This window comes from Dermacentor andersoni, chromosome 1 (assembly GCF_023375885.2).
Source record: "Dermacentor andersoni chromosome 1, qqDerAnde1_hic_scaffold, whole genome shotgun sequence".
NCBI classification, from domain to species: domain Eukaryota; kingdom Metazoa; phylum Arthropoda; class Arachnida; order Ixodida; family Ixodidae; genus Dermacentor; species Dermacentor andersoni.
Genome location: NC_092814.1, coordinates 347,117,789 through 347,189,720, shown reverse-complemented (window position 1 = coordinate 347,189,720; position 71,932 = coordinate 347,117,789). Strand labels below are relative to the sequence as shown.

At 47.2% G+C, this 71,932-nt stretch overlaps 2 protein-coding genes, 1 long non-coding RNA gene and 1 pseudogene across 3 annotated transcripts; all 4 read left to right on the top strand.

Moving 5' to 3' along the window:
* Nucleotides 1-9,449: 9,449 nt before the first annotated feature.
* LOC126516558 (uncharacterized) lies at nucleotides 9,450-15,322 on the top strand. Its single transcript, XR_011892330.1, has 2 exons — nucleotides 9,450-10,012; nucleotides 13,958-15,322. It is a non-coding gene; the product is annotated as an uncharacterized lncRNA (long non-coding RNA).
* A 25,560-nt stretch (nucleotides 15,323-40,882) lies between these two features.
* Nucleotides 40,883-43,553, top strand: LOC126516557 (piggyBac transposable element-derived protein 3-like; annotated as a pseudogene).
* Nucleotides 43,554-46,864: 3,311 nt separating this feature from the next.
* On the top strand, nucleotides 46,865-49,631 carry LOC129381159 (uncharacterized). Its single transcript, XM_055063793.2, has 2 exons — nucleotides 46,865-47,196; nucleotides 48,276-49,631. The coding sequence occupies exons 1-2, from the start codon at nucleotides 46,903-46,905 to the stop codon at nucleotides 49,398-49,400; spliced, it is 1,419 nt and encodes a 472-aa protein (XP_054919768.1). The 5' UTR covers nucleotides 46,865-46,902; the 3' UTR covers nucleotides 49,401-49,631.
* Nucleotides 49,632-68,052: 18,421 nt separating this feature from the next.
* Nucleotides 68,053-70,853, top strand: LOC126516517 (uncharacterized). The gene is made up of 2 exons (XM_050166650.3): nucleotides 68,053-68,522; nucleotides 69,596-70,853. The coding sequence occupies exons 1-2, from the start codon at nucleotides 68,229-68,231 to the stop codon at nucleotides 70,730-70,732; spliced, it is 1,431 nt and encodes a 476-aa protein (XP_050022607.1). The 5' UTR covers nucleotides 68,053-68,228; the 3' UTR covers nucleotides 70,733-70,853.
* Nucleotides 70,854-71,932: the final 1,079 nt, after the last annotated feature.

Here is a 71,932-nt window from a genome sequence, read left to right as displayed (position 1 = left end):
GTCATTGCAATTATGTGAGGTTGAAGATTTGCCAAAACACAGCACACATGGAAAACCTCCTTCATAGACGAAATAAGTGAAATTGGGATGTCATGTTTCAGGACGCCGTACTCTTAATTCTTTGAATCACCCTTTCAACGCGAACGCGCACAGATGCAATGTTGTAGGTTCGCTCCATTTCTTCAGGAGAAAATGGGACGCCACTTTCAGCTGAAAAAGGCGGCATGATCATGACTACTGCTTTCTGAGTAAGGAACTTTGTGAGGAAGGTGTACGGATACCAGGGAAACCTTTGTCAGCCAAGATCATGTCTCCTGGTGCAACGATGTGAAGAAAACCAGAATCAAGAGTGATATGTGTATCGGAGCACCGTCCACCGAAAGGCTCAGATGCAAAAACAATAATTCCATTTGGGATAATTCCAACTAAAAATTCTAGTACGTAGCAGCTCTTGCATGAAGAAAACAGCATGTGCTGCTGCCTGCCTTCGGATGGCGTTTCGGTTTTAACTTCAGTGCAGTCAGTCATCAAAGTGCACTATGGATAATTTTTCTTGAAACCTTCAGGCTGTGAAAGTATGATATCTTCAATAGGGGGCTTATAAATCCAATCTTTTGTTACTTCTGCCAATAGAGAGTTTTAGAATAGGGGCCCCAAACGTTTTGGGGCCCCAAAGAAATAGCGTCGGAGCCACTGCGCATGCGCACGACGCAAACTGCGTTTGGGTTTTGCGTTGGGAACGCTATTTCACCGATTTAGCGGGGGCCCAAATAGCGTCCCCAAAAGCTTTGCGTCGGCAAACATGGCGGCACCCATCGAAGCGACGGCTCTAACCTAGCACAAAACTGGGTTCGATTCGCGGTAACGCGTGAAGTTCGCAAGCTAGGAGAAGTGACTGCGGTTATCGCTTTCTCCCAACTAGCGTGTGTTATGAAGATTGACTCATTAGACGCCGCTGATTTTGAATTCGATGGTGGATTTTATGGCTCGTAAGCCTAACACGGCTAAGCTTGGCTGGTGAAGGCTAGTAAAGTTGGTTTGCTCAAAACTAAGCCCAACTAATTATTTGCTGCTTACAGAATAACCTCTAAATTGTAATTAAACGCAAATACACGCAAGTCAAAATTATTATTCCTATCATAAAATAGTATATTTTATTTAATTATTTCTAATAGCTTTTCTTTGACGCCGTATAGTGGCGCTGTCAGCGCAAGACGCTATCCGCAAACGTAAAACCCTATTCTAAAACTCTTCACTCCTACGTGCCCCAACGCTAACACCCGCAAAGCTGTTTGGGGCCCCAAACTATTGGGGCCCCTATTCTAAAACTCTCTAATGTGTTCAGAACTGTATAAAAGATACGGCAGGCAGTTACTTTCATGCACCCCAAACATGACACCAATGGCCGCAAAAGATACTCCTAGTTTCACTTTCATGAGAAACATGAGAAGTTTGTTTTCAATCGTTACATCAGTTGTTGTTTCCCTGACAGCTGGCAAAAGACTAAGCAATAAATAAAACGTATTCCTGTCCACTCCACACAAACTTCGTCATGCATCAGGGGCACTTGCAATGCTTTCATATCCAGCAAACTAGCAAGCCCTTGTGTGTGGTCCAACCGCGCGTGTAACCATCTGCTGGTCATCAGTTTGGGCTGATGTTTCAAGTCGCAAGGTACCTGCAGAAGTCAAATCCTCTTTTAGAGGTCTGGGACAGCCTTCATCATCGCAAGTTGATGCTGGGGGAAAATCCTCCATGTATGTCTGCTCTTGTCTGGTCAGCAAGAGCTCCAGTGTAGTCGGAACACTCTGCAGGCTTCTGGTGTTCAGTGTGGGTTGATGGCTGCATGGTAAGTTAAAGGTGCGAAAATGTAAAGACATCAATAGCTACAGGTTTGTAATGTGAAGGAAGTGATAATGTTCAAAAAACGCAATAATTGCACACCACCAAGGCGAGCAGTTCTGCGGAGGAAAACTTTCAGCTTACATTTTCGCTTCTCGCGTCGAAGGTTTCCTCAAATGCAGTTTGCATGTCTGGAACGTTGCTCCCAGGAGCGCAGAAACTCGGCTTCAGGCCCCTTTTTTGCCACCTAAAAGTTCGGAAAGACCAGAGAAAAAAATTCAATTGAAGTTCTAAATGTGACGCCTAACCGCAGCAGACGAATAACAGGAGTCGCAGAGAAGCGTCACACCGAAAGTTGTACAGAGCACAACGGCAGCAGCAGCCGACGATCCCATCCACACGGTAATAACAAAAATGGCCCTCTTAACCTTTGAAACCGTTCCATGTGACTTGAAGAGTCAGGCAGAAGAGGCCTGTTGTAGGCCGCGGGGAAGACTGTAGGCACATACGCTTGGTGACTGGCCGAATTGCTTTTCTCGTTGCCCACAAAGTGGCGACTGCATATAATGGTGTTTGGCGCTGGTTCCCACGGTTTGCCGTCGGGACTGTAGGTGCAAAAGACCGAATTTTAGCAGCGAAGATAATCAAACAAGCTTCAAGACAGGCGAAGCAGTCAGCACGGCGCGTAGTTTCGCTTACCCAGCGCGACTAACTGCAGTTATCCAGCGCGCCCGACGCTCCGCTGCGTGAGGCCTTGAAGGAAAACGGTAGAATCTGACGTTGGGATTCAGGCCTTGTTCATGGCAGCCCGCGACGCAGCAGTAACGACGGTGACGCTTTTTCGAGGCTGAGCTAGGTCTCTCCGGATCGGCGTCACCGATTCCTTCTGCTTCCAGCATTACGTCCCACGGCACACGGAGAGTCAGTTTTTGTTAACCTATAGGCTGCGGCCAGCTCGCAGCGTGGTCTGCGAGAAGTGACGAGCCTTTTCGCACTCGCAACAGGGCGGAAAAAAGTGCAAATCGACGCAAAACTCGGCTTAGAAACGTGCTTCGCCACAGTCAGAGCTTAATACTACCCAAGCTGGTACTACCCAGCTAACGTTTCTCGCCGCCACCAGGCGCCGCCACTATACCTCAAACTCCAGCGCAAGACACGCATACTGTGGTGAGCAGCGGTGCGCATGTGCGTCCCAACATGTCCGACGGCGTGTCGCTTGCTTTTCCTGAAGAAGTTGCGGTGCTCGTCGGCTAAACGTCAACAAGGTGCCGCTTTCTTTGCTCCGCCACATCTGCGCCGTTGTTTCGGTGAGCGGCTGCGGCAGAGCTGGCTCGCATTCGATTCCTTCGAATGTCCCGGCTGACAGCCTCCACTGGCACCTTTTGCATGATGACTCGTGCAGAATACACTACTTTGCTTTCTACGGCGGCGTTATACAATCGGAAACGGTTCCGACATTCGCTGCCGCGTAATCAAGAAAGGTTTTGCAGTCGACATTGTTTGTCGCCCAAATAGAGTGCGACGGAGTATGAAAGGTGCCCGTGTGTACCATTCAAAGGTTTCGAAACGAAGGAACCGTACAGACATTACTTCTAAAAAACTGTTCAACGAAGAAGAGAGCAAGTAATGCCCTTGCTGGCCTCCCCAGACCACTGTCGGAACACTGACACGTACCAAAATGTAAGAAAAGGGCAGTAATATGACGCACGCTGCTATTTTCCCCCTCAGGAGGGGATTACGTTCCGTAATTGACGAAGAAGCCAACAGGCAGGTTTGTCTCTTGAGGATTCCTAGGGCAAGGTGACGTGCTACTGTTACTTTCAGATACTATAATGTTGACACTAGGTCGCACTCCCTCTGCGCGACAAAGTATACCGATTGAAAACCATATGCTTCAATGCGCGGCAGCAAAATTACTATTGGAAACATTTTCAACAATATAACGCCCCAATAAGAAGCAATGCATTGTGCGTGATTCATCAAAAGGCGCGAGAGAAGGTAGTAGGCCGCGCGAGCCAGTTCATGCCGCAACCACTCCACGAAACAGCCGCGATGATGTGACAGAGCAGAACAAGTGGCACCCCGGTCACGAGTAACGTAACCTCGCCGGGGAAAGCAACATGACACGCTGGCAGATATGGTGGAATGCGCATGCGCAGTGCCACTTTGGCTACATTCTCGACATCAGGCGCCACGCCGCTAGAAGGCGCGTCTATGCAGTCTGGCATAAATAGAGGAAAAGGGAGGTTTAACCTGGCACGAGCTCCCGTGGTCCGTTGCTTTATCCCATCCCACGGGTGTACTCCGGATGGCAGATATCAACCACACACACAATGGGCTTACACTGAGCATTCTCGCCCTGTACTGACAAAGGGGCTTCGCAACCTCACCCAGAATTTTTCGACCTACTAGCCGTATAATGTTCAAAAATATTTTTCATGGCCCCAAACGACAGGGAAAAAGCGGCGATACACACGCCTCTTGGCCGGCACTTCATATGGCCACTCATTAGCATAATTCGCGCGGCTCGTCGCACCAAAAATTGTGGAGGAAAATCTGTTCAGTGGTGACTCGGCGCAACGTCATGCAACGTCGAATTGTAGGGGTGCGTGAATACTCGAATGTCACCGAATCGAATATCTACCGTTAGATTTTTCGAATATTCGATATGTTCGGTGTAGAGACCCGCGCAGTGCCGCCCAAGCGGGCGTTTGACTTCGTTTCCGGCACACAGGGCGTTACCCTCGGCGCCGGCCACGCGGGTAGCGCTGATCGATTGAAGTGGTGCGCAGTTCTTTCGTCAGTCGCGCAGATTTGCCTTACGGTGGCCTACCTGCCGCCATGTAGGGATAGTCCTGTAACTTGGAGTAAAACTGGAAACCAAAACTTTCTAGGCAATAATAAATGATTGCCGCAAAACACAGGTGCACTATTACTCTGAGTACTTCATTGGTTACAATACTACAGAACGTCAGTAAGTGATTAGTTTCAGAGGGCGAAAAAAAAAAGCAGTTGATTCTATTGAACAGAAATATTATGAATAAAAAAATGTCGCAGTTTCGCCTGAAATGCGAAGGAACGATTGCGACGGCAAATTATTAGACAGCTATGCGAAGCAAGGATAGCAGTTTTACCGGCCCTATAAACTTGTAATGATTGACCTTACTAGCCCTTACTAACCCTTGGTAACTAAAATTAACAAACGTGGTGCCACGTGCGCTCAGGCAAACAAACGCATCTCACTCGATGACCACGGACAATCGCTGCCAAAAAGCTATCTTGAGGAAGAGCGGTAGCGAGCGAATTGACCTTAGCGCTACCTCTCGCTTCAACGCGAAGTAAGCGGTGAGAACACAGTTCACACGAAGATATCAGCCCTCGGTGCACCTAGACTCCGTACCCATCGCAGATTGCTTTCAAGATGGGGGCCGCGCGAACGTAGCCGCATCCTGGGTAGAACACCTACCGCCCGCACTGCAGTGTATACGGCGCGCGGCCACGTTGCTATCGCACTTGAACTTTGTACGTAACATCACAACGACGCCGACGACGGCCGTGGAAATGCGCCTGCACTGTCTCTATAATTGGTATCGCAAGACAAAAAATTTTCCGGACCTTTATACACTGGAACTGAGCTGTAACAGCGCTGGCATACTAATTTGGTATTCTCTTTCATCTTTTATCTTTCCATTTATATGTACCCTAGTTACTGATTGCTCGCTGAATTCTTGTTACGCACTGCTAGGAGTCTTTCTTGTATGTGCAGCGCCGTATTTTCTTGCCTAATATTTGGAAGTTTTAAATTTTGTGAAACATTTTCTGATACTAGATTCGATATTCCGCTTTCTTTATTCGACTTGATATTCGATTTGAAATCTACTATTTAGTGTTCACACGCCCCGATTGAGTTGACGTTTACGAAAAGGCCCTTCCTATGACGCTCCTCACGTCATATTCCTTCGGCCAATGAACAAGCTGACATGGCGGTTATCTTGGGCTGCCACTAAAATTAGGGTGGCTAGTTCTAGCCACGCTATGTTTGCGAAATTGCAGATACATTGCGCGGGCTTTTGTGCGCTACCGCTCTCTTAATTTTTAAGGTGTAACGTCGCAATGGAGCTGCCAAGAGCCAGAAATTACTATTATTCGAAGGCGTCTCCAGCGCCACGTCACGCTTTGTCATCTTGATGAAAATGCAAAATTGAATTTTCAACACTTCCGCTTCCTGGCACATGTTTCAACACACGTGATCTCTCGACATATCTTGCGACGACGAGCGCACAAGCGTGATATTTCACTTAATGGTTGTGTTATTTAAATTCATATTCGTTATGTTTCAAGCTGTTACTTTGCTCAACACTCATGCGAGCTGTTGGTGAGGAAGTGGAACTTTATCGTTTGTGATATTGTACCTCTGATAATTCCCGCCAAAAGGAGTATCCTAAAAATGTGTCATGGTCCTTCAATATCAATCAGCTTGCTGGACAGCCGAGAACATGAAAATAGCTGACAAGAATTTATTGCAACAAGATTGTAAGATAATTGGCAGATACATGAAAACGGAAAGAAACTGCGAAATGCAGGTAATACGGGTGTCACATGGTGCACTTTATGTGGTGATCAAGCCCGATCTGGATTGAATCTTCTCGGTGGCGATTGGTTCTTTTGCGCAAGCTACGCGAGGGAACGGTCCTTTCAAAGCTAAGCGGTCCTTTCAAACATTATATACACCAGACGTTGTCAGCATGTACCCAAAATGACATAAAAGTCGCATTTCACGTGCTGAAGCACACAAGCCACGGTCACGCAGCACGAAAACAGTCAGAACCTGAGCCGACACCACGAGCAAGTGAGCAGCTAGCTTCGAGGTATACCTAAGCCTTTTTCCGCACTTGAAAACGTTGCTCTTGCATTCATCGTTGCTAGCAGGTGATCAGAACTAACGTACTTGAAGCTGACATACAGTGAGCTTCAGGCACGCCTATAACATTTTCTTGAAGGAAATAGGGGAAACAAATTGACGAAACGCTGTCACGGAACGACACTTCACAGATGTAAACAAACCGTGAGCCATGAGCACTGCCGGCTCCGCCGAACGCGCCCGGTCACTGGCGAGGCGCACAGCCTCATGGGAAACGCCATGTGACCAACCTGTTTCGGCGGAAGGGAGTTTTTCAAAACTCCCTCTTGGAGTTTTCACAGATTTTAAATTTCCGATTTTTTTCCGATTTTAAAGCGCAGTAAAATCGCGTCATGTCGCCTTAATACTCCCACAGCTAGCTAACGGAGTGAAACGAGGGAATGGCGCTGTTTTGCTCCCATACATCGGAGGAAATATTCGACGAGGGGGGGTTTTAGGGCACATAACCTGTTAAAAACTCCAAGGTGGGTTCATTTTCATTTACAGTGATAGAGGACAAGCAATATACTCCTACCTGGGAGTTATTTGCATTTAGAGTGTGGTGTTAATGTATGTCATCAAAAAGTATGGCTGTCAAGGAAGCGCTGCAATAAATACTGAGAAACAAACTTTCTGCGGCAAGGAATCCATATACAATTAAGACGTGAAAACACGGATCTTCAGCAAAGTGCAAAACAGCTAACAACGCACGAGTGCACATTGCCTGGCACAGAGGGTGACAGAGCGCGTAATTGCCATACTGCAAATAGTGCACGTGTGCAGCTTTAAATGTAGCCATATTTTATTTGCAGAACTGACGCACCATGCTTCTTCGAAAGCCGCATCGCACAAACTTCTCGAATAAATCAACACAAAGCCCTCTGCTCCGAACCGCATGAGTTCATAGGTAACATTTCTTAACGAACTATTTTACTTGAACTAACGTATATTTGGGCACATTGGTGTTCCATTTCTGCATCTAGCGCACAAGTCGGTTTTCACTCTGTCCTTGTCTGTCTTGTGTTGTGTGCTAGATGCAGAAATGAACCATTTTATTTTCGAACTTCGTCATTGTTTCGAACGTGCCTCACAGACGCGGCCGCGTCGCTGTTATCGCGGGCATCACCACTCATTGTTGCGCATAATAAAAAAAAAAAAAGAATGTGAAATGAAATTCAACGTTACAAATGGGCAGCAGCTGCTTATGGCTTTATGGCCGCCATGCCCCGCTGCGTCTCTCGTTCATGGGAATAACAATCACAAAAGAACTATCGAAGAGAATCGGTCTTTAACAATGCCAAAGAACTTCCTGTAGCCTTACCGTGAAATGGCGACGCAGAGTGGTTTCAGGCAATGGCAGAAGAACCCGAATACAAAACTGGGGCACATATTACAGAACGGCGACAGGGCCTGAGTGGGCTTCCCATGTGATGGGTCGAGCCGCCTGTGAAGCTGCAGGCCACGGCCGCAGCCTCAGCCACATATTTCTTGATGTGCTCTGCCACTTAGCGGAATCGGCGAATCTTAAAGCTGTTGTGCTCGAGTAACCCGGCATTCGCTCGCGTCTGAGTGTCGTTATGAGCGCCACTTGTGTCTGAAGTGCGGCCGCAAATGCCAAATGACATTTCTGCTAAAGGACATTCATCAACCCGTTCATGAAATGGTGCAAATAGTCCGGATATTGCGTACGGGGTACGCGCGCTAAGCGTCAAGCGTTGCATTGCGTAAAGCCTTCCTTGCACGTTCACTTGCTCCGTAACACGCCAGCATCATCTTGGTTATTGAGTATGCGGAAAGACGGCTCGGGTATCGATGTAGTGATATGTCCAGCCGGGACGATGGTTGAGGTCCACCCAGGAAAGGAAGTCAACCTAATTAATTTCCGTGCATTGCTTCAACACAAGCAATGCCGTCCCATGCATCTGGCATCAGCATATGACACCTACATAGCGTAACGCAACAGCTGTTAACATTATGTGACATCAGTATGTTAAGCAGTAACACAAGCTTGCATTTACATTAATTTCCCGCCCACTGATTGCCACAGTTCTTATTATCAGCATCAATTTTATATGTAAATGCAGAATGTTATACATATTTCGCCAGGCTTTTTCACACCGGTATGACATTACAGATTATGTATTATAGATATTAGAAATGATGGAAGCTGGCTTAGAATAATAACACGGCGCTGAATAACGTTGATGGTTTATCGTCGGTCTCACTTCGTACAGAATCGGGTTTCGACACGCGCAACGCCATCTAGCGCTGCTCTTCATCGCACGTGCGTTATGAGACGCCTGGCAGCTGTCAGGGCGCTGTTCCCTCCACACAGCCGGAGCATCCTTCCGTAATGTATTGCGCCAATACGTCGTAACCACGTACAGTAAGAACAGCGTTTTATGAGTTGAAGCGTTTCGCTGAACGTTGATATTGCAATGAATGATTTGCCCGTCGGGTTAAACTTCTAAATTTCGTTTCGTTCCACGATAAAGACATCTGCATTGTTTAAACATGCTATTCGTACGTTTGCTTTTGCCTTTCTTTGATACCAGTTTACATGTGGAAGCTTTCTTTACAACGTGAAATATGTTCGCTGACGATAAGAGATCCGTACTTTTCTAGTCATGTCTGAGTTTCTTCGCCATATCGATTAGCGGGATGGCGGTAAATGATGATGGGAAAACAAGCACAATCTATATGCACCCATTGCTGCGCAATCCGCGGTAGATACCTGGAACCGCTGTCGGCGACGATGACGCAGCACTTGTTCCTCGCCACGTGGCAAAGATTAAGATGCAAAAAAAAAAAAAAAAATGCTCGGGATTGTGCGTGATATTGGGTACAGTGCTCATTTTATCTGTCCCTGTTGCTGATTTGGCCAAAGTGTATGAGACCACTCGGAAGCGATAATTTTGGTAGAAAAAGCCACCGCGCTCTTGTGCGAGTGTAGTATTCGTGCCTGAAGACACCACCATGACGGATCACGGACAGGGACGGGTACACCGCTTCCGGGACCACGTCGTCGCCGGCGTCAACTGGCGACCGACGCGGTTCGTCGACGAGGTGCCGAATTCACGTGTATGCAGCCTCTGCCGCATGATCCCGAAATGGATGCTGCTGCTGCCATGCTCGCACGCTCTATGCCAATCCTGCCACACAGCCAGTCTCGAAGGGGGTGTTGGCCAGTGTCCATTGGATCAAGCGCAATTCGAAGAAGCGGAGTGCTTCGGTTATAAATTGCCTACAAGGATCGCTAATACCTTGAAGGTGAGCAGGAAGAAAACAATTTTGACCTTCATTTTTTGGGGGGGGCGGGGGGAGGAGCGGACTTCCACATTAGCATTTGTTGCGCTACTTCTTACCTGCATACGTAACGACAAGAGTGCCCGATTTACTACTGGCGAATTTTAATATTTTAATTTATCCTGGCTAAATTTTATTTTCTATGTGTATCAAAACTCACGCACTATTTATTTATTTATTTCATGTACCCTCAGGGCCATTGCCATTGGAGAGGGGAGTGGTTAGAGGCATACAAAACAAGAAAAAAAAATAGGAAATGTGATACAAGGAATAGGAGTATTGCAATAAAAAGTTAACAGGTGTGTCTACTCGTACAATATTAGCGAAGGCGTTCTTGAAAAGCTGGTAATCTGTGATGGTGGCTGTCAGTGCGGGAAGGTGATTCTACTCTGCTGCTGTACGAGGTATAAATGACTGAAAGAAAGCGTTCGTTCTACAAAACGGCACACCGACCTTGTAGGCATGATCTAATCGCGATGATAGGTGACGTGGGGGAGGGATTAATTCGCTACGCAAGTGTGGATGATGAAACATCTTTCGGAACAGACAGATACGAAACGCTTTGCGACGTGAGGCTAGGGATGGTAGATTAAGGCTTGATTTCATTGAAGATATGCTAGCGGTCCTGTTATAGTTGGAAAGAATGAAGCGAACAGAGTTATTTTGGACCATTTCTAGTGAATGTATTAGGTTTTCATGATGAGGGTCTCAGATGAATGCGGCGTACTCTAGTTTCGGACGTATTAACGTTTTGTACAACAGCTGTTTGAGGGATGAGGGCGCTTTAGAAAAGTTGCGGCGGATGTAACCAAGCATACGATTAGCATTGTTAATTATGTATGTGGTATGTGCAGACCAAGTACAGTATGTGCAGACCAAGTATGTACACCAAGGTACTTGTATGAGCCTACCGATTCTAAGAGGACATGATCTAAGGAATAAGTGGGGATACTGTTGCAAGTTCTGGATACGCGAAGAGATTTACATTTTGTGATATTAAGTTCCATTAGACATGTTTTACACCACAATGAAATAGCGTTCAGGTCAGACCGAAGAGCGGTTACATCTTCACGGCTTGTTATTTCTCTGAATGTTACGCACTCATCCGCAAATAAATGGATATGAGAGGAAACAGAAGGCAAATCGTTGATGTAGATTAGAAAAAGAAGAGGCCCGAGGACGGAGCCTTGTGGGACGCCGGAATGGACAGGGTTTGAGTGAGAGTTAAGGTTATTAGCTGACACGCATTGCGAACGGTTTTTAAGGAAACACTCAATCCAAGCAAGAAGTTTGGGGTCACTGTTCATGAGCTGTAGTTTGTGAAATAGCAGTTTGTGACACACTTTATCGAAAGCTTTGGAATAGTCTGGGAAAATGCAATATGCCATTGAACGAGTATCAAGAATTAGGTGTAGCCTATGTATGAAGGAAGCCAGCTGCGTTTCACAAGAATGTTTTTCGAAAGCCATGCTGTGAACTTGAAAAAAATGAGTTTGACTCAAGAAAGTTAGCAAGCTGTGCATATAGGATATGTTCTAATATTTTGCATGGTATACTGGTTAGTGAAATAGGCCGATAATTGCGAGGAGAATGCTTGTCACCTGATTTATAAAGTGGAATCGCCTTACTGACTTTCCAATCAAGGGGCAGGTATCCTGTGTCAAGCGACTGTTGAAAAAGTTTTGCTAGTAAAATAGATGAATAAACAACAGTGCTGCGCAACAATTTCACGGAAATTAGGTCATGGCCAGGAGCAGAGGAGAGACGCAATGATTTATTCACGGTTTCTATGCCACAGGGTTCAATTGTAATTGGAAACATAGCCTGGTAATCATAACAAGGTGCAGTGGGTGGGGAAACATTGCAGGTTACAGAAAAGTTTTGGATAAATGTTTCATTGAGGACGGACGCGATATAATCACAGGGTATGGCATTCTCAGAGTTATCTACAAGAGTTATGGTGTCATCTTTTTGGTTAATAACGCGCCAGAATTTCTTGGTATCATTTGTTAACATGGACGGCAGCGTGTGACATAAAAAATTGTTTCTGGCGTTTCTTAGCGCTGATACATATTCGCCTGAAGCCAATCGGTAGGCACTCCAACGAGCTTCACTCGAGGAAAACTTTGCCGACCTGTACAATCGGTTCTTTTTATTTGATAAGCGTCTTATATGAACATTATACCAGGGAACGTCTGGCTTGCTAGTTACGATGCGAATGGGAATGTACTTGTTGGTTAAGTAAGTAACTTTTTCTACGAAGATTGCCCAGTTAGTTTCTACTGTACGACTGTCGAAATCATGGAGGAAAACATCAAGGAATGAACATAATTCCCTATTAATCGCGTCAAAGGCTGCTTTATTCTAATTACGGACGGTTACAGTTCTTTTGGCATATTTAGGTTGTGCGAGATTTAAGTGAAAAAGAGTAAAGAGTGGTCGCTCATTCCTGGAACGTGAGTGATGTTGGAAACTAGGTCCGGCTGTGAAGCGAGAACAAGGTCAAGGGTATTAGCAGCAGAGTCTGTGGTTCTAGTCGGTTCAGTTACAAGCTGTTCGAGAGAAAAAACTGAGCCCATTTCTAAAAAGTCTTTAGCTAGCGTGGAAGGTGGGTGTATCGTGGGGACAGTATTAGACCAGGTTATGTTTGGCATATTAAAATCACCAAGCAAAAGTAATGGGCAGTTTGGGTAACGGGATGAAACGATGTTAACATCGTGTAATTCATTTACGAAGTTCTGTGTATAGGTAGGGGGCCGATGACAGACCCCAATAATAACTTTTTTATGATTTAGAGCGACGCATGCCCAGACAGTTTCTAAAGGGGTGTTGACGTGGATGCACCGTGAAGCGAGATTTTTCGTGATCGCAAGCAGTACGCCTCCTCCTTGTCGCCCAATGCGATCGCAGCGATAGATAAATTATTTGCAATAAGAAAAAGTTCGTGGTCTAGAATTTCAGGACGCAACCAGGTTTCAGTTAGTACTATGATATTAGTTAGCACTAGTTAGTACTAGAACAACACTAGCTCAAGGTAGCATCATGGGAAATATTGTGTTGAATAATATTTCTACATTTTTAGTGTGATAGATCAAGAAAGGAAAATGCAAAAAAAAGGCACTAAATTGATATGTCCTACCTCACACTGATGTTTCCACATTGTCGTTTCGGCGCGACATTTCATGTGGCATTGCGAAATCGGTCCATTTCATGAAGTGATCAATGACCACCTTTCTCTTTAAACATTATTCTTCCTTCTCTTGAACTTCGTACTAAAACACCAGAAGTGAAAGTTGGGTACATGGCAAAGAGAAAATCACTAGTGATTCTTCTTAACAATAGCGTTGGTCGCGAAATTACTTTTGCTTCAAATTCTTGCTTTACGGCATTATTATTGACCCGCTATCGCGCACCGTGTTTTACCCTATAAACCCCCCTATAATAGCTATCTGGCCCGTACTGGGCGAGCGCATTTATTTTGCGAGCAAGCTAGCAAGCCAGAAGCAGATGGTGGTCTTCACTGCACAACAATGCCGTTCTCGCCGTAGATGCCTTAGAAGCTGGAAGAACAGTTGAAGTATGGCATTTCCTCGATTCTGGCTTACAAAACCTGCTTTTTGTGTTAAGGTATCTGTATTGCTATTTAGGAGCACAATTAAGTGATTCGCCCTAACCTACTGTTCATGCTTGCTGCCTCTTAATGTTTAGCGAGATACAGATACTGCTTGGATGATGCAGAGCATTACATCCCAGTAGAATTACGCGTATACGTTTGTTCGCACCGCACTTCAAGCAAATGTACGCTCAAAATGTTAGGGACCGTGATGCAAGGCGCCTTTAGCAAAAATATTTCGTCGTGCAAAAATTTTGAATTCTGTTATTCATTGATTGATTCCATTTTCTATTAAGGTGCACTGCTGGAACGAACAGCACGGCTGCGAGTACACGGGCACCATGGACCGTGTGCTGGAACACTACGAGAACGAATGCACATTTCACACCGTGGAATGTTTGCGATGCGGCGAGGGAGTCCCGCACAGAGACCTGCCTACCCACTACGCGGCCGGATGCAGTGCCGGTGTTTCTTCAACGATCACTCAGTGCCCGTGGTCGGAACCTACAGCACTGACCCTTGAAAACGTCAACGCTGATATTAAAAACCTGAAGGCGATGCTGGGCGATCTCATCCACGACCACCTGATACCAGTGATGCAGAGTCAGTTGAATGAGCTTACAGAACAAGTCAGAAGCCAGGAAACCAGATTCGCTGCGATCACTCGCGAGATCGGAGCATGCGAGCGCAATTTGAAGTGACATGGCTCAAATGGCAGCCACAATGTCATCGTGAGTGTCACACCAGCTGACTTCTCTGCAAAATCCGGCGGAGGAATCCAGCGCGTCTTCGTCGCTGTCGTTGCGCTCGGAAAAGGCGCTGACACTTCGAAAGTTGGAACACTTAGCCGACCTGGGACCCTCGCGGCAAACTTCTCCGGAGTCTGATTCCAGCCGTGTCATTGCTCATTGTAGGATTTTCCGTGGTGGCGGTCGGCATTTAACCAGTGCGCTGTCAACCACAGCCGCGTGTATTAGCAAAATTGGGAACGTGATGTATGATCTGACCCTGGAAAACTGTGAGGAAATCATTCAGTATCAGGGATTGAGGAAGAAGTTTGCCGAGATTAGGGTGTGGCACATGAGAGACGCGCACTTTACGGTGGCCGTCTTCAAGTGCAGGGATATTTTTGCACCTGCTCTCACAGTGGAGATCGAGTTCAACGGGACACTCATGAACTCTACGTGTTGGCCGCCTTTTTGGCGCGTGAACGTTTGGGATAATGTAACGCGAGAGTATCGTTCGTTGGCTTACCTTGCCATGGCTTGTTTCTGCGACCGTTATGATAAATCATTGCAGCACTTTCACCTCCAATTCCATATAGCTATTCCCTCGCTGCAGAATGACGGTTTCCTCCGAGACGGAAAGATATCGTTCCGAATCTGCCTCAACCATAGTGAAATGGACGGTGGCGTTAAGGGAGCACCCTAACATTCATCCTCGGAGAATGTGTACGCACTGCTGGATCATCGTTGCCAGTTCCCACGTGTGTGACAAGAGCTTAGCGAACTTTTGACGTCCTTTCTCCTAAATTAAATTGTATCTGCGAAATCTTTGTTTAATTTGCTATGCTTTGTAACTGTCAACCTATTCTTTTATTGCATTACTGGCTGTTCATGCTGTTGTGTATTTATGCTGCTAATACAGTTCGTGTTCCTTAATATTGTGCTCCTCTTGTGCTCCTCGAGTTGTTTCTGACAGTATGGCGCCCATGTTGCTACTTTCCTCTCTACTATTGCCATGCGGCTACTAATGCGATTAATTGCAAGGCGAGGTTCGTGGTAGATACTACACCGTTGTAGTGCGCGTTGCATTGTGCCTGAAATGTCCGTACAAAGTTAACGTTCGGAGTGTTCAGGCCTTCGCTTATAACTTTGAACCCTATTTTCGGCGAGCTCCTAGTACTCCGCCGTCGATGAAAGGTGTATTCAATACTCTAATAACACACGCACTCGGAACATGTACGTCTATAGCAGCTCGATTGGTCAGACAATTGCCGTCGGGAGAGATAGCCTTGAACAAAAAAATCTCTCCTTTCAGTACTTCTGGGTGGGCATGACGCATACGCAAGAAATGAATTGGTAGTGGTGATGAAACTGCGTGCTGACATCGGAGCGAGTGATCGTCGTAATTCTACTGGCACGTCTGCCCGAAGATCCGAGGATACTTATAGAAAACTGCTGATCTTTGCGAGAGAACAGGTGACGACTGAACAATACGAGTTTATTTTTTCCAGCTTGCTTGAGGGTGGGGCTGAACTGACAAACACGCTCACATGTCGTCTTGGCCGTTGCTGTTTTGTAAAGCGTATAGCTGAACTTGGTGCTCTTCTTAGTTGTCCTGCGTTAAACTTCCAGTGCTCTCTATTACCACTTTCAGTTATTGCAGTTGTCTCTGAACGTCCTGACCACAGAAGCTCCTTTATTTCATTTTCGAAAGCATTATTAACGAATGATTCTAAAAAGGCGAATTCCTGGAGCTTTGTCTTAACTGTAGTTTGGCCATGAGGCAGACAATATGAGTCATGCGGAATATTACTGAACTCCTGCTTGTTTCTTCGGTGCACAGAAACGAACTTACACGAGTATTTAATCTTGCATTCACTGTTAGAATGATACCAACAGTTTTGATATTTAAAATCTCGGCCTGCGTGTCATCAGAGGAAGGGCTACCCTGGTGCGTCTGCGGGCCTACACGGAAAGCAAACGCCACGGAAAGGCAGCAGGAACAACATCTAAAAGGTATCAACATGTCTTTGCCAGTTTCAATCATAACGATTTGTCTGTGTTGAAACAGTTCCGAAAACGCCAAGGTGGACAGTTTACGACTTGCAGGTGGTTGCCGAGGTAGATAAGCCGCGCCTGTTTTTTCGAAACTTTTACGATAGCACGTGTAGCATTGGGCTGGCAGGAAATCATGCCAGTTTTCTTCTTTCGCGACACACGGGTAGAGCTCTGAAATAAACCTTCACATAAGCATTTCAATTTGGCAACTAATGCATCAAAGTTGTGTGACTAAGTGTTCCCACATATCGAAGGCACTACGGCCCGGTTCGCTCACTCGCAGCTTGGTCGCATCCAGAACGCGGCGGCCGTTAAACTGGACAAGCGCCCAATAACAGAAAACACCCTTGGGAACTGGCCTACGCGAACATCAGCGCCATCCGCTATGAAGGCGCTGCTGCTGTACTTAAATGACGAGGTACTTTGTGACACATTGTGACTGCACACTGTGTGACGTAGAATTCGACGGTGACACTACGTAACAGAAGGAACGCCTTCTCAGACTGCGTAACAGTGCCCACACAAAGAAACTATTCGTATGTGTCGTGTGTACATGTGTTTGTTTATGTTGTTGGGATTATTATCTTTCTTTTCTGTTCTCTCTCTCTCTCTCTGTCTCTCACCTATCGTATCCCTTCGCCCCTCCCCCAGTTCAGGGTAGCCAACCAAAGATAACCTGTGGTCAACCTCCCTGTCTTTCCTTTGCCTTTCTCTCGAACTCTGGTTAGAACTGAGTTTGAAAGCAGCAGTCTGACGGCTGTTTCAAAGGGGATGTGTATTATATCGGTTATCATGCTTACAACCTGTATTCCTTGCGATGTTTCATCGTTCTTGTGCATAAGAGAAGCTCTGCTTAAATATAATTGCCCCACAGGCTGCCTTGCTGCAGGATGGCGTCAGTTTGCGCCACCGCAGCTGTACAAAGGCTCAGCTGGCATCCAAGGGGGAGCTGTTAGAATCTCAAGAGACAACCAAAAATAACGAATCGCAGGTTAAAAGGAACATGCGTGTAAGCCATGGTCTATTCGAATGACACAGACGCAAGGTGACTTTTATTTTGCAATCTTTGGTCATTACGTTTGAAAGCAAAACGGGGCTCCGACGTGCTCTCCGTTTGATTTTCAATTGATGATCAACGACGACGGCGCATTTCACCACCGCAAGGAGACTCTTGCGAAACTCATCTGATCAACCTCGTTGAAAGAAATTGGCAGTGACTTAAGTATTCTAACGTGATTATTACTGTCAAAGCATTATGCCTTTTCTAATTAATTACGTCCTCATAGGTGACGTCATACGTAGTCACGTGTCCTTCACATCTCGACCTGAATACCCCCTAGTCAACCTTGTTCAAATTATTACCAGCCTTGATCCACTTTAATCCACGTTGCTCTCATTTGTACCAAACTTAATTCACCCTAATTCAATTTATTCCACCACTAATCCACCTTTCTCTACTTTCTACCAATGTTAATCCACTTTAATGCACTTTAAACCACCTTAATCCGATTGAATGCACCTCAGTGCAGTTTATTTCACCTTCATTGACTTCACCTTAATTCGCTTGACTCCCTCCTGAGTCCCTTTACCAATAATTGTTCTAATGTTAATTCTGTATTTCTACTGACGTCACACATGACGCTGGTGACGTCACTGGTGCTGACGTCTTTTGGTGCCATTCGTTGCCTACAACGCCTGTTCTTCTGCCTCAAGGGTCGTATAATGCTTTCGCATTAATAATTACGCAAGACATTGCGTACTGAAAACAGCAATATGGTACTTCCGTATGCAGTGCTAATACGTTAGATTAAAGTCAACCGCCGTGGTTGTTCAGTGGCTATGGTGTTGGGCTGCTGAGCACGAGGTCGCGGGATCGAATCCCGGCCACGGCGGCCGCATTTCGATGGGGGCGAAATGCGAAAACACCCGTGTGCTTAGATTTAGGTGCACGTTAAAGAACCTCAGGTGGTCGAAACTTACGGAGTCCTCCACTACGGCGTGCCTCATAATCAGAAAGTGGTTTTGGCACGTAAAACCCCATAATTTAATTTTTAAACAGATTAAAGTCTTGTGCACCTTGCTTTCCCATTGAGGCAGGTTGATGAGGCGGCTATCACGTGCGCACAAGTGCATGGCTACGTGGTGTTTTTCAGATTACGCTGGCTTTCTCGCTTTTCAGGAAATGGAAACACGGCTCATTTTTGTAGAAGTCATTGCAGCGGAAGTAAATGCGGCAAAGATAAGCACAGGACACCAGGGACACTGCTTTCGTTTCGAGCGTGGAAGGTCTTTCTGGTAGCATGAGTGACACATCAGACCATACTACATGTTTTCGGACTTCATTTTGGGACACACTAGCACACCAAAGCACGCTGCCAAAAGTCCGCTTAAGTTCCATTGGTCTCCATTGATCCCAAGTCCAGGGAAAGATCTGGTCACACCATCCTCCAGTCGAAGCGTTCGTAGCTGCCGAAGGCTCTGCCTTGAGGGTGAAGGTGCGCTCTATCATTCGGGCACCTTCGTTCGCGGAACAGAACGGTAGAAATGCCCCACAGGCGCAACCGGTTAAATGGCCTGCCCGAGAAAGGTGGGGACCTTCGTAGACAGCAGGTGCCACAAGGTAAATACACCTGGTAGCGAAGCTTCCATAGGAGCCCATACGTTCAAAACATGGCGGTCCATCGGCGGTTCATGGGGCTTAGCGCCATTTGTATGTGGTGGGAACACTTCCGGCGGAAGAAAAAATAACGTGACGCCATGTCTGTTAAAAGCAGAAGTGACGTCATTTTGTTTTCGAAGGCGCGAAATTTGTTTTGTTGCCGTGCTTTTGGAGCTATATATTCAAATGCCCCGCCATTCGACTTGATGGGCGTTTCGAGCTTTCAGCGCGGAAAGCGATGCAGGAAAAGCCAGCCGTACGGTTGTCGAAATCGCACCCCTGCACAGAACATGCTTTCTTTGGAGGCCGACGAAAGCTTTAGGTGTAGAGTGCTGATCCTATCGTCGGACGCCAAGCTCGTCGGCCGGTGCAGTCGCACGAAAACAACTACACAATTATCTGGCGGTCGTAACTCACTACTTTTGACTGAACAGATTAAGAAGCGATGAAGCTACCCGCGTCACCAAATTCAGACAAACTTCGACAAGCAAGAAAGCACAAACTGTGACGGGGGCGTATTTCAACAGGTGAACTTTACGAGTGCGCCTTTCTGCCCATTTCAAGACGTGCATTGCACTGCGAGGGATAGTGGCGTCAACGCCCCCTGTAACGATGGCCGCCGAAACAAATGCATTTATTAATAGTAATAAAATTGAATAAACTTGTATTTTCTTAACTCGCCACGAATATATAATATTGACCAGGAATTTTATTTTCGTTGAATGAATCTAACTGTGTCTCGCTTGAATTAAAAAACGCTTTTTTCTTTCCCAATGTTTGTTCCCTCCAAACATAGTCGCGCTTCAATCGCCGCGCCCATAAACCCCCTTGCTGATGTCGGTGACAATCTGTACTGAACCGCTTTTCGCCCGAAGCTTCGCGACCTATTTGGATCGACCTTGGGTGCCACGCATGACTCTATTGGCGCACCTCGGCTGCTGGGATGGCCCGACAATTAGCTGATTCTTCTGTCGATCGGCCTGGGAGGTAGCGGCGGCGGTAACGAACAAGCGTTGAACACATTTTCGCAGGAGTTCATTGGTCTCAGCGTAGTGGTCGACGGCCAAGCGTCATCCGTCAAATCCTTCACCATCAAACGTGTCTCGCCTTAGTGTCGCTGCTAGTCTGACCGAGGGGACGTATTGTGAGCTTTAGGAAAGCCGATTCGTCTCATTAAAGCAGGACAGGCTCGAAAGTCGCTGCCCCCGCTGGTCGATCGTAACACAGCTTAGAACGAGCGAATTCACGTTCAGATGTACAACGGCTACGGTCTCTTCTCGGACCACTTCTCAGACAGGGTCTAGGCCCACCCCGCTTAAGAAAGACTGGTATTATTAGAGTGGAAGAGTGGTCCCTGATTGATAAAGACAAACTAGTTTTTAGTGGTTGGAATAGCTCTGCTTGCGTAGTTAATTATTTTCAGCAAGAAATCGGATAAACAGCGCATGGCGCTAGGGCGAATTTCACGGCGAGCGCTGTCTTTTTCACGTTCCGTATTTTCTGCGCTTGCGCGAAGAAACAGTCTGCTTCTCGGATTCGGTTTATCAGATTCGCACAGCATATACATATCGGTTATATGCGATGTTCCCGGTTATTGGCTAGACTAAAACCGATGTGACACCGCCTATGTAATGTAATTTCGAACAACGGACATTATTTGATGTTAGTGTCATTATCACAGTGCGCTGTCGCAGCGGGAAAGCTTATACAATTTGAACATGATGTCAACGACGATAGTAAAGAAAGAGGCAAAAAGAGCGGTAAACCCACTTCTGTCCAATAAATATACGCGCAAAGCATTACCTGCAAGTTTTTTTTATTCGTGCAAACTATGAAAACCAACCGCTAAAACTTAATGAAGCGATATTTTCGTCTACGCGTCATCTAGGATCAGTCGGCTCATGAGCAACTTTCACCAGTTATCTTCAGTTTCTTAAACCAAAGCAGTAAAATGCGCCCGGGCAACCAAAAAACTATATGTAATAAAGAGAAACCGCGGATGATTTTTCGTGTTGTCTTATGCCTCTTTTCAAAAGGGTTGCGCTTGTTTCGTTCATGGATACTGCTGCACAAGTGTACTTAACTCTCGTTCGCGTAGAAATGGACGATTTCATCCCACTGTTCCTCCTCGATCTGGCACACCACACAGCCGTACAGCGAGCTTTGTCCACTTTCCCCAGTATTTCCAACATTACCAGAACATTCTCGGTCACAGACAAAAAAAGAATGTTTAACCCAAGAGCGTACGAGCAAACTTGCACGCGTATTGAAAGCGGCAGGAGCAGACCAGCAGAATCGAAGCAGAAACGTTAACAGGGAAAGCGCCGCCCGCTGCAGCAACAAGTGAAGCGACTAAATATAAATATAGGACACCAAGGGAAGAAATCGGGAACAGCTCATTTTATTTCTACACATATTCGCATCAAATGTATTAATCTGTAGGTTGCAAGATAGAGACAAAAATACAAAAGCCATGGAATTTGCTGTGGCCTACCCTTTTATTGCCAACACAGTAACTAGCCCAACTGTCCAGCCGCTGCGTAATACCAGCGAATTCATTCATTCACACAGAAAGAAACAAGCGGAGTGCTGGAAGCGCCGTCCTGGTGTATGCCGAGGGCTTCAGGCTGGCAACCTTTCGCCTCCCGCAGTAGGCAACCTTGGTGCCTTGATATGTGCTGCGACCGTCACGCGTTACCGTGGCACGTTATCGCGAATTACGTCATCAACAATGTCCATAGGTGCTGATAATTTGAGGGAAATAAACATAGTTTGAACACATTACAGTCTAAGAACGGCGGAGGTCGCGCAGTTAGAAAAAAAAAGTATTCTGCGCCTCTGCACGGGCTTCGCTACACATGACGTCATTGGAGGACACCAGTACATTGCGCTGATGTCATTGGTGACTACTCGCCAATATAATTGCTGTGCGTTCGCTTGTCTACTTTAAGCGCACGCATTTGCGGACAGATCACGGCGATTTTATGCTCCAAATCCCATGACTGGACTGGAACGACGAGGTAAATTTTTTGCTTGTCCGTGTTTTCTATGGGTGTTGTAAAGTCGCGCCTAAGGTAGGTAATGCTCGTTCATTCCTGTTATTTTTAACAGGCAGTAGTAAAGCCCACAATCGCGGCCAACTCTTACTGAATGCCGTCTATCCCGTTGGGAGGACATGCGGAGGACAGAGGACGAAGCCGACTTACAACAAATATTGTTTCCAACATCCGCGTCTGTCCAACTTTCCCGTGTCTTAATTCACTCTGTCTGCAGCAGCACCTTGGGCAGGACATCGAAATTCACCAGAAGATAACGCGAGTGCAAAAGTGAAGCCAGCACTGACATACATATATTAATTTTTGAAGCCATACCGTTCGTAAACAGTGCCCAATTAAGAGTTACGTGAAACATTTCGTGAATTGTCGGTTGCTGTAATTGTTCCTCTCTAGCTTGTTCTTTGTTGTTTGGCTTTTGCAGGTCGTACAATCGAGGCATTGTATATTCTGGAGTGACCCACCATCGTAAGGTCGCCGGTTCCATCCCTGCCGCGGGCTCAGAATTTCTAGGGGAGCGACATGAAAGAACGCCACTGTAAATTACAGTTGCATGCACACCAATGAGCTCCAGGCGGTAAAAAATAATTCATATCACTTCACTGTACGGCGTGCTTCATCTCGACAACATGTTTTTGGGCACTGTCAGGATTGGGGGCTCAATCCCATCGCTCGAGATCCGTTGCCAAGATTGGAGTCCAGCATGAATTCGAAGGTAGCTGGCCCATGCCATCGTCCAACTTATCCACGCTGAGGACGCTGATAAAGGGAAGGACTGCTTCTCAACGAGAACGAGGAAAATGGGTTTATTTACAGTATTTAAATCATTCTAACATGACTGCTTAAGAAAAAGAGTGTCAGTCCAACATGACTGCTCAAGAGAAAGCGTGTCGAGCATCCGCACAACAGCCGTTTTTAAACACTCGGTCCGCCGGTGATACAAGGTGACGCGAACGTTCGTTTACTCATTGTCAACTTGCCGCCGCCCGCAGAACAGTTTACGTACACATCGGCACACACATTCTGATGCCCGGCGCCAGCGACAGAGGGGCGCCGTTCCGCAGAACAGTTTACGCCCACCCACACGCAAACACACAGGTGCGAAGGTCTGGAGCCGACGTCAGAGGGGCGCCGTTCCGGGAGCTCGGAGACACTCTGGGTAGCTCGTTGTCCTGCGTGCCGGCCGGCGCATGGGAAGCGACATAAAACGTCTTTCCCGCGGCAGCTTGCTCACGCGAAGTAAATCAGGTCCTCACTGGGGACCTCGGGCACAATAGTTCGTCCGTCGAACCCGTTTCGTCACAACGGCGATGGGGCTGGTGGATGGAGGCGGTTTTCAGCACAAAGCCCGCTTCTTCGAACGCAGCCTCGCTGCAGCGACGGAGAGTGGGGGATGCGCGTCTTGTCCCCCAGTCGTAATTGGGTGGCAATTTTGCCTTGCAGCTCGCCATTCTTCACAGCGCCTCCATGGCCCGAAAAATCTCGACTGTCTAGCGCTGACAACCGCTAGGCAGGAAGAGAACGGCTGGTGGTCAGGGGGGGGATTGATGTCTTGGCTCGCAGCGACCACTTGCGTATTGATGTCACCGCCCCAAAACATCCAACAAGGACAGGCAACTGCAAAATGAACCCCACAACACTGCTCTGCGCCGAGATGACGTGCATTGGCTCTCACTTTAGACTCGCTAGGCTTCAAAAAAACAACAACAGAAGTGCAGAAACAAAAAATGCTGCATTTCGCTATGCCAATTTCTGAAGCAAATTCTTGCTGACAAATTCAGCAATCATGGAGGGAATCCTGCTAAATGAGAGGGGATCTTCTTCGCTTAATTAATATTAGCACTAGTAACCCTAAAATTTAGGCGGGACCCTCAAACGCAGAATTCAAATTAGCCTGCTCAAACCATCCGCATTGCTATGCAACTTTCCCTTCTTATATCTAACGGAGAAGTTGTACTCTTGGAGAGTGAGGCTCCATCGGAGCAAGCGACCATTTTTGTGTGACATTTGATTGAGCCACGTCAGAGGACAGTGGTCGGTCTCGAAAATGAACTTCGCTCCGTACAAGTAACACGACAACTTCTGGGCGGCCCAAACTAAACAAGCACATTCCTTCTCTGAAGCGCTGTAGGCTTCCTCTCTTACATTTAGTTTACGGCTGGCATAGAGGATAGGATGCTCCTCGTTATCGTCGCCGACCTGACTAAGTACCACGCCCATACCTCTGTCGCTTGCGTCGCATTGAACTATGAATTCCTTTGTGTAGTCTGGCGCGCGAAGCACAGGCCGAGAAACCAATAGCGTTTTCAAACTTTGGAAAGCGTTCTCTTTGTCCTTATCCCAATGTACGTTACTCGATGCTCTCTTTCGGAGGGCGTCTGTTAATGGACTTGCCATTTGCGAGTAATTCGGAATGTACCGTTGATAGTACCCCACAAGTCCCAAGAATGAACGAAGGTCCGTTTTCGTGCGCGGCTGAGAAAATTCTCCAATCGTTGCTATTTTCAGCTCAGCCGGCCGTCTCATGCCCTGACCGACAACATGGCCCAGATAAGTAACCTGCGAACAACCAAACCTACACTTTTCCGCTTTCATCGTTAAGCCGGCTTCCCTCAACCGTGAGAACACCTGCTTGAGGTGCGATACGTGTTGTTCCCAGCTGTCCGAAAAAATTGCCACATCATCAAGATAGGGCAAGGCGAACTCCTGCAAGTCTTTTAGGACAATATCCGTTAACTTAGATAAGCTAAACGGCGCGTTCTTCAGCCCGAAGCTGAGTGCGAGAGGGCGAAAAGTGCCTACCGGCGAGATGAATGCGGCATAGCGGCTGGCACTTTCTGAAAGGGGAACTTGCCAGTACCCCCGCACGAGATCTATAGTTGAAATGTATTTAGCAGCGCTAACTCTTTCAATTCGTTCCTCAATGTTGGGTATCGGGTAGAGCTGATCCCTAGTGATGGCATTTAACTTCCTGTAGTAAACACACGGACGAGGGTCTTTGTTAGGGGTTTCTACCAGTATTAGCGGTGACGTGTAGTCACTCTCAGCGTGCTCAATAACTCCCAACTCTAGCATGCGCTGTATCTCTGCCTCCATAATCTCTCTCTGTCTTGGAGACACCCTGTAAGGCTTTGATCTTACTGGTTCGGTTGATGTCAGCTCAATTTCATGCCTTATCAGTTCGGTTCTACCCGGCCGATCGCTGAATCTGTCGAGATATTCCCCTAACACCTCTTTGAGCTCATCTAGCTGCTCGGGTCTTAGAGCGTGCGAGCTTACCGAGTGCTCGACTATTTCTTCTAGGCCGATTTCAGAGTTGGAGGCCGCCCTATACTCCTTAAACTTGGTACTAGTGCCATCCTGCTCTTTGATGGTATAGTTAACGACTCCGCTCCGCTCTATATACGGCTTCATCAAATTGCAGTGATATATTCTCACCTCCTTCCTGCGACCGGGCATTTTCAGAGCATAGTATCTGAAAGTTTGTGCAACACTTTAACGGGCCCGTCCCAGTGAACTTCAAGCTTGTTCTTTCTTGAAGGTTTGAGGATCATTACCTGGTCTCCGGCGTTAAACGTACGAAGCCTCGCATTCTTGTCGTAATAGAATTTGGCGTTCTTTTGAGCTACTCCCATGTTCTTTCCGACTAGTTTTTGGGTTGCGCTTAGCCGTTCCAGTAAATTTAGCACGTATTCCACCACTGTTGGACTCTCCCCTCTTTCCTCCCACATCTCTCTTAACATTCTCAGTGGAGAACGGAGTGTCCTGCCATACACTAGTTCTGCTGGTGAGAACCCTGTCGCTTCATGTGGAACTGTTCGCAAAGCAAACAAAGTTGCCGGCAGACAGCTCTCCCAGTCCTCCTTATGCTCGTAACAGAGCGCACGCAAAACTCGCTTAAGCACCGAATGCCACCTCTCTACACTGTTTGACTGAGGGGGATAGACAGAACTGTGTATTAACTTTACCCCGCACTTTTGCAAGAATGTGGAAGTCAGTGCGCTCGTGAATACTGACCCTTGATCTGCCTGAATTTCGGCTGGAAACCCAACTCGTGCAAACACTGTTAAAAGCGCGTCTACTACTTCGGTGGAACTGAGCTCTCTCAAAGGGATTGCTTCTGGAAACTTGGTAGCCGGACACAGCATGATAAACAAGTACCTGTAGCCCGATTTCGTTTTTGGAAGAGGCCCTACCGTGTCTATTACAAGTCGTCTGAAAGGCTCTGTTATTGAGGGCACTACCTTCAGTGGAGCTTTCCATGTCTCTGCTGGTTTACCAGAACGTTGGCAAGCGTCGCATGATCTTACAAAGTTTTCTACGTCTTTGAAACAGCCAGGCCAGTAGTATTCCATAAGCAATCTTTCCTTTGATTTGTTTATGCCTAGGTGGCCAGACCACCCATTTCCATGACAGAGACTCAAAAGGTCCTCCCTATACTTAGTAGGTACGACTAACTGATCTAAAATCCTACCCTTTCGATCTCTGTAGTGCCGATACAACAAACCTCCTCTCTCATGTATCGTCACATTGCGCCTAGCAATGCCTTCTTTAGCTGTGTCATGTAATTTAGCTAAGCTCTCATCATTCTTTTGCTCAGCTGCCAGTGACTCTTTATCCACACGTAAGAGCTGATCAAAGTTCTTTGAGGCCGGTGATAATAACGACCCTGTCTCGCTTGTGAGTGCTTCAGCTTGCTCTTCCTGCAGGCTAGAACTTTGACACTCAAGTGCTACGCTCTCATTGAGCTGGTCAGCTGGCAGGCTCTCCTCAACTGTTCTTTTGTCCCTCGGGCCTAGCTCGGATTCGGGTATTGAAGTTATCCCCTTTTCTGCTTCCGCTGGAGGAGCTTGAGCATTTTCAGCCGAAAGCGCCGCGATCTTACGAGCTTGGCCTCGGGTCAATGCTTGTACTATGCCCTCTCCCAGTTTGAGCCCTTTGTCACACAGTAACTGATTCGAACGATTCGAAAAAATGTAAGGATACTGCAGTGACAAAAATTTGGAAACTGCAGCCTCAGTCTCTAGCTCCCCGAATGGTTAATTGATTTCGACTTTGGCCATGGGCAGACACACGCTGTGTTCTTCCACAACCTGTTTTATCCATGCTACTTCTCCGGTGAAGTCATCTACCGTCACGTAAGATGGATGGACAATGTCCATCGTGGCGGCACTGTCTCTTAGCACTCGGCATGGTTTCCCATTAACTTGCAGGTCGTGAAGATATGGACTTAAAAGTTCCATATTCTCATCTTTTTCCTCCACGTAGGAGAAAACTACGCTAGGCTTCTCGCAGTTTACAGCTATATGTCCCAGTTTGTGGCATTTGTAACAGCGAATCGGTCTAAAAGATTCGAATTTTCTTTTCTGTTCCTTTTGTGCGATTTCTCCGTTAAGTTTCTCCTTGCTCTTTTCTGCGGGCTTTTCCGCCATGTCTACAGGCTCCGATCGTCTAGTCTGCGCACCCTTTTTGAACGGAAATGGTTTCCGCGGTCCATTTCGACCGTCCCAGTTTCCCTCCTCGGCGTTCAACTTTCTACGGGTTGCGTACTCTTCGGCTAATTCAGCCGCCCTTTCCACAGTGTTTACATTACCTCTGTCTTGCACCCACAGTTTCACAGCTTGGGGGATGGTTTTGTAAAACTGCTCTAGACCCATGCATTCAATGATCATGTCTCTGCTGTCGTACGCTTCCGCGCTTTTAAGCCACTCGACTAGGTTGGCCTTTAAGCTATATGCAAACTCCGGATAGCCCTCGCTATCTTTCTTGCCTGTGCTCCTAAACCTTTGCCGAAAAGCTTCGGCTGAAAGGCGGTATTTCTTCAGGAGACTAGCCTTAACTTTTGCATAATCATATGCATCCTGTGCACTCAGTCTGGCGATTACCTCCGCCGCCTCACACGGCAACATAGACAGCAACCGCTGTGGCCATGTACTCGGGCCGAAGTTCATCTTTTCGCAAGTCCTTTCAAAATTGCTTAGGAACAAGCCTATGTCGGTCCCGACCTCAAATGGTTTTAATAGCCTGTCCATGCGGTACGATTCTGCCTCACTTGATCGTCCCAGAGCGCTTTCACTCCCTTGAGACAACTCCAAACATTTGCTTTCAAGTTCAAGTTGCATTTTTCTTAACTCGCGTTCCTCTCTCTCTCTTCTCTCCTTTTCAGAAGTTCAAACCCCATTTCAATTTCTTCCTCACTGGCCTGTTCGGAAATTACCTTCAGTAATTCCGATTTTAGCATTTCCTTGCGTACATCTAGGCCCAGTTCCTCACCAACAATCAACAACTCGTCTCTCAGCAGTGTCTTTAACTCCATGATTGCTGCTTTACTGCCTTGATTCTGCTCTCTAAATCTAGCTAGGAAAACACAACCTAGCTAACACACAACAATCTAGCTTCCCTACAGTTCTAAACAGAACAACCACAAAATGAAGCCTAGAGAGTCAAAGTAAGAATCAAGCACTCACCGCAGATACAGCACCATGTCGCAAAGTCCATCTCACCGCGGTCAGCCAGTTGTCAGGATTGGGGGCTCAATCCCATCGCTCGAGATCCGTTGCCAAGATTGGAGTCCGGCATGAATTCGAAGGTAGCTGGCCCATGCCGTCGTCCAACTTATCCACGCTGAGGACGTTGATAAAGGGAAGGACTGATTCTCAGCGAGAACGAGGAAAATGGGTTTATTTACAGTATTTAAATCAGTCTAACATGACTGCTTAAGAAAAAGAGTGTCAGTCCAACATGACTGCTCAAGAGAAAGTGTGTCGAGCATCCGCACAACAGCCATTTTTAAACACTCGGTCCGCCGGCGATACAAGGTGACGCGAAGTTGCGAGATTGAAATGCTTATGTGAAGGCTGCTTTTAAAGCTTTACTCGTATGGAGCGAAAGACGAAAACTCTGGCATGATTTCATGTCTGCTCACCGTTACACGTGCAATAGGAAAAGCGTTTTGAAGAAAGTGACACCGCTTATCTACCTCGGCAACCCCCTACTAGTCGCAAAGTGTCGCTTTTTGCGTTTTTAAAGTATTCAAACACACACAGATGTTCATTGAAATTAACGAAAACATTCCGCTGCCTTTGAGAGGTTGCTCCTGCTGCCTTTTCATGGCGTTTGTTTACAGCGTAGACCCCAGACATACCAGGGCCACCCATCGTGCGATGAGATGCAGCCCGCGAGTTTGATTATAAAAATTGGTGGTATCATTCTAACAAAGGAGAAACGTTTAAACGCCCGGGTAGGTTCTTTTCAGTGCACCGTAGAATGAAGCAGCAGATAAGTATTAATCGGCATGCCTCATATTTTTTGCCTCATCGCCGAATTACAGTTAAGGCAAAGCTCTAAAAACTGCCTTTATTGCACTAATTCATCAACTAATGCTTTCAAAAATGAAACAAAGGAGCTTCTGTAGTCGAGAGGTTGAGAGATCACTGCAATAACTGAAAACAGTAATATAAAATAGGACACTGCAAGTTTAACGCAGGAAACGTAAGAAGAGCACTAAGTTCAATTATAGTCCTTAAAAAGCAGCGACGATCAAAAGACCCATGGGAGGGTGTTTAGCGGTTCATCACATTATCAAGCATGCTGGAAAAAATACACTTATATTCTTCAGTTGCCCCCTGTTCTATCGTACAGATCAGCAGTTTTTTAGGTCTCCTCGGGTCTTCGGGCACACATGAAAGTAGAAATACGCCGATCACTCGCTGTGATGTCACGACGCAGTATCGTAAGCACTATCAATTCTACTCTGGTGTAAGCCGCATTCCAACTCGGAAGCACTGAAACAACAGATTTCCTTTTCAAGACGTCATCTGCTCTAACACCAATTATCTGAGCAATTGAACTTCTGTAGCAGTACATGGTCCGATTGCGTGTGTTATTAGAGTTTCGAATGCACCATTTCGACGGCGGAGTACAAAGTACTTGCGGAACATACGGTTTAAAGTCATAAGCGAAGGCCTGAACACTCCGAACTTTAACTTTGTCCGAACACTTCAGATACAGGGCGAAGCGCAGTACTGCAGCTTGGTATCAACCATGAACGTCGGCTTGCAACCAATCGATTCAGACGCCGAACGACAATATTAGAGAGAAGATATCGAGGTGGGCGCCATACTGTCAGAAACCACTCGAGCTCATAAAAGGAGCACAATATTAAGGAACACGAACTGTATTAGCAGCATAAATAAATATAAAATGAACAGCCAGTAATGTAATAAAAGAATAGGTTGACAGTTAGAAAGCCAAGCAAATTAAAAAAAAAAGAAATTGCACAGAGCAAATTTCTTCAAGCAGAAAGGACATCAAAAGTTCGCTGAGCTCATGTCACACACATGGGAAGTGGCACTGACGACCCACCAATGCAGTACACATTGTGCGAGGACGAACGCTAAGGTGCTACTTTGATACTATCGCAAATTTCGCAATCGATGAGCCTGATTTCGAACGTCAGCTTTCCGTCTCGGAGGAAACCGTCATCTATCAGCGAGGCAATACCTATACGGAATTCGAGGTGAAAGTGTGGCAATCAGTTACCATGGCGGTTGCAGAAACCAGGCATGGCACTGGGAATAAGCGAATGTCACTTGCGTGTTACATTATCGCCCACTCTCATCTGCCAAAAAGGCGGTAAACACCTAGAGTCCACCAGCATCCTGTTAAACTCGATCTCCACAGTGAGAAAAGGTACAAAAATACCACAGTACTTGAAGACGGCAACCGTAAAGTACGTGTCTCTCATGCGCCACACCCTAATCTCAGCAAACTTCTTCCTCGATCCCCCTTCCCCTGATCCGGCATGGCGTTGACTTCCGGCACGAATCCTACGCTCGATCAAGAGCGCACTCGCTTTTTCAACTGAGGTTATCTGTACTGAGTGGTATCATACACTTCGGCCGAAGCAGCAAGAAGGAGAGGTAAAATGAGCCCCGCTCCCAGTATCGCGTTCAATGCCCACCACTTCGCGCACCTTGACCGTAGCCGACAGCCATTAGATATCTCTACCGCGGATGGCGTCGGAGCGGGTAGATATAGATTGCGCTTGTTTTTCCGTTATCACTTACCTTCATCCCGCTATTCGACATGACTAAGCAACTGAGACGCGACGAGAAAATGGCTGACTTCTCGTCCTCGAGCATATTGGACGTCCTAAAGAAAGCTTCTACATGTAAAATGATATCAGACAAAGGCGAAAACAAAGATACGAATAGCATATTTAAATGAACAATGCAGATGTCTTTATCTTAGAATAAAACAAAATTTAGAAGTTTAGCCCGACGGGCAAATCATTAACCACATTAGCGATGTTTAGCGTGGCACTTCAGCTCCTCAGACGATGTCCTTGCTGCACGTGGTTACGATGCATTGTAGCTACGCATCCCGCAAGGACGCTCCGGCTCTGCAGAGGGAACAGCGCCCTGACAGCTGCCAGGTGTCTCACAATGCACGCGGGATGAAGAGCACAGCCAGGTGAAGAGCACAGCCACACGCACTCGGTGCTCACTCTCTCCCTTTTTACTCTTTCTATTCCCCTTTCCCCCAGTGTAGGGTAGCAAACCGGATGCTCTTCTGGTTGACCTCCCTGCCTTTTCTGTCCTTTCTCTCTCTCTCTCTCTCTGACGTAAGACACTGAATGGCTCATACCCCCTTAAGCAGTGGTTCATAGCCCCGTAAACGCGGCCTCCCCATTACGACGACACAAGAGTAGTGGAATTCGAAGATGTAACGATGAGCGGCAACGGAGCCAACTACGGAAGAGGACGCCGACGACGAACACCTGAGCAGTGCCACAAGCGCGTTCTCGCGGTTGCGCAGAAAGGCACGAACGAGGAAGACGACGACGCTTGAGCCAATGCTGATGATGATAATTTTTGCTCGCAGACACCACGAAACCCCGCGGCTGAGCCATATAAAGCTTAGCAGTAAAATTCGCCTTGGTCGCTTTATCACGCGCACACTACGTCACGAACTACGTCATACATTGTCAGACAGACATTGAAACAAGCGGCGATATGCGTTGGATTTTGTTCTTGACTCTTTCACTCTGTTCTTACGGGAAAGTTTTTACGAGCGGACGCCATCAAATCCCGGATCCTAGCTTTAGACAGCTTTGCTCTAGAAATGCTTACATTTTACGAACGTGAATTCGGTCGTTCTAAACGGTACGACCGACCAGCGGGGGCAGCGATCTTCGAGCCTGTCCTGCTTTCGTGAGACCACTCGGCTTTTCTGAAGCTCACGAGACATCCCCTCAGTCAGACCAGCGGCGATATCAAGGCGAAACACGTCGGACGGCTACGGGGTTGATGGATGACACTAGGTCCCTGACCTCGACGCTAAGACCAAAGAACTCCGGCGAAAGGGCGTGCTACGCCAGTTCCTTGCGTCTGCTGCTAGCGGCTGTTAGATACGGACCCTTTTCCTGGCGTCACTCGGGTTCCCCGACCACATCCAATCGCCGTCGCGTTCCAATTAGGGTGCACAGGAGCGCGTCTAACACGTTCCCGGGCCTATCAGACAAGTTGGCGACTCCCACCTCGTGCGGCGCACATCGAGCTATTGTCTTCACCTCTGCTTGACTCTTCACGAAAGTGCAAAGGGTGCTTCGCATGGTTCCAGGTAGTTCATCTTGCTCCCGAGCAAAGCTGTTTTGCAGCTCTGAAAGCTCGTTCTAAGAACAACCCGTCTCCTCCAGCTGAGCGCTTGCAGACCAGGAGGCAACGCCGGTGACAAGTCCCCCGTCCGACAGTGGAGCCCTTGGAGTACCCCACCTACCGATTGTGACGGCACTTGCAGGCCATGAGGCAACGCCGGTAACAAGTCACCCGTACCACGGTGAATAGAGTCCCTGGAGCAACCCCATCTACAGAATGTGACGGCACTTGCCCGGGCGCCTACCATTGGAGGAAAATTACGACACCTGAGCGGGCTCGACGAATGGCTGAAAATGAAGTGACCCCGAGAGACCGAAAATGTTAAATGCGAGAGACAGGGAGAAGAGACATGCATTACTTCATTCATTCATTTTTTTCCTTTTTCTTGCCACGGGCCGCAGCGTCCGATTAGTTGCCGGCCGTCAATGACTTTATGACTGTTAATTACTTTGTGTTATTACGGTAAATAATGTAAATAAATCTTAAGTTTCATCTCAACATCCTCCTCAACGTCGGCCAACTCCCGCGCTCAACGGCAAGATCCATAACCTGGTGGCAGCGATAGGGATGAACCTTCGTCCAAAGAAGTCCTGAGGAACCGGGAACAGCGGACCGATGAACAAGATGGCGTGGCGCTGCGTGCGTAAGTGAGGGCATGGTTTTCTCCCTTTTGATTCGCCAGACTTCAAATTTTGTGTGTTTATTTTGATAGTTCTAGGAAACGGGAATTCGTTGCATGTTGTTTGTATGCACAAATTATTAAGGCAAACAGTTCTAACCACCAGACGGGGCAGCTGCTATAGATCTTAGAAGGTTGACGAAGTCAGATTTGTTGTTATTGTGCGACGAGTTGTGAGTTGAGACGGACGAAGAGATAAAAAAGCCAGCTATCCAAAAGGCGATTCAGGATAGTGGCAATGATGATGAAAGCATTAAGATTGCTTGGGAGGTGATGCAAGAAACACGGGAGCGTGAGCGTCAAGAACGTGAGAGTCAGCGTGAGCGTCAACAACATGAGCGTGAGCGTCAACAACGTCAGCATGAGCGTGAGCGAGAACGGGAAGAACACAAGAAAGAGATGGCAGCATTGAACAAACAGACAGAAGATTTGCGGCAGTTAAACGCACAAAGACAACGGCTGCCTGAAAATACTATAGGTAGTTCAGAGAAAAAAAAATGAGGAAGTAACTGGCGGATTTTCGCCAAAAGGAGACGAGAGGAGTAGTACCTGTGAGATTAGCAGCACATTCATAGGTGAACGAAAAGGGCTAGCTGCTTACGATGCCTCAGTGGCAACAGAGGCCGTTAATCCTTTGAGGGTCAATGACGTAAATATACGGCGCCGGGAACGAAGCCCGAAATGGTCGATGCTGTATATTTACGGCGCCGTCTGTGCGCTTAAAAAGCGCGCGAATTTCCTAACTTTTCCTTTTCTGTCATGTGCTGCCACTCTGTGGGAAATACAGGGAATTTTTTTCGCGCGCTTGCCACTTTCGGTTTTCGTTGTATGGTTTGTTTTAAAGCTAGCTCGCTCCCGCGCGTCTATACAGTACCGCTCGCGCATTGGCGCGCGCGCGGGAGGATGGCGGTTTGGGCTTTGTTCCGCGGGCGGTTTCGGCTTCTTGCGCTTGCAAAACTGATGGCTATCTCGTTGCTACTCGCTCAAAGGGCGACAGCTTGTTTCTCACTCCTTTGGTGCTCACAGGGGTGCGCATAGAAGTATGCCGCCATGCATGCGTTTCCGTTGCTCTTTTACAATATTTTGGGGAGATTCGTGAAAGCTAATTGCCTCTGGTTCGCGATAAGATGAAGATTTGCGGAAGTTTTTCGTACGTTTTGCTTTTTTGACGGGCACAGAACCACACAGTTTTCTTGAGTTTGCGAGCCTACGCAGTTCAATTACGCTATGGATGTACATATTAGTGTAAGGCCAGGAACATTTGAATCTTGCGAAATATTGTCGTGTGCGTATTTTCAAAGCCTTGAACTATAACAATGCATAAAACTTTCAATTCTTATCAGTTTATTTCCTTTTTTATTGTTGCTATTCATGAATGAAGAGTACATATATACCAACGTAAAATATTTTTTTCTCACTTTATGGTCACCCTAGAAAAATCACGGGGAATTATTTTCGAGATAGGTCCCTAAGAAGGATTGGAATCTGGAAAAAAAATCGACCCAAGGCGGTCGCATAAGGCGAAAAAAATCGACCCTCAAAGGACCCTCAAAGGCCGTAGTGAGAGGTACGAGGTGATTTGCCAACATAGCACTGTAGAGACAGCTAGGCCAGTTGCGAATGAATTGGACCAGTCACGGCGCGTCGGCGTCGCTTGTTGGTTGTTAACGAAGTACAGAGTACTGCTAACCCGACAGATACGGGCACCCATGTCGAGGCAGATCTGCGTGCCGAAGTGCAGTGCCAACTGGACGATGCAGTTGAGGGCAGTTCGCAGTATTGCAAGCTGCGTAGATCAAGGGAGGACAACTGCATTGTTCAGATTTAGTTATGAATCATTCGGACTGTGCGGGTGAGACAGCGATCGAGACCGACGAGCTGTGTGCCGATGCACAGCGTAAGCTTTGGCTCTACAGTAGAGGGCAATGGGCGGTTTGCAATGTAGTGAGCGCCATATTCTGTCGCCCAACAGGCATAGCTGCAGCGCTCTGCGTGCGAGAGTGTGTAGTTAGAGAGCGAGTTCCGTTTCTTCCTGCTGCCTGGCCTCTGCTGCGGCTACCGCTCGTGTTCACTGCGGCTAAACTAATTGAAGACGCCGTCACTCCGTTCCAGTTTTCTTACATGTCATGGACCTTCGACTTCTCGAAGCGTACCATTGAAATTGATCGCGTGTGGATATATCTGCTTTCCATAACTGCCACTACTCGCCAGGCTCATCGAGGTTCGGCATTGAAGGAAGATTACGTTAAAGATATCGGAGGCTGCTGATGCCAGCACGGGACTGATGCGAGTGACATGCACTCCTCCAACAAAGAGCGGAGTGCACGTCGTCGAAACACAGTGCCCATGTGTCGCCGAGTGTCCACACTTGGTTTCGCAGACTGGCCGCGCGCAACGACCACCGTGCAAGGTGGCTCGCCTCATTTGATCTTTGCTCGGACATAGTATAGAGAGAACCAACTTTGTGTTCATCTAACCGCGATATTAATGTCCAGCCGCTAAAGTGCTCACGAAAATAAATGCCTTATGGCTCGCAGCGTTTTCATTGCAAGCGCCGTCGGCTGCTGCTTCGACAACCGGGAGCTAGGCCAACTGGCTCGAGCGATAGGCGGCTGCCGACGAAGTCAGCGCCCGAGCGTGGTGCTCCGCTTAGGAGACCGTACTAATATGTCCTATCTGCAACAAAGCAAAGTTTCACGGAGTTGTTTGTCACGCAGAGTTGTACGACGGTCCTTTTTCGCGTACGGTAAATACTGGAAAGTGTGAAACGGCGCGCCGCTGTCTCGACGGTATGCACCAACTGGCACCGAAGAAGAGGGTAGGCCTTGCTCGCTGGCCGTGGGTGTCGCTGGTTAATAAAGAAGCTTCTGTTAGCAACCGAACGTATAGTCTTTTGCGAACTCTTTAACGCATGCATGAATATATGGTTATGTTTGGTTAAAGAACAAAACAGAAAAGCATGTACTGTTTGCGAAGCTGAGCGGTAGGCTCCTCATATGGAAGATACATATTCGGTTCCGTAACGAATGCGAATGTGGTTGGCGAAGTGATTTGTTTTGAAATGTGTTCAACGGTTTGTATAATGTTTTACCGCGTGAAAGCGAACATATGGCATTATGAGCTAATGTCATTTGTTGTAAATGAAATTAGATATGTCGCGTGACGGGGGTATAGATACGTTGAACTGTTTCCGCTTTAGGATTCGGAGGTCGTAACCTCGGAGTCTGACCTCACACAGAGGGTCGCTCTCTATAGCCTACGCCGCCGGAGCGTCTCGTAACGAGTAGCTGGCCTACGCAACCAGACCGTCACACGGGGGCTAAGAGGGCCCACGCCGTCGTCTGGGTTTTCTTGAAGAGGGTTCCTTCTTTCCTGAAACGTACGGGGTCTAGAGGATGAGCAAAGGCACAGGGAGCTTATTTGCGGATGAGACAAATTTATTTACAAAACAAAGAATACACGAACGGGCCGGAGCACAGAGCCCAGTACGTCATTCTCGTAGCATGAGTTACGCATCAAACCAGACTACATGTTTTCGGAGAGCATCTAAGGACACACTAGCACACCAGAGCCCTCTCAATAAAGTCCGCTTAAATTACTTCGGTCTCCCTAGATCCCTAGGCCGGAGAAACCCGTGGTCACACCATCCTCCACTCGGAGCGTTCGTAGTCGCCGAAGGCTCCGCCTTGAGGGCGAGGGTGCACACAATCATTCCGGTACCCTTTGTTCACTGAACACAACTCTAGTAATACCCACAAGCACACCCGATTAACTGGCCTACCAGGGAAACAAGGGAACAGGAGGTGTCACGCATAACTCCATTGGCGCGCCTTGGCTGCTGGGACGGCCCAGCAAGTAGCTGGTTCGTCTGTCGATTGGCTTGGGCGGCTAGCCGGGTTAGAACGCATTTTCGCAGGACTTCCTCGATCTAAGCGCTGTGGTCGGCGACCAAGTGCGATCCATCAACCCCGTAGTCGTCAAACGTGTCTCGCCTTGATGTCGCCGCTGGTCTGTCCGAGGGGACGTATTGTGAGCTTCAGATAAAGCCGGTTCGTCTCACGAAAGCAGGACAGGCTCGAAGGTCGCTGCCCCCGCTGGTCGATCGTAACACCGCCGACAACGAGCGAATTCACGTTCGTCAAATGTATAGATTTTTACAGCGAAGCTTTCTCTGACTAGGATTCGGGATTTTATGGCGTCCGCGCAGTAGAGTCTGTCCACTAAAACGTGAGAGTAAGAGAGCCAACAAAAACTGTAGGTTGCCCACGGTGGTTAAACATTTCTATATGTAATTATTTATTCGACCCAATGATATGTAATATGTGTAGAAAAAAATTACCGCCCCAACATTCTGTAGAGATGGTTAACCAGTGAAGCTAAAATGTGCGGCCCCGGTTTTACAGGGAAGCTGTACACCTCTACCGTCCAAGGAAATTTTCGTGCAGTAGGCGTGGTAAGTAAAAAAAAACTCCCCAAACGTGAGCCGGCCCCGGAGACGTGCAATGCCTCACAATCAGCGGCGGAGTTAAAGGAGGCGTTAAGCAAACCCCATGCGTGGCTTGATCCTCTAGATAGTGCAATACCGGCCAGACCCGCGGTGGAGTTAAGGACTCCCCATACGTGGGCAGATCTCAAAGATAGTGCAATGCCGGGCCGATCCGCCGCGGCGAAGGTGAAGCGGGCGTTAAGGACTACCCATACGTGGGCAGATCCCGAAGATAGTGCAATACCAGCCAGACCCGCGGCGGAGGTGAAACGCGTTAAGCACTCCCCGTACGTGTGCAGATCTCGAAGATAGTGCAATGCCAGGTGGATACGCTGCGGAGGTGAAACAGGCGTTAAGCACTCCCCATACGTGCGCAGATCCCGAAGATAGTGCAATAATGGCCAGACCTGCGGCGGAGGTGAAGCAGGCGTTAATTACTCGCCATACGTGTGCAGATCCTGAAGATAGTGCAGTGCCGATCCGACCCGCGGCGCAGGTTAAGGAGGCGTTAAGCACTTACTCCTCATACGTGGGCCGATCCCGAAGATAGTGCAGTGCCAGGCCGACCCGCGGCGGAGGTGCAGTTTGCCATTTAGGGGCCGACATACACAGCCTCGCTGTTCATCCTTCGTCACAGAGTGGAAGGGCACTGAGTTTTTTTTTTTATGATTGGTTTAATCCCGAGGGGTCAATAAACCACGGCTTCGTAGGCTGCCGGATCCTCGGTGCGCAGTTGCTGTTTGCGCCCTGGCTGTAGCATCGGCACGGCATAGACGAGCTGGTTCGCGTTTCTGCTCGCGGCGTTGCTGATCGAAAGCCGCCTGCTCCTCAGGTGTACGTATGACGCGTGGCCTACCTACTTCGCAACGAGAGAGAAACTTCTACGCTCGCAATAGGCTGCGGCGGAGAGGAATGACGTCACTACTGGCAAAGCTATTCCAACACTGCATAGATAGCGCAAGCCCTTTTCACTGCGGTCCATGATGTCACGTTACCTGTCCCTACTGCCGTAGAAATTAATGGGTATGATTCCCGGTAGGAAATAGTGACGTCACTCCTTTCCTAACGCGAGCCTTGTCAATGAAATGTGAGGCCACTAGCGTGACGTCATGGATCGGAATAAGCAGGCCTTGTGTTATCTTAGTGGTATTGGCTTATCGCACGCCTCTTTCTCTTTTTTTCCACACATGCACATGGGGCTGCGCCGGAGGAGTTTTCTGCGTACAGGTGACCGGCAGACATAGCAATATACAGCTTCGCTGTAAAAGCAAACGCGTATCGCCCCTAGTGTGAATGTCTCCGTGAATAAACGAGAAGAAAGGGGGTTAACCGAGGAGCCCTATTTTTATTAGTCATATCATGAGCAGCCAACAAACAATGACAGCAAGAACAACATAGGGGAAATTAATTGTGCTTAATAAATGGAATAAAAAAACGACAAATAAAAGTAAATGAAAGTGGACGAAAAAACAACTTGCCACAGGTGGAGAATGATCGCACAACCTTCGCTTTTCGCGTGCGGTGCGCTACCGATTGAGCTGCCGCGGCGCCGTTTCCTCATCCATTTTCTTGGGTATTTATGTTTTCTGGCAGAACCTTGGGAGTGTTAGCCAGCGCCGCCACTCACATACCTTGGCCGCGGACGTGGAACGTACTTTATGCCGCAGGCGTGACGAGAACGTGATCTTTTTGGGTGAAGTCAACTGGTCAATAAACCCACACTTGCTACCTGAAGGCCTCACTGTTGCCGGATTCGAGACCCTCATTATGTAATAAACGAGAAGAAAGAGGGTTAACCGAGGGGCCCATTTCGCACGCGAAATGCCAACATTGTGGGAACGTTCCCCACCTACGGCAAGTTGTTTTTTCATCCACTTTCCTTTCCATTAATTTATCGTTTCTACATTTCATCTATTCAGGACATGTTATTTTCCCTATGTTGTCCTTGGTGTCAATGTTTGTTGGCTTCTCATGATATGACTAATAAAAATCGGGCCCCGAGGTTAACCCCTTTTCTTCTCGTTTATTACATAACGAGGGTTTCGAATCCGGCAACATTGATGCCTTCAGGTAGCATGTGTGGGTTTACTGACTAGTTGTCTTAACACAAAATGATCACGTTCTCGTTACGCCTGGGGCAGAAAGTACGTTCCACGTCTGCCGTCAAGGTGTGTGAGTGGTGGCGCTGGCTAACACTCCCAACGTTCTGCCAGGAAACATAAATACCCAAGAAAGTGGATATGGAAACGGCGCCGCGGTAGTTCAATTGGTAGGGCATCGCGCGCGAAATCCAAAGGTTGTGGGATCGTTCCCCTCCTGGGGCAAGTTTTTGTTTTTCATCCACTTTCATTTCCATTAATTTATCGTTTCTTTATTTCATTTATTGAGCAAAAGTAATTTCCCCTATGTTGTCCTTGGTGTCAGTGTTTGTTGGCTTCTCATGATATGTCTCCCTGAATGTATGGCCAAGTGCGTGAGGTAGTGTGCGACTGATAATGCGACCAAGGGGAATTGTACAGCGCAGCGGTATACGGCTCATATCCGTGGTCTGGTGGTGTCTGCGAGCAGAAATTATCGTCATCAGCAATGGCTCTAGCATCGCCGGCCTCTTGTTGTTGGCGCACCTCGGCGCAACCACGCTAACGCGCTCGTGCCACTGCTCGAGCGTTCGTCGTCGCCGGCTTCTTCCGCAGGGGCTGCACAGCCGCTCATCATTCCAGGGTAGAATTCCACTGCTCTTCTGTCGTCCTAATGGGGAGTCCGCCTTTTCGGGGGTATGAGCAATTGCTTAACCTCTTATGACCTGTTGTCGCGATTTCGCATCATACCGGTTTTAAGCCGCACCACCAGAAGAAAACATCTGTAGCCGCTATCCCTGCGCTCAGAGGGAATCCACAGATGTCTGGCAACACGTGGAAAAGGCAGCGCCATCTATCGTCGATTCAGTAAAGAGCTGACGGCTGCCATTTCTCCAGTTGATGCCGACGAAGAACATTTCTCACTATCCATCCATTGACATCCGTCTCCATTCAAGGTATGTAAGTTTTTTGAATATAAAAAAATTTTGCATGATAGGCACTTGGTTGAATAATGCACGCAGATCACGTAAATAATTTGTTTTTGAAGATTAGTTGTTTTTTCAAGCGTGTGTCGCTTTGTCGCGTTTTCGCATCAACAGGCTGTAGCGTCCCGATTTGTGCACAACTTCGTCTTCCTCGGCATGTGGTCAAAAAACTAGTAATTTTTGTTTTTTGCAGTTATTCGGTGCTTTTTGTTCGTGATGGACACCAGAAGGTTCTACGGGATCAGGGTTCCACCCGTTGAAGAAAGCGAAGATAGCTGCCTCAGCGACAGCGATTCGGAATACAGCCCTGACACAGTACATGCTGCCCCATCAGATCAATCTGGGCAGTCTGGGAGCGACACAGGTGCGCAATTTTTTGTTTGTTGGGCGAGTTGCATTCGGCTGCAATGTGAAACGCCGTCAGCGTTCTTTCGTGTTGTATTGCAGTGGCGCGTCTTTTTCTTTTGAAGCCAAAAGCTTCACTACGATAGTCAACACCGCGTTTGTCGGAGCACGAGTGACGTCACGCACTGCGCAGGCTACTGCCCATGTGCGCCGTCGCTTCTCCGCGCCACCGTTTGACCTTTCGCCGCAGCCGTGCGCATTTGAAAGGAGGGGTATATAAGGCGCGCTTGCCCATAGAACAGGCGCACGCTGCCGCGCGCTATGCGTCATCGTTTGACGTTCGCCGCAAGCGCGTGTTTATCGCGGATCACCGCAGCTTTTCGCTTCGAGATATCCAGGCCCTTAGCTAAGCCCCAGCCAATTTTTTCAAGCCAAGGTTTTTGTGGCTTCTCAAATGCGGTTTGCGACCTCGCAGTGATTTCTTTTTCTTTTTTTGTTTGCAGATGAAGAAGGTGAAACGGAAGAGCCGTCAACGTCAAGCGCAAGAAGTTTCCTCTGGAAGCAAGTGAACCATCCGCGGACATGCCACCCTCAATGGGAAGACGGTCTTCCAGACCCTCCAGATGAGCCGAAAGCTCCCATTGCGTACTTCCGGTATTTTTTTGACGACAAGCTTCTTGAGGAGATTACAGACCAGTCCAATCTCTATGCAGTGCAGAAGAATGCCAACAAAGCATTGTGCCTAACACGCGCTGAACTGGAGCAGTTTCTTGGGGCCACAATGTATGTCTATATACAGGCTTCCGCGATCGCGCATGTACTGGAACCGCGAGATGCGAGTAGAAAAAGTGGCAGAAGTTATGTCACGTGACAGGTGGCAAGCGATAAAGAACAGCCTTCATTTCAACGACAACAATCTCCTACAAGCAAATGCTGGCAAAGACAGGCTCTTCAAAATTCGACCACTCATTGACAATCTGCTGCTCAAATTTCAAATCCTTCCAAAGTCACAGATGCTGGTGGTCGACGAGCAAATTGTGCCGTTCAAAGGCCGCTCCTCACTCAAGCAGTACGTCCCTAGCAAGCCTCACAAGTGGGGCTACAAGATTTTTGTACTTTGCGACACCCACGGACTTGTCTCTGACTTCTCTATATACACAGGGGACATCCGCCCTGTTCCTGGATTACCTGACCTTGGAGCAAGCTCTAATGTTGTGCTCGAGCTTTCGCGCTCCATCCCAGAGAACAAGAGCTACTTGCTCTTTTTTGACAACTGGTTCACATCCATAAAACTGCTGGTAAATTTGCATCAGCGTGGTATTCCAGCAATGGGAACTGCACGCGCAAACAGAATTTCTGGATGCCGACTGCCCAGCGATGCAGAAATGAAGAAGAACGGTAGAGGAAGCCACGTGGAGAGGCAGGCTACTATTGAAGGGGTCGAAGTCCGAGTAGTGAAGTGGTACGACAGCCGGGGAGTGAATATTGCTAGCACATTCGGGAGTGCCCAGCCTCTAGGAAGCTGCCAGCGGTATGACCGCAAAAAGAAAGAAAGATGTGAAGTTGAGCAGCCAGCCATTGTGAAGGCTTACAACACTTTTATGGGTGGAGTCGACCTTCTCGATGAGCTCATGGCGTACTACAGAATTTTTCTGAAGTCGAAGAAATTCTACCTGCGATTTTTTTTTCATTTTGTGGACATGGCTGTTGTGAGCAGCTGGCTGCTCTACCGGAGGGATTGTGATGCTCTAGGAATCCCAAAGAAACATCAACTGGATCTTGTAGCGTTCAAGGCTTCTCTAGCCAGCTGCCTGTGCAATCAAAACAAGGACGTGATGAAGAAGAGGGGCCGGCCGTCTCTTTCCGTGGAAGGAGAGCTTGAGAAGAAGAAAAGAAGAGGACCAGCAGCTCCAACACCTAATGCTGAAGTCCGTCAAGACAATGTTGGCCACTGGCCTGAAGTGTCGCAGCAACGACAACGATGCAAGATGCCTGGCTGCAAAGGCCAACCTGTTTCCTTCTGCACAAAGTGCAAAGTTCATCTGTGTATAAAAAAAAGTTCAAATTGTTTCATTTCTTTTCATAAGAACTGAGATACAAATGTGCTAAACTCAAAGAAATGAGCTCTCAAGTGTGTTTGAAAATAAACATTTTTTGATCCATTACGACCTGTTGTCGCGTTTTCGCGACATAGCTGTAACTTTCTTCCTAAAACCCCGACACGCATAAAAGTTGCTGTGTAACTTCCTCATAACCAGAACATAAAAAGCCACAGCAAAAATAATTTTTTTATGCAGTATGCTAAATTCAGGCTAGAAGAGGTTAAGGGGGTATTAGCCATTCATTGTCTTACGTGACGGACACTTTTAAAGAACACAGGTGATAAGCGAATGTGTTTGCGTACGTGCGGTCACGAAGACCACCGATCAGAAAAATAAATATGTTCTTACCTCTGTTCAAAATTCTGTGTAATCTCTGTCTCGAGCGCTAAACACGTTCGCTGGTCATGCGCTTTCAAAGAGTGGATTGGCACATGCAGTAAACGACGAGCATTGCTTGTTGTTCACTACTCCGAGACTTTCAGTGCGCACGCATACAGTTCTTTTTTTTTTGTGCGTGTGCAGTGGTATCAACTACGACAAAAAGCTTCGAAAGATTTCAGTTTTTTGCCTGTTTACGATTTGTTGGTCGGTGGCCCGTGCCATCAGCCAACAAATTCCGGCTAAACGTCGCTGAAAGAAACATGTAGAGCCGCGAGCGAAAATTTACGAACCGCGGGCTCGACGAAAAAAAAAACTGCATTTATTTGTATCTCACATCCATAAACTGAAATTGACGGGTGCACGAGAAACTTCTCAATACCAAGTCAGCACTGCAGTTCTCAATTTCGAGTTCAGGGACTACATATAAGATGCGCCGCCCGCTTTATTCAGTAGGGCAAACTCGCCGTTTCAGACAAAATACGTGATCGTTAAATATGGCAATCTCGAAACTGCTTGCCAAAGCACAGGGATGGTTGCCGGGCTTAATTTGCGGATGCTTGCAATCTTCAAGTGTTTTGCAGCGTGCAGTTTGTTCTGTCTTATTGTATAACTTCAACCCTCTGGAACTGTTTTGTTAATAATATTCCACGTATACTTTTGCTGTATAGCAGTTGCATATATCATAAATGCGGCCGACAGTAACTGCCAAAGCTTAACACAACCGAATATCTCGTTCTCTGTCTGGCTGAGCGTCTGCCTGATTAAAGAACCAGTTGGCTGGCTGCATGGCTCGTTGTCAAGCTGGCTCCCTGCCTGGCCTCCTGGCTATGCTGTATGTAGCGTGGTCGGATGTTCTGGCTGACGCCCTCTGAGAGCGAAAAGTGAGCCGCTCCGTTCGAGTGCAAGAAAGACGTCTGTTTCTATTGAAGCAAACATTTAGTATAGATGCAAGCTTCACAAGAGCCTGGAAGATATAGACGTAGTATTCTGGCGAACGCTGCCAGCGAAAATCATCTACCCATGTCAGCTTAAGCAACGTAGGTGTCCGAGCACAGTCACTGGTAGGGAATGGCGAAATTATTCGGTGTATAGTTACCTTACCTTTGTTTTTGTCTATAAGGCGTCCTGAGTGTAACAGGTATATTTGTGTGGTTCTTTTCTTTAAATTTAAAAATCAAAATATATTTTGTGGCATTGCTGCACCTAGGAGCATGCAGCACTACAAGTATTTTATTTCTATCACCCTTTGAGCAGTTGCTAGACTATCTTTTTTTCAAGCTTTTTAACCCTCAAGATGCTATCCCACGCAGCTGTTGTGTTCGAGTAACCTGGTATTCGCTCGCGTCTGACTGCTGTCGTGAGCGACACACACAAATGACTTGGGGACGCAACTATCAGAGGACATTTATACTAAATGGCATTTACCAACGCATGCATGAAACGGTCCAAATAGTCCTGACACTGCATACGTGGAAGGCGCGTTAAGCGTCAAGCGTTACATTGCGTACCGCCTGTTTGTAATTCCACTTGCACCGTATAACACGTCAGCATTATCTCGCTTATTGAGTATGTTGAAAGAAGGCTCGGGTATGGATGTAGTGATATGTCTAGCCGGGACGATGGTTCAGTTCCGCCGAGGAAAAGAAGTCAACCTCATTAATTTCAGTGTATTGCTTTAACATAAGCAATACCGTCCCAAGCACCTGGCATCAGCGTATGGCACCTACATAACGTAACGCAGAAGCTGTTAACATTACGTGACGTCATTATGTTAAGCAGTAACACAAGCTTGCATTTACATTCTGTTAGCGTCCCCTCCACTGTTCGGCACAGTTCGTATTATCAACATCAATTTTATGTGTAAATGCAGAATGTTGGACATCTCTCGTCAGGCATTTTGACACCGTTTTGAGATTATGGATTACATATTATAGATATTAGAATTAATGGGCGTTGGCTGATAATAATATCACGGCGCTGACTAATGTTGATCGCCGGTCTAATCTCGCGCGCATTCGAGGTTCGACCCTTGCAATGCCACCTGGCTGTGCTCTTCATCGCGCATGCGTTGGGTGACGCCTGGCAGCTGTCAAGGCGCTGTTCCCTCTGCACAGCCGGAGCGTCCTTGCGTGATGCGTAGCGACAATGCATCGTAACCACTTGTAGTAAGGACATCGTCTGAAGAGTTGAGGTGCTTCGCTAAACCTTGCTATTGCGGTCAATGATTTGGCCGTCGGGCTAAACTGCTAAATTTAGTTTTGTTCTAAGATAAAGACATCTGCATTGTTCATTTAAATATGCCATTCGTATGTTTGTTTTCGCCTTTGCTTGATATCATTTTACATGTAGAAGCTTTCTTAACGATGTGCAACATGTTCGCTGACGATAAGAAATCAGTCATTTTGTTGTCGTGTCTCAGTTGCTTAGCCATTTCGAAAAGCGGTATGGCGGTAAGTGATAATGGAAAAACAAGCATAATTTATATGCAGCCGCTGCGGCGTAGTCGGTGGTAGAAACATGAAATGAGTGTCGGCAACGATGACGCAGCACTTTTTCCTCGCCGCTTTGCAGTGTCAAGGTTCGGAAAGTACTCGGAATTGTACGCGACATTGGGTGCAGGGCTCATTTTATTTGTCCCTCTTGCTGCTTTGGTTAAAGTTTATGCACTATAGGGAAAGTTTACACCCTTTGATTTGTATGTTGCTACACGCAACAAAATAAACGTCATCTGCCTTGTCCGCATTTTCTTTCTTTAACGCTGCGAGCCCGGTACTTCCCAGTAACGAACGGCATGCGCGTTATTAGCATGACGTGGCATTGCCGACCGGCCAGTAGCGGGCGCGCCATTTTCAAGAAAGGAAACGCAAGCAAGGCAGGTGATGATTAGTGTTCGGTGGCAGATATACACCCCAGAGGGCGTAAACGTTTTTTAGAATGTGATACCACTCAGTACAGATAAGCTCGGCGGTAAAAGCAGTAAAAGCCAGTGCGCTCTTGTTCGAGCTTGGGATTCGTGCCTGACGACACCGCCATGCCGGATCACGGACAGGGACGGCTGCACCATTTTCGCGAACACGTCGTCGCCGGCGTCAACTGGCGACCGACGCGGTTCGTCGACGAGGTTCCCAGTTCACGTATATGCAGCCTCTGCCGTATGATCCCGAAACGAACGGTGCTGTTGCCGTGCTCGCACGCTCTGTGCCAATCTTGCCACGCAGCCAGTCTCGAAGGGGGCGTTGGCCAGTGTCCATTGGATCAAGTGAAATTCCACGAAGCGGAGTGCTTCGGTTATGAATTCCCTACAAGGATCGCGAATACCTTGAAGGTGAGCAGGAAGCAGACGATTTCTGACGTTCTTTTTTTCTGGGGGGAGGGAGGTAAGGAGGAGAGTTCAACGGGAGTATTAGTTGCGCGGCTTCTTATCTGCATGACCTACGGTAAGAGTGTGCGATTTACTATTGGCGAACTTTAATGCATTAATTTAGCCTGCCTAAATTTTCCTTTCTATGTTGTCAAAACTCGCGCACTAGAATAACACTAGCTCAAGGTAGCCTCATGTGAAATACTGTGTTGAATATCAATATGGCTTCATTTTTTTTTTGTGTGATAGATCAAGAAAGGGAAATGCAAGAAATAAAGGCAGTCAGTTGATATATCTCGCACTCACACTGATGTATTCGCATTGTCGTTTCGACGCGACATTTGAAGCGAGATTGGTAAATCGGTCTATTTCATGTAGAGATCAAGGTCGACTTTCTCTTGGACTTCGCACCAAAACATCAGAAATGAAAGTTGGGTACATAAAAAGATGAATTCACTAGTGATTCTTCTCAACAATAGCTTTGCTTCCAACACTACTTTTGCTTGCAATTCTTATTTTAAGACATTATTCCTGAACCGCTACCGCCCATCGTGTTTCCCCCCCTACAAACCGCCCTATAAAAGCTACCTGGCGTGTACTGGGTGAGTGCATTTATTTTAGAAGCAAGATAGCAAGCGGAAATGTGGCGGTCTTCACCGCCCAACAATGCTGATCTTGGCGTAGATGAGGTAGAAGCTGGAAGACCAGTTGAAGTGCGGCATATTTTTTTCTTCGATTCTGGCTTACCAAACCTTCTTTAAGTGTTGGAGTATCTGTATTTATATTTAGGAGCAAAATTAACTGATTCGCCGTAACCTAGTGTTGTTTGCTGCCTGTTAATGCTTAGAGATACAGATATTGATTGGGTGATCTAGAGCATTACGCCTCTATATAATTTCGCGTATACGTTGCTTCGCAGCGGACTTCACGTAAAGCTACGTTATACATGCCATGGAGAGCGAAGCAACGCGCCTTTTGTGAAAATATTTTGTCGGCGAAAAAATTGCAATGTGTGTTGTTTATATATCTTATTTTCCACAAAGGTGTACTGCTGGAACGAACAGCACGGCTGCGAGTACACGGGCACCATGGACCGTGTGCTGGAACACTACGAGAACGAGTGCACATTTCACACCGTGGAATGTTTGCGATGCGGCGAGGGAGTCCAGCACAGAGACCTGCCTACCCACTACGCGGCCGGATGCAGTGCCGGTGTTTCTTCAACGATCACAGAGTGCCCGTCGACGGAACCTACAGCACTTAGCCTTGAAGCCGTGAACGCTGCCCTTGGAGACCTGAAGGCGACGTTGGGGGCTGCCAACCATGACCAGCTGCTGCCTGTGATCCAGAGTCGGTTGAATGAGCTTACAGAACAAGTTAGAAGCCAGGAAACCAGATTCTCTGGGATCATACGCGAGATCGGAGCATCCGAGCGCAACTTAACGGGCGACATGGCTGAAATAGCGGCCACGACCTCATCGACCGTGTCGCACCATATGACTTTTCTGAGAAGTGCGGCAGAGGAAGCCAGCCTGTCACCGTCGCTGTCGTTGCGTTCGGAAATGGCGCTGATACTTAGAAAGTTGGAACGCTTAGCCGACCTGGAACACTGGCAGCAAACTTCCCTGGAGCCTGTGTCCAGCCGTGTCATTGCTCATTGTAGCATTTTCTGCGGTGGCCATCGGCATTTAACCAGTGCGCTGTCAACCACGTGGATGGAAAAAATTGGGAACGTGATGTATGATCTGACCCTGGAAAACTGTGAGGAAATCATTAAGTATCAGGGATCGAGGAAGAAGTTTGCTGAGATTAGGGTGTGGCACATGAGAGACGCGTACTTTACGGTTGCCGTCTTCAAGTGTCGGGATAATCCTGCTCTCACTGTGGAGATCGAGTTTAACGGGATGCTGGTGGACTCTAGGTGTTGGCCGCCTTTTTGGCACGTGGGCGTGTGGGATAATGTAATACAGGAGCATTTTTCATTGCCTTCCCGTGTCATACCCTGTTTCTGCCACCACTATGATGACTCATTGCTACACTTCCACCTCGAATTCGGCGTAGGTACTGCCTGCCTGAAAAATGACGGTTTCTTCCGAGACGGAAAGATATTGTTCCAAATCTGCCTCGCCGATACAGCAATGGAGGATGGTGTCAAAGGAGCACCCTAACGTTCGTCGTCGCAGACTGTGTACTGAACTGCTGGATTGTCATTGCCAATTCCCATGAGTTGACATGACCTTCGCGATCTTTTGATGTCCTTTCACTTAAATGAAATCGGATCTGCGAAATTTTTTTTGTAACTTGCTCTGCTTTGTAACTGTCAACCTCTCATTTTATTACAGTACTGGCTGTTCCTCTTGTTCCTTATTTATGCTGCTAATACAGTGGGTGTTCCTTCATATTGTCTCCTCGAGTGGTTTCTAATATTATGGCACCCACGTTGATACTTTTCTCTCGAATATTGTCGTGCGGCTGCTAATGCGATGAGTTCCGAGGCGATGTTCGTGGTGGATACTACATTGTAGTACTGCGCACTGGCCTTCGCTTATAACTGTAAGCCTTATTTCCGGCAGGCTCTTTGTACTCCGCCGTCGATGAAAGGTGTATTCAAAGCTCTAATAACACACGCAGTCAGAAGATTTACACTGTCGTCCTTTATGAAAGGGAACACGCGAGCGCGTAGCCTGCGCATTGCGGCGGCTGCCTGCAGCGCCATCAACTGACAGCTCAAGAAAGCACGTCCGCCTTTGGCGTCCTCTATTGGCAAACAAAATAACGAGTGATTGCCGGTGGACAAGCGCTGCTAAATTATGTTCCCTCTCCGCTCGCGCAACGGGTGATGGCTGCAGCGCGTCGTCTGATGCCAACAAATCAAGCGTGGCGCGCGAGCACGGTCGAAACGTAGCTCTGTCTGTCGGCTTACGCCCGTTGCGCTTCGCCTAAACGAGAGCTATATAGGTGAGCACGGTGAGCTATATAGGTGAGCTATATAGGTGAAAAAGTAGCGAGCACGAAATGCAAAAACAGATATCAAGATTTATTGACGTAAAGATAGGCGAAATTTTTATTTTGTGTTGAGCACCAAAACAAAAAAATATACAAAAAGTTGAAATATGTGTCGACGCACTTCTGAGTACCTCGTGGCGCCCCAATTTGCTGCGACGACAGCTGCCATTCTTGAGGGTAGCGAGTTATACAAGGCGGTCGCTAGTGATCTGTTGCTTCTCAGCAGCTCCCACTCCTCCTTTATGGCACGCCAAAGGTCGTCGGCCGACAGTCCGTGCAGTGAGCGAGCCGCCAGCGCAGTTTTCAAAAGGCCCCCCACGTTCCAAATAATGTTAAGGCCTGTAGACTGGCGGTTGATTACTTAGATTACTTAGAGTCGATTACACGATCCTCGAAAAAGCTTGTCAGCCTTCGGGATGTATGGACGGGCGAGCTGTCTTGCTGGAAGATATAATCACCTTGCGGGAAGGGCCCACTGAGCAAGTAGGGCACGGTCACGTCGTCTAGGATTGAGCAGTAGGCGGCAAAGGTAATCTGTCCTCTATGCGGACTAGTGGACCAAGCCCTTGTTTCGTCACGAGGCCCCACAGGCACACTGCTGAACGCTCAATTGCAGCCACTCGTTGGAGCTATTCTGGTCTGTAACTGCAGAAAAGTATCATTACATCATGCATTGACACCAAACCAACAGTCACTCAACTCATCTCGAATACCCTTCCTTTACGCCAAACATGCGGTATTCCGCTGTGCTACATAGCGCGCGCATTTATCGCCGGCTGTTCATGTCTACGTTTCGTACTGTTCTAGGTTTTTATTCACTTTCCTATTTCTTTCAAGTTATTTTGCTATTTTCTATTCTCTCATATCGAAACGGCAATTGGGCTGGTGGTGTGCCTCTGTGGCAGTTGCCAGCCTACTGCCTTCTTCCGTGTCTATACTTCAACTTTAACTTATACTTTGTGTATCCTTAAATGCGAACTAATACTGAGGAGGGTAATAATAGTAGTAACATTAGAGAACACAACTACAATTTAACGCTGGTGAACGTAATCTAACACCGTGCCTTGAATATCAAGTTCTCTTTGCCGTCTACGCGATATAAGAAACTACAATATCACACAATGCATAAAAAAGGGTAACCGTCCAGTACAGTTTTTCAGCATTTATTGCAGTGATATAATTACCTTTCAGCATAAAAAGTCCCCTACCGGCCGTTTTCTGGGCGCCCAACTCTGCCTCTGGTCCCACTGGGTCGTGAATGAACTCTCGTTGGTGAATACAACACTTTCCCAGTGAGAGGTAGTCCAATCTGCGTGGTCCTCCGCAAACTGCAGGCGTTTGGCTTTGTTGGTGTCTTGAAGCAGCGGTTTCCTGCAAGCAACCCTCTTTTTGAGACCAGCTTCTGCGAGGCGGCGTTTCACAGTCGTCTCGTAATGCCAAGTTCCTTCAGTACATCAGGGACTGTTGTCTGCGGCCTCAGTGCTACTGCAGCAACAATCGCACGGTCTTCGTCTTCAGTTGTTGCCCGAGGTGTGCGCCTGTGCGGAGCGTCCTTCACACGGCGTTCGTTCTTGAAGGCCTGAACGATCCTGTTTACTGTTTTTAGTGGCCTCCTTGTAGTTAATGCAATATACCGCTGGCTGTAGCCAGCAATACTAAGCTCAATAACTTTTTCGCATTCCTCGAGGGGAACACGAGCCATTTTGATGGCCTTCTGCCTCGTGGCCCAGAAGAAAGGAATTAAACTGCACATGTCCCTATCACTTCTTATAAAGCCAGGACGCAAGCAGTTCAGCATCCTACCTTTCCGTCTAGTATTTTCGAGCCCGTATGTTACACGTATGAACTAGCGCGTTATCAGTACTGTCTTTACCCTGGTATTCCTAAATGATCCTAGACTCGAACTTGGTACACCGACCGAACTGATCATAGCGCTGCAACTCGGCTGAAAACCATGCAGCGGTTTCGAAGGAGTGCTGCCGATTATCGCACACACATTTAGCCGAGGGGAATTGCTACCGTCGTCTTTTCGAAGTCCACACAGATCCTCGCGCGGACGGACACGCTCCAATTCTGGGGTTAGTGCCATGCAAGGTCGGTTTGAAATTTATCCTCGAGCGAGTCTAAACTGGCACTTCTACTTTCATTCGCGACGTAGGGACAATACAGCTGAAGCTAAACATGTTTCCATGAATATTCACACCTTTATTCGCTGGAGAATTATAATGCTGCATATTGTGTTCCTGGAAATATATTCAGTGGTGGCTTAAGCAAATGCGAGTTCCACGACGAAGCCATGGAGCTCGCATGATACAGAGTATCACTGAATGATACAGAGTATCATTCAGTTATAGATAAAGAACAACCAAACCTTCCCGTGAGTGCATTGCATGCGTACTATATGAGTGCATATAGGTGAGAACCTCTATAGCTCTAGTTTAGGCGAAGCGCAACTGGCGTAAGCCGAGAGACAGAGCTTCTACGTTTCAACCGTGCTCGGGCACCACGCACGAAATGTGTCACACGAAATTCACGAACTGTGTTTAACTGTCAGTTACGCACTGTTTACGAACGGTATGGCTTCAAAAATTAATATACTTATTCGATTGTTGACTTCACATCTGCACTCGCGTTATTCTGTGGTGGATTTCGATGTCCTGCCCAAGGAGCTACTGCAGACAGAGTGAATTTAGACCCGGGGAAGTAAGAGACACGGGGACGATGGAAACAATATTACTTGTAAGCGGGCTGCGTCGGATGCCCTATGCATGCTTTCCCGAGCGGGACAGGTCGCTTGCCGGAAGCGGTTGCCGCTTATGTGTGCGGTACTATTGCTTACATGCAAAAAGAAGAGCAATAAATGAGCATTACCTACCTTAGCCGCCACTTTACAACCCCTAGAGAAAACACCTGCTTGCCAAAAAATTACCTTGTCTTTCTAGTCCAGTCACATGATTTCAAGCATAAAATCGCGATGATCTGTCCGCGAATGCGTGCGTCTAAAATAGACAAGCGAATGTACAGCAAGTGCACTGGTGTGTAGTCACCAATGACGTCAGAGCAACGCACTGGTGTCCCCCAATGACGTCATATGCAGCGAAGCGCGTGCAGACGCGCGGAATACTTTCTTTTCTAACTGCGCGACCCTCCGCCGTACTTAGTCTATGATTTCTTCTAACGCTGTTTATTTCCCTCAAATTATCAGCCCCTATGGATATTGTTGAGGATATAATTCCAGATGACATGCCACGGGAACGCGTGACGGTCGTAGCACGTATTTAGGGACCATGGTTGCCCACTGCGTGAGGCGAATCGTGGCCAGCGTCAAGCCGTCGGCTTAAATCTAAATGCCACTTTCAGCGCTCAACTTGCTGTTTTCTCTGCGAACGAACCAATTCTGTGGTCTTACGCAGTGGGTGGACAGTTCAGACAGTTTGAGGGTTGGCAATAAGGGGTCGCCAGTTTGCTGGTAGCCAATGGAAAATACAATGACTTTTGTATATTTGTCTCTGTCTTTCAAGTTACAGATTAATAAATTATTGCAGTTATGTGCAGAAATGTGGTTTTGCCAATTTCTTTCTTGGCGTCCTTTATATGTATTCGGTCGCTTCACTTGTGCTGAAGGGCGGCGTTTTCACTGTTATCGTTTCGGCATCGAGTCTGTTAGTCTGCTCCTGCGGAGGTTTCAATACACGTGCGGTTAAATGGTCTTTTTTTTTTTCTGTGACCCCGAAAGGGTTCCTGTAATGTTGTAAATACCGGGGAAAATGCACAAAGCTTGCTGCACGGCTGCGTGGTGTGACAAATAGACGAGGAACTGCAGCGCGAAATTACCCGTTTCTACGCGAACGAGAGGTCAGCACGCTTTTGCTGCAGTATTCATAAAGGAAAGAAGCACGACGATTTCGGAAAAAGCTATAAGACAAAACAAAAATCATCCGCGGTTTATTTCTTGTAGATACAGTTTTTGCTTTGGCGCGGCGCATTTGACTGCAGGGTCATAAGAAACTTAAGATAACTGGTGAAACTCGCTCATGAGCCAACTGATCCTAGCTGACGCGTAGATAGAAATTTCGCTTACTGCAATGTCAGCGGTTGGTTTTCATCCTTTCCACGAATACAGTACTTGCAATTATAGTTTCCGGTTATTTGTGTGGTTCCTTCGGAAATTCGGCACGTTGGAGGACATTCGCGTGACCAGTTCTTTTGTTGAGGCGTCACCCGCTTTGAATGTTCGCAAACACGGCAGAAGCCAAACGAAAATTGAATTACGTAGCAGTCACCGCTCGCGTTTTGAATAAAAAAAAAAAGGAGTCGGAGCCACCCGAGTGACGACCGAGGTCCGCTTCACTTATTAACTTGTGCCTAAATAGGGATATTTTTTTCATCGCTTCTTTGTGCTCTAAATATTGGTTTTGCTTTGAAGTGTTCTTTACTCACGACCTCGCTGTATCTTGCCAATTTTCTAGGCATGACAAATGGCGAAACTACGCTAAACGGTGAGACCTGAAAGGTCTGACGTGGGAGGTGATGCACAACGGCTACGGCCTCTTCTCGGACCACTTGTCTGTGTCGGACCGGGTCTGCGTCGATCGGCTAATCAAGACTGGTGGTGTTGGAGTGGAAGAGCGGTCCCTGATTGATAAAGGCAAACCAATTATTAGTGGCTGCGAATAGCTCTGCTTCTGTACACTCTAAAAACAAAGAGAGTTCCGGGCACTCTCTTTGAGGGAGTATCTGCTTGTCCCTTATTTCACTCTCTTTTCGAGTAGATCGACCCTCTTTGAGAGAGGGTAGGGCAACTCCTCCTGGCAGTTTTGTTACTCCACCGCAAAGGAGTGCTAGTACTCTTCCGCAGAGTACTAATACTCTCCCCACAGGGAGTGCTAGTACTCTTATACAGAGTGCTATTACTCTCCGCACAGGGGTAGAAGTTCTCCCCCAGACCAATTGCTTCTACTCCTCCTAACCGACTACTTCTATTCCTCCAAGGCGAGTGTTTCTACTCCCCGAAACAGAGTGCTTGTACTCCTTCAGAACATAGTGCTAGTACTCTTCCCAATAGTGTGAAAGCACGATGTGGATCCATGGTCACGTTTGAAGGAATTCGCAATACTTATATGTGGGGAATATTTTATTCCTTCATAAGCAGCTTCTCCACTTATGCTTGGTGATAGGGATGTAATCTGTAGTCGCCGAGATACTCACATGAAACATTTTCTCTCTTAAAAGATCAACATCTTTATTGATCAGTCACAAGACAAACTGAATAATTTGAGAAACATACTGACAAAGACACAAAATCAATTACAATGATGCCCATGAAGTTTAGAACACATGTTGTAATAAAACATAAGTATATTCTCTAAAGTTTCATCAGTATTACAATGTATAAATATACTTTAATTTCAATTGGCTCCTTCTTTTCAAAAATAAAGTATGCTATTGTAAGTTAAGCATAGAACAAACATGTGCAAACTCACAAAGTATTGACACTGTGATCGAAGAGAAAGTTACGCCACATTACTGGCCAGCAAACGCATTTCTGGCGCAAAATTCGTGCACTTAACATGGCAGAGGTTACCAGATGAGCTGCTATGCATGGGGCTGGTAACGTAGATAAGTTGTGCAAGAAACATTTTTTGTGTGCCATATTCTAAGACCGCAGCTCATTTGATAACGTCCTGTACAGCATATGGATGTTCCTGACTGAGAGTACAGTGCATTTAGAAATGTGTTGTATATTCTCATGTAAGGCTGCAGGTCTAGCTAGCTTTGATTGTATTTTACATAAATTTATTCATATATGGGCTGCACCCCATTGTTTTTAAGTGTGTCTTGTCGTGGTTCTGCAGCAATATCCTGCCCAGTCTGAAACCGGTACAGAGGCGTATTATATTTCCTATTCGGTTGGCCTCCTCGCTAAAGTAGTTTCCATGGTGCTGTTGGAATTAATCCGTTACACTTTCTCACCAATAAATAAAATTAAATTTACAATATTATCTACTGTGTAGCAAATGAGTATACAACTGCAAGGAGGATTGGCATTAAAATCTTGCGCATCAAATTTCTTGTCATATATGGTAGCTTTTCATTCCCATTACGGTTAGAATGCTATACTTCTAAGGAGCAACTTGCGTAATTGCATGATCGATTACTGTGACTCGCTGAATATGCAATCTAACTGAAGTATAGCATGGCTCAAGATGTGAACCAAAAATCAGATGTGATGAATATGATGCCTCAAAGGTGACATAAGCATAAGTACAGGCAGGGAAGTGCACTAAAAAGACAAACAAAGAAGCAAAACAAACTGAGAATGGCACCATCCTGTTTGATATATATGCCTTCCATGTACGTGGATTTTGCATGCGACTATGCATTTGCACAATCAACCAACTACCTGAAGCCAAAGCTTTTTTTTCTACGGAAGTGGTTAAGATGCACTAAAGTAAGAAAAATTATCGCACTTACACAATCTCCATCTCAAAACAAGTACATATGTGTCTAGGAAGATTAATACGTCACCTCACTGTGCACTCTATTCTAAGTCCAGAAGAATGGTCTACAGAAGCCATGAAACTAAGCGGCTTTTGCTTAACACTATATGTTCACATCCGCCAATTGATGAACAAGTGTTCTACTCAGATGCTCCCAGTTCTTTGGACTGAACGCATCTCTACCTCCACTAGCATACTTTGCTGGCAAGTAGATTGAAGAAACCACAATTTTACATTTTTAAAATAATTTTCAGTTCCAAGTGACTCTCTGGCTTCTAAGAGATAAGGTCGTGGTGTACACAGTTAAAGGTCTTAATTGCTCCTTGCTTTCGCTTTGGAAGACACGAGCGGTTCTAATGAACTGGTTTCGTGAGCATGCCCGTAAACGATAATGACTTCTTAATCATGTGATTCTCTTCCACCAACGCTAGCCCTTTCTGGAACCTAAAAGGAAGCCATAATTCTAAAATTAAGTGTAAAAAAATAGATAAAAATGAAGACATGAAAACCTGCCTGCTTCATGTCAGCATTTACAATACAGAATCACAGTGGTTTCGATTTGCACCCTTGCATTGACATGCTGTTAAATGTAAACTATTAAATGTATGTAAGCACCTACTCAAGCATGAACTGTTACTTTTTACAGTGAACACAGCTACTGTGCTCATTGCAAGTATGTATCATGTCACTAAGCAAATATGGAATTTCATTGTACCACTATTTTTTTTATCGCGAGGATATATCTGTCGTGAGGCAAGACAAAAAGCAGTCACTTCTCACAACTGAGTTTTTTTTTACACATTTCGAACTTTTCAATGACACTTATTCCCATGTGTTTGTCTCCAGATAGCATACTTGATTTTGACTTTCCCATCAGAGACATTACACAAATATACCATGTTAAGATGACTGCCTAGAGCACGTGAGAATATTCATTTTGGTGTGACATACTGTATTTTGATTTTGTTGACATTTAGACAAATGGTACATTCAATATATCCACATTCTAGTTTTCTTGTCCAAATTGCATGGCAATGTATTTCGATTTGGCGTGCGCTCCTGTGCACTATGTGAAGTCGCACTGGGCTGGCTCTTTGACATCCTTGTGTTCTTGCAGCTGCCTTCTTGCGTTATAAAAGCGGGTGCCTGAAAAATATCGTGTGCAAAAGTCAACACGAAAATATGGTGTAAACATCAAGACAGTCAAGGCCATGGCACTAAAATAAAGTCTTAGCTCTTAGTCTTCCTACTGAAATGCATGCAAACCATCTAAATGACTGCAATAGTCAAATGCTCAACTAACTTCAATTTTTATATTTAAACAAAAAGAAATAACGCACAGTTCATCCTCGTTCGGCACCAACGTTAAGATACTCCTGCTAATAAATAGAATATTGGTCATTGTTAGATGTCATGGGTCTGTGATTAGTCTGGTGTGTCGCAAACTCCACTTGTGACACATCCTAAGCACGTGCCCAGTGTGCCCCCCGCACCATCTCTGGTTGTGCCACTGCTCAAGCCATAATTTGAGGATCATATCTGCAAACATGACGCTCAGTGGGGATGAAAGTATGGTCCTCCAGTTCAATGGATATGACTGGACGTGCCTATAATAAAGGGCAACAAGGCTTCTTATGGCAAGCTTCCCCACATTTCAATAATAACAAGAAAGTTCACTGCGGCCTGCATCTAAGCTTACTAAAAGGCATGAACTTATTTTCATAATTGAGGTGCGCAATAGCGTTCATTTTGACAGACTCGACTACTACTGCAGTTTGAAATCTAGCATTTTACATTCTTGAAGGCATGTAAAAGTTGCAGTTAGACCGCAGTTATTAGTTTATTAGACCAACTCTTTGTTTGGTGTACAACAGACTACTGGTAACACGGAATTAAAGCAACGTTTCATTTTGATACTTTATTTCTCTACTAAAAATATTAACGCGATAAACGCATTTTGATCTGCCATGGAGTATCAAGATGCACACATTACGCTTGTCACCCACAGCGGAAGGGTGATTTAGCTGTTCATGTGACATAACTCTGAAACGCCAACTCATATTAGCAAATGCACAGGCATGTCCAAAACAGTAAGCCTATACAAAGCGCTCCTGCAATTGTAATTACACACAGCAGCCGTTATATTCGATGCCGGTGCATAACTCGCGGCTTGACAACTCACCGAGTTCGTAGAAATAAGCATCCTTTCAGATTCACAACGTGCTGGAAAACCGCAACAGGAGACATAAAATTAGACATATAATCACACCATTTCAATACATGAGCAAAAACAGTTCAGTCTTAGGGCTAAACACCATGAGAGCGATTTAGTGCGCGACGGCGACGAGCGACGGCTTCGAGCGGTAAAACGGGCAGTCGCTTGAACAGATCGCTCGGTTCTGGAAATCTAGAAATTATTGCTGGTCTCCCGGAAGTGCTGTGAGCGACTATCTAATAGCGCGAAGCCGGAACTGGATGTACATCGGTCAAATGCTACCGATTGAATTTTTATACGTGCAAGGACAAGAACCTACTGCAAGACCCTCGGAAATATTTTATGCTACATTTTACAGTAAAATACATCAACTTAAATTACTAAAGCACGTGTCACGCTAGTTTCGACGCGTGTTTGCAGCCCTCATACCGGCAACACCGGGAAGGCGTCGCTCAAAATCGTCGCTCGGACGGAGTACGACTTGTAGGCGACGAGCGGACGCGACAGCCATCTCCATCGCATCGCTTTTAGCTGTCGCGCACAAGATCACTTATATGGGGTTTATACGTTATTCAGCATAAAACATGGATTCCTCATGCTTTTTCAGTGAGTTCAAGATAACGCGCCCAACTGACCTGTTGCAGCATGTAACTGATTGCCTGCGGCAGTTTCTAACTATAGCACTGGTGCTGCACGTAACTTCAGTGGTCGTAGATTACACATGGGCGAGACACGCTGAAGCGCGCGGCTTATTTATAACGAAAGCGTGCCGCCAGCAAAACGACCCCTTCTGTTATGCGACTCTTCAATTCAACAACGTTCCGTACACAGTAGACTGCCAAACTGAATAAATACAAACGCACAAAACGCACGCTATATGAGCACGCTCCGCATAGGTTCGGAATCATGGGCTGGTGAACAAACCATTTTAAGCGTCCTCTCGCCTCACGTCTTATTGAACATACAATGGTTCTGACAGCGTTTGCGATTTTCAAAGCTCTTACGGATAACTGCTAGTGAAAAAATCACATGCAGTTATCGCGACGACTGGCTTTTTCGATTGGCATCGAGAGACACAGCGCGCGATGCCTAGTCCGTTGTCAATCGCGTCGGCTAAGCGCCGCGACGACTTCCTGGCGATAGTATGTCATATACGCAGAATGTACACCTAAGTTAGAATTCACGTACAGTGGAGGCTTTGTTGTTATATCCAATGAATGACGAACGAGTGTCGTGTTGTCGCGGCGACGCGAGATGGCTGACACACGATCTCCCTCGGATGGTCTTAGTTGCTGCTCGCTGGACGGATCACCTTTCTCCAGTGCTGTGTTGTTCCGCGATGTTGAGCGCGCGCGCGGTGGAGCAACTCCGAGTGAAAAAGTAGACCGCGCGCTACGCGTTCCTTTGAACTGTGGCTGCATGTTCTCTTAGAAGGGAAACGGTGTGTTCTTTGCTCAGCGTGCGAGAGTGATACATTGCCATGTTCGGGGCCAGCCTCCGACAGTTGAAGCAGAAGATTAGGCTAAGTTTTGTTCTCGATTGCCGCAAGAGTAGGACGGGCATTCTACTCTCTTTCTGAAGGGGAGAGTGAAAAGAACATTTCATTCTCTCCTTGCTGACGGAGTGAACAATGCATTTCACTCCACTTGACATTTTGAGAGAGTAAAAAAACGCTATGAAGAGTAAATCGGCCGCTTCCCTCCTGCGATACCCTCTAGTTTTTAGAGTGTAGTTAATTATTTTCAGCAAGAAATCAATAAACAGCGCACGGCGCTAGTGCGAAGTGCACGGCGAGCGCAGTCTTTTTCCTATTGTCTGGTTCCGTACTTTCCGAGCTTGCGCGAAGAAACAGCCTGCTTCTCGGGTTCCGTTTATCAGATGCACACAGCATATACATATCTGTTGTGCGCGATGTTCCCGATTATTGACTAGACTAACACCGACTTGACACGGCAAATGTAATGTAATTTCAAACGACGGACATTAGTTGATGTAAATGCCATTATCATTGTGCGCTGTCACAGTGCGATAGCTTACATAATCTGAAAATGATGTCAATGACGATAGTAAAGAGAGGCAAAAAGAGCGGTAAACCTACTTCTGTCCAATAAATATTTCGCAGTATGCTGACTTACGATGGAATACGTGATACTCCCTTTCACACCATGCTTTTGATCACTAACTTGTCGACTGTGCTAACCAAGCCATGTCGATGAGGCAAGCATCATGGCGGAAAGCATGACAGGCACTTTCGCTACACCTGCTGAAGAAGAACGAGGAGGGTTGTTGGGCTTCATCGCCGCTCTGATGTGCATGCGGGCTACTAAGATGCACATTGTCGGCGCGTGCCACAGGAAAATAGGCACGTGCATTTATGTCAAGTCATTGTGAACACGACTGTCAAAGCCAACGCCGCCTGACAGTCGCATAAAAAGTCGAACTCTTTCCCCTGTAGGATTCGGGGATCATAGCGTCGGAGTCTGGCGTCACCCAGAGGGTCACTCTCTAGCCTACGCCGCCGCTACGTCTCGTAACGTGTAGTTCGCCTACGCAACCAAACCGTCAAACGGTGGCTGAGCGCTGCCACGCCGTCATCCGTGTTTTCGTGAAGAGGGTTGCTTCTTTCGCGAAACGTACGACGTCGAGGGGATGGGTAACGGAACAGGGAGTTCATTTACGTAAATGAGACAAAAAAATATTTACCAAACAAGGAATACTTGAACTGGCCGGAACACGGAGCGCAGTACGTTGTTCTGCTAGCATGAGTTACACATCAAGCCATACTACAGGTTTTCGGAGTGCACTTCGGGACAAACTATAGCCCTCCAAACCACACTCGAAAAAGTCCACTTCAATCCTATTGGTCTCCCTAGATCCCAAGTCCAGGGAAACGCGGCGTCACACCATCCTCCAGTCTGAGCGTTCGTAGTCGCCGAAGGCTCCGCATTGAGGACGAGAGTGCACGCAATCAGTCCGGTACCTTCCTTCACGGAACCCAATCGTAGAAATACGCCCAGGCGCACCCAGTTAACTGGCCTGTCAGAGAAAGGCGGGGACACGAGGTGCCACACATAACTCCATTGGCGCGCCTTGGCTGCTGGGATGGCCCAGGAAAATTAGCTGGTTCGTCTGTCGATCGGGTTCAGCGGCTCGCGGTGGCCGCAAGGTACAGGCGTAGAACGCACTTTCGCAAGAGTTCCTTGGTCTCAGTATTGTGGTCGGCGACCAACTGTCATCCTTCAACCCAGTAGCCATCCGACGTGTTGTCTCGCCTTGATGTCGCCGCTGGTCTGACCGAGGGGACGTCTTGTGGGCTTCAGAAATGCCCATTGGTCGCACGAAAGAAAAGGCTCGAAAGTCGATGCCTCCGCTGGCTGATCATAACACCGCTTAGAACGAGCGAATCCACGTTCGTAAAATGTAAAGATTTTTACAGCGAAGCTGTCTAAAACAAGTATGCGGGATTTGATGATGACTGCCCGGAAAGACTTTCTAGTAAAAACCGACAGCGAAACGGTAAAGAACAAAATTAAACGCATATCGCCGTTTGTTTCAATGTATGTCCGTGAATGTATGACGTAGTTCGTGGCGTAGTGTGCGCCTGATAAGGTGACCAATAGGAATCTTACTGCGAAGCTGTATATGACTCAGACCCGGGGTTTCCTGGCGTCTGCGAAAAAAAATTTATCATCATCAGCCGTGGCTCGAGCGTCGTCGTCTTCTTCGTTGGTGCCCTTCGGTGCAACAGCGCGAACGCGCCCGTGCCACTGCTCGCGCGTTCGTCGTCGCCCTCTTCCGCAGCTGGCTCCATTGCCGCTCATCGTGCGAGCTTAGAATGCCACTACTCTTCTGACGTCGTAATGGGTAGGCCTCTTTTACGGGGGTATGAACCACTGCTTAACGGGTATGAGCCATTCGGTGTCTTCAGTGAAAAAGACATTTACCAACACTGGTGATACGCGAAGGTGTTTGCTAACGTGTCGACACGATGACTATCGATCAGGACAATAAATATCTTCGTAGCTTTGTTCAAAATTCAGTGTTGCTTCTTTGTCGTGCGCTAAACGGCTTCGCTGGACATCCACCTTCAAAGCGTGAATGACACAAGCATTTATTTTACATATTTGGTAGTGAACGGCGAGTATTGCTTGTTTTTCGCTACACCGAGAGTTTCAGCGCGCATGCATAGAGTGCTTTTTATGTGGGTGTAGCGGTACGAACTACAACAAAAAGCGTCGCATGACTTCAGTTCCTCGTCGGTTTACGATTTGTTGATCTGTGGTCCGCGCCGTAGTTGCTGGCTAAACGTCCTTGAAGCAGACCAGCTACATTTGTACAACCGTGAGCGAAAGTTTACGGACCGCAGGCTCGTAGGAAGAATAAACTGCATTTATTTGTAAATCCCATCCATAAAGAAAAACTCACGAGTGTACGAGACAGTTCTCAATGCCAAGTTAGCACTACAGTTCTCAATTTCGAGTTAGACTCATACGCAGATAAATAAATCCTCTGTTTCGTGGTATACCTGGTACGCGTACTGTTAGGATCGGCCTGCAGGGGTACTGCTCTGCAAAGCTATTTCAGCCCGCTGCACGTGTTTCGATCGACCCGCGGTGGGGGCGCCTTTCAGAGAACCAGCGAGGACAGCGCTAACCAACCATGAGCTTACTTCAGAGAACTGCGGACTACGGCAGCAAGAAGAGTCCCCCCCTCCCAAAGGGTGCTTTGCGGTGCGGGGCCCCCAGCATTCGTCACAGTCTGCTGACACACGTGGCGACTACAGGAGAAGGGCAGCTCTGGAATTTAGAGGCGCCGGCTGGGGTCCGGCGTGATGACCTGGCTACCCGGACGCAAGACAATGGACACCACGACGGCCGCATTGCGAAGGTCAGCTCCGAGTGCTGCGAAGGTCGTCTGCCCTCGGAGGGGGGCAGTGAAAGTGCGTACGTGTGTGTGTGAGCCCTCCTCCTCCAAAAGGCGGGTAGTCTACGATGACGTCGAACGATGACGTCGAACGGAGTGTTTATAAGCAGCTGTTTGTCGCTGCTACAGTGTGCACGTGCTCGTGCTCGTCTAGGTGCTCGTGAATGTACTCGTGAACTGTGGGCTCGTTTGCTGTATGCTCGTCTTACGTGCTCCATTTGGGAGTCACGCTAGACTGTGTAAATGTATCCCATCTTCAAATGTAAATACGGAAATCTACCCAGTTCACCTAGTTCCTCCCAAGTTCCTCTCTACGACCTTCAACCCTTACAAATGGTGGCAGCGGCGAGATCGTCCGACAACTCCTACCACTGTATGCCAGCGGTGGGATCGTCCGACCAATCTAATAGTACTGCTCTTTAGGGGACTACACATAAGATGCGCTACCCGCTTCATTCCGCAGGGCAAACTCGCATTTTCAGACAAAAGAAGTGATTGTTAAATATGGCAATTTTTAAACTGCTTGCCGAAGTAAAGGAACGTTTGCCGTGTTAATGGTGCGGGTGTTTGCCACTTTCAAGTGTGTTGCAGCGTGCAGTTTTCTTCTTTGATATATCGTATTGTGTAACTTGAATACGCTGGAACTGTTTTGTCTTTATAATAGCTCTTTCATATATCCTAAATGCGGCCGGCATTAGCTACAAACGCTTAACACGATCGAATGTCTGGCTTGCAGTCTGGCTCAGCGTCTGGCTGATTAAACAACTAGTTGGCTGGCTGCGTGGCAAGTTGTCTGGCTGGCGCCCTGGCTGGCTTCCTGGCTGTGCTATATGTAGCGTGGTCGCATGTTCTGGCTGACGCCCTCTGACAGTGAAAAATGAGCCCCTCCGTTCGAGTGCAAGAGAGACGTCTATTTCTATTGCAACAAAAATTTAGTATTCGTGCAAGCTTCACAAGAGTGTGGAAAGTGTAAAAAGCATTTTAGCGAAGGCTGCCATCGAAAATTGTTTACTTCCGTCAGCTTAATCAACGTAGATGTTCGAGCACTGTCACTGGTAAGGGATGCCGAAATTATTCGGTGTATGCTTGCTTTACCTACGCTTTAGTCTATACAACTTCGTGCGTGTAAGAGGCAAATTTGTATGGTTCTTTTTTTGCGTGTATGTTTTAAAAATGCAAATATATTATTCGGCATTGCTTCAATAGGAGTATGCAGCAGCAGAAGTATTTTATTTCTGTGAGTTTTCTCGCAATTGCTAGAATATGTTTTTTTCAAGCTGTGTTAGCCCTCAAGATCGGCATCCCGCACAGCTTTTGGGCTCGAGTATCCTGGCATTCGGTGGCGTCGGACTGCTGTCGTGATCTACACTTGCGTATAAGGCGCGGACGCAACTGTCAAAGGACGTTTACTCTAAAGGGCAGTTACCAACGTATTCATGAAATGGGGCAAATAGTCCTGACATTGCATTGGGGGTAGGCGCATCAATCGTCAAGCGTTACATCGGGTATACATCCTTACTTGTAATTCCACTGGCATCGTAGCGGGCCGGCATCATCTTGGTTACTGACTATGGGGAGAGAAGGCTCGGGTATGGACTTAGTGATATGTCTAGCCAGGACGATGGTTCCGTTCAGACCAGGAAAAGAATTCAACCTAATTATTTCCATGTATTGCTTCAACATAAGCAATAGCGTCCCATGCACTGGCATCAACGTATGGCACGTACAACATAACGTGACGCAGCAGCTGTTCACATTACGCGATGTCAGTATATTAAGCAGTAGCCCAAGCTTGCGAGTACATTAATTTATGGTCCCATCCACTGATTCCCACGGTTTGTATTATCTGCATCAATTCTATATGTAAATGTCAGCTCTTATAAATACATCGCAAGACATTTTTACACCGTTTTGAGAATATAGAGTATATATAAGAGATATTACATTTAATTGATGCTCTCTCATGATAACGCGGCGCCGACTTACGTCGATGGTTTATCGTCGCTCTGATCTCGTGCACAATCGAGGATGGATGGATGGATGGATGTTATGAGCATCCCCTTTGGAACGGGGCGGAGGGTGGCGTCACCAAGCTCTTGCATTATAGTGCCTAATGTCCTGCCTAGGTTAAACAATTAATAAAAAAAACGCGTTGAACTCCCACAACCAAATTTTCTGATCCCCTTTGCGAACTGTGTTTTTGTACGTATACGTTTTTTGTCGCTTCCCTACTTTTCTTCCACCAATCCTCCTATCGCTTCTTACTACTCCCTATTGCGGACATGTTTACTTTTCCACTGCTCGCGCTGAACCCCAGGGCTTCAAGGAGGCCTTTGGTGCCTAAATCGACCCCTAGGCAGATTTCGTCCCATTCTAATACAACGTGCTCCATAGTTTCCCTAGCTTTACCGTAGCAAGCACATCCTGCTTCTTCCTTCTTATATTTCGCTTTGTAGGTGCGTGTGCTAAGGCATCCCGATCTCGCTTCGATATGTAATGAGCTTCCCATTGAGTTATCCTAAATTGTTCCTTTGCTAATTTCATTTTTTATGTAGTTACTCATGGCAGGTTTCTTTTCCAATGCCGCCACCCATGAGATTATTTCAGCCTCTCTGACTTTCCGCTTGACGTTCTTTGTTGGTGTGTTGCCCAACCTACAGGCCGCCTACTTGCTGGGAAGCTTCCTAGTTCTTTTCCTCCATTGTGAATCAGTGTTTTTCCTGTACAGATACCTCAACACTCTCCCAGCCCATTTACTTTCTTCCTTCCCAGCCCATTTACTTTCTTCATTTACTTTCACCGGAGCTTGGACGCCCGAAACGCCATCTAGCGTTGCTTTTCATCGCACGTGCGTTGTGAGATGCCTGGCCGCGGTCAGGGCACTGTCTTCTCTGCACAGCCGGAGCGTCCTTCCGTTTTGCGTCGCGACATTATATCGTAACCACGTACAGTAGGAACACCGTCTGAGGAGTTCAAGCGCTACGCTCAACGTTGCTATTGCGGTCAATGATTTGCCCGTCGGGCTAAAGTGCAAAATTTCGTTTTTTTCTACGACAAAGACATCGACACTTCTTGTTTAAATATGCTATTCGTATGTTTGCTTTTGCCTTTATCTAATATCAGTTTACATGTAGAAGCTTTCTTTACGACGTGTCATGTGCTTGCTGTTGATAAGAAATCTATTCTTTTCTCGTCGTGTCTCAGTTGCTTAGCCATGTTGAAGAGCGGGATGGGAATACCGTATTTACTCGATTCTAAGCACCCCCTTTTTTCCGCGATCGCGATGCCCAGAGTGAGGGGGGGTGCTTAGATTCGAGAAATCTAGAATGACCCCCCGCCCTCCCTCTTTTCGCTGCGACATCACGACGAGATGGGTGCGAAAAATAACATTTTATTTTGCAAACATCCAAAAGAAAAATCGGTGCAGAAAGTAGACCCACCGCTTGTGTAGGATGCTCAGTCATTATCACTGCCACTCGAGTTTTTCGCACCGCTTGAACCGCTGCTCTCGGTATCCCACAGCAGGTCGTCTTCCGTTCCGTCGAAGTTGTTTTGATCGAGCACTTAAATGATTTGACCACAACGTCCACTTGGACCCTCTTCCACGCGTCCGAAATCCACTTTGCGATGGTTGATGGGGACGCTTTCTGCAGATTCCCCGTCGGCGTCTTCTTCCGGTCAGGGTTTCGCACCCACTCTTCGTACTCCTGTCGGAGATTGGCTTTGAAGGGCGTGTTGACTGAAACGTCGAGGGGTTGCAGCACTGGCGTCATGCCACCCGGAATCGCAACCACGTCGCTATTAATGTTCCGAAGCTTTGTCTTTACCTCCGGGGTCAGATGGCCGCGAAACGCGTCCAACAGAAGCATCAACCGCGTGCCTGCAGGTCTGCCGAGCAATGATTCCAAGTGAGCAAGCGCGTTTGGCGGCCTTGGCTACGCGCTCTTCCTAACAAATAGGGGGGTGCTTAGATTCGCATGCAAACATTTTTCCTAACCTTTTCGCGAGAGTAGAGGGGGGGTGCTTAGAATCGGGGGGTGCTTAGAATCGCGAAAATACGGTAAGTGATAATAGAAAAACGAGCAGAATCTATATGCGCCCTCTGCGGCGCAATCCGCGGTAATAGATGGGACGGCTTTCGGCGATGCAGCACTTGTCCCTCGCCGCGTCGCGGAGGGCATAAGTGCGATAAGTGTTCCTTATTTCACGTGATACTGCGTGCAGGGCTCATTTTATCTCTTGTTGACACTGATCCAGCCAAGGTGTATGACACCACTGAGTAGCGATAAGCTCGGTAAAAAAAGCCACCGCGCTATTGTGCGAACGTAGGACTTGTGCCTGAGGACGCCGCCATGCCGGATCACGGGCAAGGACGGGTGCACCGTTTTCGAGAGCATGTCGTCGCCGGCGTCAACTGGCGACCGACGCGGTTCGTCGACGAGGTGCCGAATTCACGTGTATGCAGCCTCTGCCGCACGATCCCAAAACGAACATTGCTGTTGCCATGCGGTCACGCTCTGTGCCAATCTTGCTACGCAGCCAGTCTGGAAGGAGGCGTTGGACGGTGTCCATTGGATCTAGTGCAATTCGAAGAAGCGGAGTGCGTCGGTTCTGAAATCACTACAAGGATAGAAAATACTTTGAAGGTGAGAAGGAAGAACACAAGTTTTAACGTTCTTTGTTGGGGGGTGCGGCAAGGAACGGGAGACTAGGGGAATTCGGCATTAGCATTGGTTGCGCGCTACATCTTATCTACATGCTAGCGATAAGAATACGCGATTTACTATTGCCGAACTTTATTTTTCTATGTATATCAAAACTCCCGCACTAGAAAGACACTAGCTCATTGTAACCTCATGTGAAATATTGTGTTGGAACTCAATATTACTTCGTTTCTTTAGTGTGATAGATCAAGAGAGGGAAATGAAAAAAAAAGTTGATATATCCAACCTGACACTGACGTTTCGGTATTGTCGTTTCGACGCGACATTTGAAACGACATCGAGAGATTGGTCCATTTCATCTAATGATCAATGACCACTTTCTCTTCCAATATTATTCTTCCTCCTCTTGAACTTCGCACTAAAACATCAGAAATGAAAGTTCGGTACATGGCAAAGAGAAATTCACTAGTGATTCTTCTAAACAAAAGTGTTGCTTCCAACATTACTTTTGCTTGAAATTCTTAATTTAAGACATTATTCCTGAACCGCTACCGCCCACGGTGTTTCCTCCTACAATCCACTCTATAAAAGCTATCTGGCGGGTACTGGGTGAGCGCATTTATTTTGCGAGTAAGCTAGCAAGTTAGAAGCAGATGGCGGTCTTCACCGGACAACAATGCTGCTTTCGCCGTAGATGTGTTAGAAGCTGGAAGATCAGTTGAAGTATGGCATATTTTTTCCCCGATTCTGTCTTACCGAACCTGCTTTAAATGTTGGAGTATCTGTATTTCCATTTAAGAGCAAAATTAACCTATTTGCCGTAACCTATTGTTGACGTGCTGCCTCTTAATGCTTAGAGAGCGACAGATATTGCTTGGGTGATCTAGCGCATTACTTCCCTATATAATTTCGTGTATACGTTGGTTCGCCCCGGACTTCACGTAAATGTACGTTTTAAATCGTTGGGAGGGCGAAGCAACGCGCCTTTTGTAAAAAGTATTTTTTCGCCAAAAAATTGCAATGTGTGTTATTTATTTGCTTTATTTTCTATTAAGGTCTACTGCTGGAACGAAGCGCACGGCTGCGAATACATGGGCACCTTAGACCGTATGCTGGAACATTACGAGAAGGAATGCACATTTCACACTGTGGAATGTTTGCGATGCGGCGAGGGAGTCCAGCACAGCGACCTGCCAACGCACTACGTCACCAGATGCAGTGCCGGCGTGCCTTCCGCGATCACAGAGTGCCCGTCCTCGCAAGCTACTGCACTGACACTTGCAGACGTGAACGCTGATACGAAAAACCTGAAGGCGATCTTGGGGGATCTCATCCACGACCAGCTGCTGCCAGTCATGCAGAGTCAGTTGAATGAGCTTACAGAGCAAGTCAGAAAGCAGGAAACAAGATTCGCTGGGATCACTCGCGAGATGGGAACATCCGAGCGCAATTCAAAGGGCGACATGGCTCAAATAGCAGCCACAATCTCACCGACAGTGTCTCACCGGCTGACGTCTCAGCCAAATCCGGCGGAGGAAGCCAGCACGTCCTCGTCGCTGTCGTTGCGCTCGGAAAAGACACTGATACTTCGAAAGTTGGAACGCTTAGCCGACCTGGAACACTCGCGGCAAACTTCCCCGAAGTCAGTCTCCAGCCGTGTAATTCCCCATTGTGAGACTTTGTGCGTTGACGTTCGGCATTTAACCAGTGCGCTGTCCACGACAGCCACACGGATTAGAGAAATTGGGAGCGTGGATTATTTCCTGACCCTGGAAAACTGCTACGAAATCATTCAGTGGCAGGGATCGAGAAAAAAGTTTGCTGAGATTAGGGTGTGGCACATGAGAGACACGTACTTTACGGTTGCTGTCTCTAAGGGCTTCGGTATTTCTGCACCTGTTCTCACTGTGGAGGTCGAGTTTAACGGGATGCTGGTGGACTCTAGGTGTTGGCCGCCTTTTTGGCACGTGAGCGTGTGGGATAACGTAATGCGCAATCATCGTTCGCTTACTTCCCGTGCCATGTCTTGTTCCTGCGACCGCTATGATGACTCATTGCAACACTTCCACCTCGAATTTCATATAGATATTGCCTCGCTCAATAATGACAATTTCCTCCGAGACGGAAAGATAACGTTCCAAATCTTGCTCAGCAATACAGAAATGGATGGTGGTGTCAAAGAAGAACCCTGAAGCTCGTCCTAGCAGAATGTGTGCTGCACCGCAGGATCGTCCTTGCCAGTTCCCATGTGTCTGACGTGACATTAGTGAACTTTTGATGTCTTTTCTCCTAAATGAAATTGGCTCTGCGAAATTTCTTTTTCTTAAATTTGCTATGCTTTGTAACTGTCAAACTATCCTTCGTAGCAATTGCTACAAAGGAAACCCATACGGGTTCCTCGAAAGAAAGCCTCATCGTTGCTACGAACGGGTGGATGTCTGATTTTCCCCTTTATTCAAAACTTCTCTCCACCCTGCGGGTTTCCGCAGAACTACAACGTCAAACTCTTGCCAAATTCGACTTCGCCCTGCCATCTGCTAGCCGCCTGGTTTGCTCAGATGGTAGAGCGGCTGCTCCGGAAAGGCGGTGGTCCCGGGTTCAAGTCCCGGACCAGGACGAATTTTTCTTCAACGATGAGGCTTTCTTTCGAGGAACCCGTATGGGTTTCCTTTGTAGCAATTGCTACGAACGGGTGGATGTCTGATTTTTCCCTTCATTCATTACTTCTCTCCACCCTGCGGGTTTCCGCAGAACTACTACGTCAGTGTCTTGTAAAGTGCAGGCGAATCGATTGAGCCCAGTTTACAGTGGTTCTCACCGCATCAAAACTGTAAATTCATTCCAGCAAGGAGCAAATAATCCTCCTTTTGTAAGCAGGACTCTCACAACAGCTGGGACTCGGGATACGCTCCGTCTCCGCGAGGCTGTATCCTATCCTATAGGTATAAGCCTGTCCAGTGCCTCGTGGCCCTATCACACCTAGTTGGATTGGAGCTCAGAGAAGCTTCAAATTACCCGCCGTGGTTGCTCAGTGGCTATGGCATTGGGCTGCTAAGCACGAAGTCGCGGGATCGAATCCCGGCCACGGCGGCCGCATTTCGATGGGGGCGAAATGCGAAAACACCCGTGTGCTTAGATTTAGGTGCACGTTAAAGAACCCCAGGTGGTCGAAATTTCCGGAGTCCTCCACTACGGCGTGCCTCATAATCAGAAAGTGGTTTTGGCACGTAAAACCCCATAATTTAATTTTAATTTAAGCTTCAAATTGTGTGTTTGGTTTTATAACCACCTGCTGACGACACTCTGCGACGGATTACCGAGTACATTACCTGAGTAGGCAAAGCAGGACCTCAGCACTGTTGGGCCTAGCTATCTGGAAGTTGTGAGCCGCT

Excerpts from the sequence above, each read along its gene's own strand:
- LOC129381159 (XM_055063793.2), top strand. The coding sequence starts at position 46,903 with ATGCCGGATCACGGACAGGGACGGCTGCACCATTTTCGCGAACACGTC. Across the intron at positions 47,197-48,275 it reads GGATCGCGAATACCTTGAAG|GTGTACTGCTGGAACGAACA; the intron begins GTGAGCAGGAAG and ends TTTTCCACAAAG.
- LOC126516517 (XM_050166650.3), top strand. The coding sequence starts at position 68,229 with ATGCCGGATCACGGGCAAGGACGGGTGCACCGTTTTCGAGAGCATGTC. Across the intron at positions 68,523-69,595 it reads GGATAGAAAATACTTTGAAG|GTCTACTGCTGGAACGAAGC; the intron begins GTGAGAAGGAAG and ends TTTTCTATTAAG.